This window comes from Trachypithecus francoisi, unplaced genomic scaffold, assembly GCF_009764315.1.
Source record: "Trachypithecus francoisi isolate TF-2019V2 unplaced genomic scaffold, Tfra_2.0 Lachesis_group0, whole genome shotgun sequence".
NCBI lineage: Eukaryota > Metazoa > Chordata > Mammalia > Primates > Cercopithecidae > Trachypithecus > Trachypithecus francoisi.
In genome coordinates this window covers 57,502,147-57,572,857 of record NW_022681453.1, presented here as the reverse complement: position 1 = coordinate 57,572,857, position 70,711 = coordinate 57,502,147, and the positions used below count along the sequence as shown (strand labels likewise).

Sequence of the window (70,711 nt, the reverse complement as noted above, 5' to 3'; positions counted from 1 at the left end):
ACTTAGGAGGCTGAGGTGGGAGAATCACTTGAGCCTGGGAGGTGGAGGCTGCAGTGAGCTGCGATCATGCCACTGCACTCCAGCCTGGGTGACAGAGTGAAACCCCATCTCAAAAAAAAAAAAAAAAAAAAAAAAAACAGAAGGCAACACCTAACAAGCTAGGAGTGGAAAGAACTGCCTTAATATCATAAGGTTTATTTAAATATTTCATTTTCTACAGAAAACTAAAGATAGGGCCAGATGAGTGTGCAGGTCCTATTTTAAGATCAGTTTGCTCTTGCAGGCAAGTGTCCCTCAACACCTCTTATGCCAGGCCCATCACACAGAAATAGCAAGGGATCCCACCCTGGTGGAACGAAATGTACCTGTCCTGCCTCAATGAGGCCTTGTCTTGTTACAAAGATGGCCGCCCCTGGGGTTGGGGAGCACGGTAGAGCTGACTCAGTGCCACAAGTCAGCTTCCCGGCCTGCCTTTCCCTTCCTCAGTGAACACCTGCCACTTTTCTTTAAAAACTGTGGTAAAATACACATAACATAAAATTTAGCATCATAACCATTTTTAAATGTACATTTCAGTGGCATGAAATACATTCACATTGCCGTGCAACCATCACCACCATCGGGCTCCAGAACATTTTCCCCTTCCCAGACTGAAACTCTGTCCCCATTAAATACTGACTCCCGTTGCCCCTTCCCCAACCCCTGGCACTCACACCCACCATTCTACTTTCTGACTCCATGAATTTGACTCCTCTAGGGATCTCACCTAAGTGGAATTATACAGTACTTGTTCTTTTGTGACTTGGATTATTCCACTGAGCATAATGTCCTCAAGGCTCATCCATGTTGCAGCATGGGTCAGAATTTCCTTCCTTTTTAAGGCTGAATAATATTCCATTGGATGAATAGACCATATATTTTCTTTATCCATTCATCTGTCGATGGGCACTTGAGTTGCTTCCGGTTTTTGCTGTTGTAATGCTGCTGTGAACATAAGGGAACCAATATCTATTCAAGTTCCTGCTTGCAACTATTTCAAACCATAGGAACACTGGCTCCTCTCACTAGCTCAGACACTGGGATTGGGGAGATTTGCTGCAGAAGGACTGCTTTCAGTCCTTCTGAGGCTTGTTTTTAAGAAGGGGAGGGATGTGGGTGGGCAGAAGAGTCAGGGGCTGCATTTGTTGGCATCATCCACACGTGCAGCCTCAGCTTATCTTCACAGCAACCCTGATCTGAGCCACAAAAGCATTTTGCCTGCCCAGGATACTTTAAAACTCAGGACAGTTCAAGAATCTGTATTTCTTGCTTTCTGTATTGTTCACATAGTTCAGTGGGTCTGGTTTGGCCTGCATTCCCACAGCTGGAGCCACGTGGTGGCCCCTTAGCCAGGGCCTGGCCTGCCACTCCCTGCCCTTCCTTGGACTCCTCCATGCTGAGCAGAGGGCCAAATACTGCTGGCCATCCTGGACTCGTTCTCCCTCTCTCGGAGACCCTGTGAGCAATGGAGCTCTTGAGTCTTTAGCTGAGGCTAGGGGCGTGGTGGCCATCGTCTTTCCATTTTTGCAGCTGAGGAAACTGAGGCAGAGAGGTTAAGGAAGTGGCTGAGTCAGGACTTGAACCCAGGACTCTCAGGCTACAAGCAGACACCAAAAGAAAACCTGACTGTGGAAGTTGGGTCTGGATGCTCAGAGAGAAATGTACTGACTCATCCTCAGGCCCTCACCTGCATCCCAAACTGCTCTCTACTTTGCATCCCAGACTGTAGCCAGGAAGGGTCTTCTGGAGGCATACACCTGCCTACATTATTCCCCTGCCCAGAAGCCTTCCTGGGCCCCCACCACCTTCAGGATGGAGTCTGAATGCATCAGCCTGGCCTTTAAGGTCCCTGTGAGCAGGCTCAGCTGCTCTGCCTCCCCATTTCCCAACATCTGCTCCTCCAGCCAGACCACACCATCCATACCTCTGCCTTTGCAAATACTCTTCCCTCTGCCTTGATGCCCTGCACTCACTCTTTCTCCTGGTAAACTCCTACTCACCCTCCAGAGCCCAGTTTAGGCCTTGCCCTCTGCCCTGAGCTTCCTCCATTAGATGTATTCCTACTCCCCTTGTCTCATGAGACCGAGCTCTGCAAGGGCAAGGACTATGTCTGAATCAGGCCTGAGCCCCCATGCCCAACCCAGAGCCTGGCACAAAGTGGGACAAATTGAATCAATAAATGGATAAAGGGAGGGATGGAGGAAGGGAAGGATGAGAAGAGATGGGTGGGTGGAGGAAGGCAGGAATGGATGGATACAGGGAGGGAGGGCTGGATAGAGAGAGGGATAGAAGGATGAATGGATGCAGGAATGGAAGGAGGGAGAGAACAATAGGTGGATGAAGGGAGAGAGGGAGAAATGGATGGATGATGGGTTGAAAGAAGGAAGGATGACTTGATGGAAGGAGGGCGGGAGGGATGGAGGGAAAAAGGGATGGATGGATGGATGGATACAGGGAGGGAGTGAGAAAGAGATGAAGAGAGGAAGGAAGGCGGGGACAGAGGGAGATATAGAAGGATGGATGGATGCAGAAACAGAGAGAGGGAGAGATAGATGGAGGGATGGGATAAGAGGAATTTCCTTACCCCAGTGTGTGGTGAGGCCTTTGGGGAGGCAATTAAGTCTTCATCTGACCCAGGGGTCCTCCTTGAAGCCTAGCACAGAGGTGGGTACACAGCAGGAGCTGCGTGGAGTGAGGGGTAGCTGGAGCAGGGGTGCGCTGGAAGTGTCATTGGGAGTGGAGAGCGGACTGAGTGATAGTGGTGACTAGCCTAAGGCAGGGGCTGGGGTCCAGGGAGGAGTGGCCAGCCATCAAGAATGAAAAGATGGGAGTCATGGGGACTGGAGCTGTGCTTGGGGGTTCTAACAGAGAGAGGGGAAGGGAACATGTGGGATTGAGAGAAATGTCCAGATATCAGTGGAAAAAGCCAGAGGATAAGGCAAAACCTTGGGGACAGGAGAGTGAAGCCAGCCAGGAAGGAAGCCAAGAGAAAGGGGTGGGGATGGAGTAAAGGGGTAGGGAGGGGGGAAAGGAGTGGAGAAGCCCAGGAGGAGCCCAGGCCACAAGGGGCTGCAGAGAGGGCATTCAGTCAGAGTTCCTTCGCTTCCCTTAGGCCTCCTCTTCCATCCTGTTCTGCCCTTGGGGTCAAACAAATGATTGCAGAGAAAGGATGAAGGAGGTGAGGCATGGGCAGAATAGTTGTTATTTGCAGCTCCAGGGCAGCAAGGCTGTCTGCCAGCAGAAGCAGCCAAGGGTCCTGATGCAACATGCAGAAAGTGGGAGAGGGGTGGCTGCTGGCAGACTCCTCCACCCCAGCCTACTGTGGCCCCTCAGCCTCTGTTTGGCCCTCTTTCCCACCCCTGCTTCAGCTCCACCTTCAGCACCCCCTCCCCAGCCCTGCCTTGCCTGCCTGCCCAGACCTGGGGTTCAGAGTCACCTTCTGCGTGGCACACCCCAGGGTCTTGCACCCCATCCGGGTTCTCTCTGTGATTACTCTGACCCAGTGGCAGACATAGCATATCGGACACTCAGAGCAGGTCACTTTTACAAAGTTGCTGTTGGTAATAATCACAAAATGAAAATACTGTATGGATAAAATGTGCACTAACCAAGCAAAACCATTTCACTCTGCATTTGTTTCACTGTTTTAAATGTTAAACCCAAATAAAAACTTCATGTGGGCACAGAGAAAGAACTGAAGGAACTCAACTTTTGTTTATTCGTCTTCCTTTTTTTTTTTTTTTTTTGAGACTGAGTTTTGCTCTTTTTGCCCAGGCTGGAATGCAGTGGCTCGATCTTGGCTCACCACAACCTCTGCCTTCCAGGTTCAAGCAATTCTCCTGCCTCAGACTCCTGACTAGTTGCAGGTATGTGCCACCACACCAGGCTAATTTTGCATTTTTAGTAGTAGAGATGGGGTTTCCTCATGTTGGTCAGGCTGGTCTCAAACTCCCAACCTCAGGTGATCTACCCACCTCGGCCTCCCAAAGCGCTGGGATTACAGGCGTGAGCCACCACACCCACCCGTGTTTCTTTGTCTTTCTACTCACTGCACAGTCGCTGATGATTTCAAACCTACTGCCTTTGTCTTTCTACTCACTGCACAGTCGCTGATGATTTCAAACCCACTGCCTAAATACAAGAGTAGGTAGCACCACCGGGAACTAGAGACACAAGTTGTACATTAAGCTGCTCAAATGATCCTAAATCACCACAAACAGACTCTCTAAACACATGCTTGCCGTTGAATGGGCATGTTTCAGGACTGACTGCATAATCGAGTTCTCCATGTTTATTAAAACAAAAGCCGGCTGGGCGCAGTGGCCCACTCCTGTAATCCCAGCACTCTGGGAGACCGAGGTGGGAGGATCACCTGAGGTTGGAAGTTCGAGACCAGCCTGACCAACATGGAGAAACCCTGTGTCTCCTAAAAACTACAAAATTAGCTGGGCGTGGTGGAGCATGTCTGTAATTCCAGCTACTTGGGAGGCTGAAGCCGGAGACTAGCTTGAACCTGGGAGGCGGAGGTTTCGGTGAGCCGAGATCTTGCCGTTGCACTCCAACCTGGGTAACAAGAGTGAAACTCTATCTCAAAAAAGAAAAAAAAAAAAGTCACCAGAATATGCTAATGTGAGCATGCATATATGGTAGGAAAACTTAACAGTATCTACAGCAATTGTTTAGCACAAGGAGCAATATTCTACCATTCACCTTGTTTTAGATTTTTCGGAGTATGGTGATAATAAAAAGCAGCCTGGCTTTTGGCCGGGTTCATTACTGATTCAAATCATGAGCAGTCAATGCACCCCTTACTGGCTGTCCGAGGACAGACAGTTCCCGCCTCTCGCCTTAGTCTGCCACACCCCTGGCACTTCATTTGCTGAGGAAGGGTCCTGCCGGACGGCCCCAGGCCTAACCCTCTGACCTAACCCACAGATCCTGTGGCTGGAGACTGTTTCATATACGTTGGCCCCCACCTGGAGACACCAGAACACCTCGGTCCTCACCCTGACTGTGTCCCGCCTGGGCAACCACCACCCCTGGTCTGAGTAGTGGCAGAGCTGGCCTGAGGAGGAGGTCTCTGGGGATGTGGACATTTCTGGCTCTGCCCTGTGACTCCAGGAGGACATTCGTCAGGGTCCCTCTCACTTTCCCAGCCCAGATGGCTGTGAGTCCACCCGTCACAGATGTGCCCCAGCAGCCAAGCCTCACACCAGCAGGGACACCGTGCCCGGCAGGCAGCCTGGGCCAGCCCGTGCCTGCCCACCAGACTGGTGACCCTAATCCTGTGTGCAGACAGGGCCAGCCCGAAACCCTCTCTTGCACAAAAGGCCTTTGTTCTGCTGCCCTTCCTCCCTGCCCCCCATGGCTGCCTTTTCTTCAGCCAGGGAGGAAGGAAGCTCCCTGCCGAGCACACCACCTCCAGGCCCAGTGCCAGCCGTCCCTTCCCATCCTCATCCCTGTCCGCAGCTGAGAAGAAACTAGAAAGGCCAGGCGTGGGCTTTGTGTCAAGCCTGAGAGGGTTTGCTCCTGATGCCACGCACTAGCTTCGCAAGTCTGGGCTTGTTCCTGCCTCTCTGCAAGCCTACTTCTTGGATATAGAGGTGTCCTCCTTCCTGGAACAGATTTGAGCGCAATAGGAGATCACATCTCCCTCCCTCCTTGCTGTGTCTCGGGCTCGCTAAGCCCCATCCAGACTCCAGGCCCTGACCCTCACCAAGCCCCGAGCCAGAGCCCTCCTCCCCATGCGGCTGGCCCTGATGACATGGGCCCTGATCACGAGGAACACTCTGAATTCTTACCCAATTTATTTTTCTTCCCAACCAGCAGTTCTCAAATATGTTGCTCTCAGGATCCCTTTACTAGGATCGCCGGATTTACTACACAAAAAAAAGTACAGAATGCCCAGTTCAATTTGAATTTCAGATAAATAACAAATAATTATTTTTAGAACAACTACATCCCAAATATTGCACAGGACACACTTCCATTTTATCTGGCAAGCATATTCTCCATACTCTTAAAAATTACTGAGGACTTCAAAGAGCTGTAGTTCATGTGAGTTATGAATACTGATATTTACTGTATTTGAAACTAAGATGAATTATTAGAATATTTATCAGTCTATTTTTAAAAGTAATAAACAATACATGTTCACATAAAGGGTTTTTATGAAAAAGCTACATTTTTCAAAACAAAGAAATCAGTGGGAAAAGTGGTGTTTTGCACTTTTGCAAATCCTTTTAATGTCTGACTTAATTGAAGACAGCTGGATTTTCATAGCTGTTTCTTCATTCAGTTCGTTGCGATATGTGGTTTTCATTGAACTATGTGAACAAAATCTGGCCTTGCACAGATATGCAGTTAGAAAAGGGAGGAGCATTTTAATAGACTTTTCAGATCGTTATGAATATTTTTCTTTGCTATAACACCAAAACTCAACAAGTGTTAATTTCTTAAACTTTATTCTTGATGCAGAATTTGGAACCATATGAAGAGCTTTTCATACTTGGCTACACAAAAATCCATCTGTCTATCTTTTTTGTTTTTTGTAAAATTTTTTTTTTTTTTTTTTTTTTGAGGCAGAGTCTCGCTCTGTCGCCCGGACTGGAGTGCAGTGGCCGGATCTCAGCTCACTGCAAGCTCCACCTCCCGGGTTTACGCCATTCTCCTGCCTCAGCCTCCCGAGTAGCTGGGACTACAGGTGCCCGCCACCTGGCCCGGCTAGTTTTTGTATTTTTAGTAGAGACGGGGTTTCACTGTGTTAGCCAGGATGGTCTCGATCTCTTGACCTCGTGATCCGCCCGTCTCGGCCTCCCAAAGTGCTGGGATTACAGGCTTGAGCCACCGCGCCCGGCCTGTTATATTTTTTTTTTTTGAGACCAGGTCTCACTACCTGGGTAGGTAGGGATGCAGTGGCGCAATCTCGGCTCACTGCAACCTCTGCCTCCCAGGCTCAAGCGATTCTCCTGCCTCAGACTCCCGAGTAACTGGGATTATAGGCGCGTGCCACTCCCACCGCTAATTTTTTAATTTTTAGTACAGATAGGATTTCACCATGTTGTCCAAGCTGGTCTTGAAATCCTGACCTCAAATGATCTACCTGCCTTGTCCTCCCAAAAATTCTGGGATTACAGGTGTGAGCCACTGCGCCTGGAATTTTGTTTTGATGTGTTTTTTAAGATGGAGTCTCACTCTGTCACCCAGGCTGGAGTGCAATGGCACGATCTCGGCTCACTGCAGCCCCCACCTCCTGGGTGCAGGAGATTCTTGTGCCTCAGTCTCCCAAGTAGCTGGGACTACAGGTGCACACCATCATACCTGGCTAATTTTTGTATTTTTAGTAGAGATGGGGTTTCACCATATTGTCCAGGCTGGTCTTGAACTCCTGACCTCAAGTGATCCACCTGCATGGGCCTCCCAAAGTGCTGGGATTACAGGAGTGAGCCACCATGCCCAGCCTGTCTATCTTGTTCTTTGAATGGCTTTTTTTTTCCCACCTTCTGACAAATCGTAACAATATGGGTTGATCATTTAAAGAATATTGGTTCACTCACCTTCCAAATGTTGACATATCTTATTATTCAATAAGTAAACATCACAGTTTGCTGATATTCCTGCCAATCTCATCAGAAAAGTCTGTAAGTATTGTCTTCTGGTGCTGGTACAAGTTTTTGTTTGTTTTTTTGTGTTGACACAAGGACTCGCTCTGTCACCCAGGCTGGAGCGCAGTGGCCCAATCACTGCAGGCATGCACACCACCACGCCCAGCTAGTTTTTATATTTTTAGTAGAGATGGGGTCTTGTGATGCTGCCCAGTCTGGTCTCGAACTCCTGGGCTCAGGCAATCCTCCCAAAGTCCTGGGATTACAGGTGTGAGCCACCATACCTGGCCAGTTTTCTAACATTCTAATTTTCACTTGAAAGCTGGAATCTTTTCACTGGCAACAATTCCTGTCAATTGCTTTCCTTGAAGTGACAGCTTACTTTGATCATTTTCAAGAAAATATCTTCCACATTGCCAAGTTTGAATAACCATAGCTCGCCATTTGTATGGAACCCTAGGGTTCTGTAAAAACATGGCTAGTTGGGCTGACAACTCAAACATCTCACGTGTGTCTTTTTTCTGAGAACCATCGCACCTGGGCTTGCTTTATGTGCACTTCCCACTTTGTCACAAAGAATATTCAGAAGGTATGCACTCAAGGGTCAGGCTCAACACCTCTGCTAGTCTGTGAGCTTAGCAAGGACGTGGCCCAGGTGTGCTGGTGAAGACTCTAGGGGCCGCCAACAGATGCACCATGGCCCCGACTGTGTTTTTCTCCTCATCTTCTGCATTATTTGAGCAAATGTCAGCAAGGGAAAGGGGCTAATGATATCTTAGGATCATTATGAAAACCATTTGACCCTGTGGATCTTCTAAGAGAGCCTTGGGATTCCTGGGGGTCTGTGGACCACACTTTGAGAAGTTCTGTGTTGCACGGATTTATTTGTGCCTCTGCCACTGGACTGTTGGCCCCACAAAGGTCAGGGTCTTTGTTCCCCATTTCCTGCTGTGGCCCAGCCCCTTGAACAGTTGTCTGCCTCTCCTTGGAACACAGAATGGACAATCAGGTCTTCTCCTTCCTGCCCAGAGAGACGCACAGTCATGAGTTTTGGTGTCTATGCTTCCAGACATTTTTCTATGGGTTTCCATGCATGGTTACTCTTCCAGGAAATAAATGACATTAACGCAAGACATACTTGCTGAGTGCTGACTATGCACAGAGGGGCCCCAGCAGGCAATAAGGCACACAGATCTCTGCTGGCCTGGGGCTGACCTCTGTGTGGGGAGGCCACCAGCAGGCCCGTCAGTAAGCCAACATGCAGAAGGTCAACTGGTGACGTGGGAAGCAGGGGGAAGCTGGGCAGGGCTGGCACGAGGGGAGGGTAAATATGAGACAAGTCAGGCAAGGCCTCCCTGAGAAGGTGATAGGTAAGCAAAGAACTGCATAAAATGAGAGAGCGAATCATGGGGATACTTACTGAAAGAACAGTGAGTGCAAAGGCCCTGAGGCAGGAACACACTGGCTCCCTGTCCTGGCCAATGACTTCTGGGATTCATTCCACACTCCAGAGACATTCCCGAGCACTGGCCATGTGCCCAGTGCTGCTGGAGACCCTCACGGAGCTCATTCCAGGGAGAGGAGAAAAGCAATCAAAACAAATAGGAACAAACACGTCAGTGTCCAGAAGTGGCAAATGGGAAAAAAGAAGAGGAAGTAGCAGGATGGCTGTTTTTAAAACAGGGCCCAAGGGAGGCTTCTCTGAGGAGGGGACATAAGGAAGAGGTGGGGGAGCTCTGCTGGCTTCATTCCCATTTCACAGATGGGGAAACTGAGCTTCCAGAGCTCTCCAGCCTACCCAAAGGCACACAGCTGTGCAGGACGGAGTCAGGAGAGGACTCAAGTCTCTCAGGCACTACCAGCAGACACCTGCTGTCTCCTGGCAGCAGGGCCCGAACTCAGGGTGAAATCTGCCAGAGCTGGGCAGGGCCTCTCTGCACAGCCCAACAAGGATAACATCGACAATAACAGTAAGAGCTGGGGCAGCCCAGAGTGCTTTCCCCCTCTGAATCCTCACAAGTGCCCTGTGAGGGAAGTGTTAGTATTATCCCCACTTTACAGATGAGGAGACTGAGGCTCAGGAAGGGTGTCTCACACCTAGGGCCACAGGCACACTGACTCCAAGACCATAATTTTTATTTTCGCAGTTTCTAATACAAAACACCTTATAGTTGAATACTGGCATACTTACATTAACACATAAAGTACACATATTTTTGAAGACCTCTTTATTCATATATAACTCACATATCAGATAATTCACCCATTTAAAGTGTATGATATGGTTTGTCTGTGTACCCACCCAAATCTCATCTTGAATTGTAGCTCCCATAATTCCCACATGTAGTAGGAGGGATCTGGTGGGAGGTTATTGAATAATGAAGTGTGGGCTTTCCCATGCTGTTCTCGTGATAGTGAATGAGTCTCACAAGATCTGACGGTTTTATAAAGAAGAGTTCCCCTGCACAAGCTCTCTCTTGCCTGCCGACATGTAAGATGTGACTTTGCTCCTCCTTTGCTTTCCACCATTATTGTGAGGTCTTCCCAGCCATGCAGAACTGTGAGTCCATTAAACCTCTTTCCTGTATAAATTACCCAGTCTTGGGTATATCTTTATTAGCAGCATGAGAACAGACAAATACAGTGTACAACTCAATAGTTTTTAGAATATTTGAAGGATTATACAATCTTCATCGCAATCAATTTTAGGACACTTCCATCACCCCAACAAAAAAATCCCATGTCCAATAGCACTCACTGCCCATTCACCACTCCCCACCCTGGCAACTGCTGATCTAGCTTCTGTCTCTATGGATTTCCTGTTCTGGACATTGGAGACAAATGGAAGCATATACTCTGTGGGCTTTTGTGTCTGGCTGCTTTCACTCAGCATGATGTTTTCAGGGTTCATCCACGAGGTAGGGCTCATCAGTCCTTCATTCCTTTTTATGGCTGAATAATATTCCATTGTGTGCAGACACCACATTTCACTCATCTATTCATCAGCTGATGCACATTTAGGTTGCTTCTGCTTCTTGGCTCACATTTATGCGACACAAAATTGTAAACCAGATTGCCACATCTACACCCATACGGGCAGATCACTTCCTTATAATTAATGTATTCATAGAGAAAACAGTCAGGAACCAAGTCCTCAGTAGAAGGGTTCATGCCACAGTGGGCAGGTGTGTGCTGCTCTCCATGGTCTGCGCTGTACATTTTTATTTCAGAAAGTTTCTAGCAGAAGTAGAGAGCATGGTAAAATGACCTCCCCACTCAGGAACCCCCCAGGTTCCCTGCCCGGGACAGCTGCTCTTCTTGGCAGCTCACGCAGTGGCCCCTCTGGGAGTGGGGCTTCTGGCCTGAGAGTCCAGTGTCCTGTGGGGCTGTCAGGAAGGGGTGCTGGCACCAAGCAGTCACCCAGAGTTCCTGGCCACACTGCCAGCCTCCCCCGGGCCTAGCACTGTCATCTCTGGATTGATACCTGGCTTGTGGGGCTGGAGGGGTGGAAAGGCCTTTGCAGGCAGGGACGTGCAGGTGGGGTGGGGACCCCCTGAGGTGGCACAGCACTGTCTCACCCCAGCGGCAGCTGGGCACCCAGGGCAAGCGCCCTTCCTCCCCTCAGCCTTCTCTGTCCCCCGCCTTGGAGTCCCTTCCATCCAGCAAGTTCCAAGAATAGCCTGGAAGGAGCAGGAGCAGGGAGACAGAGGCCCAGGGAGTATCAGGACTTGTCAGGGCCACACAGCATGTGCAGGGCAGGGACTCCATCCTTCTCCGTGGGCCTCAGTGTCCTGGTGTAGACGATCTGGGTGGTCTTCCTCATGACAGAAAAGAGGACATCCTGCGGAGGGGCTGGCGGTCCTTTGCAAGCCTCCTCTTGGTTCCTCCCTCCTGTTTCACAGATGAGGAAACTGAGGGTCGGGAAGGAGGTGGGTTTCATCTGGCATCACACAGGGAGGCCAAAACAGAAAAGCCTTCAGGTCCAGTATTTCTGTTCTTCCTTGGAGATGGGACTGAGGTTTCCTGAGGACAGAAGTTCCAACGGAAGGCGAGGAGGGGAAAACACTATGGTGATGTTGCTGTTTTGTTCTTTCACTTTTCCCTTGTTAGCCCTACTCTGTGCCAGATCTTGGGAGAGGGTTTAGCCAAGTTCATGCTGGTGTTTTCCTCACAACAGCTGTGGGAGGAGGAAGGATCCGCCCCGTTTTATAGATAGGGACACTGAGACTCAGAGAGAAAAGGTAACTGGCTCAAGACTAACAGCAAGCAAGTGGCAGAACCAGGGAGGGACCCAGGTCGGGGTCAGGGAAAGATCAAAACAAGAAGAGGCCTGAAGTGGGGAGAAGGCATCCAAAATACCAGAGCTCCGCCCTGTCCTCAGTCTCCCAGGCTTCTAGCCACGGCCACCTACCACCTCTGGAAGGGACCATGCTCTCTCGTGCCCCTGGGCTTTTGTACATGCTGTTCCTTCTGCTTAGAATGCCCTTCCCAAAGCTTAGCTTAAAAGTCTCTTCATTCAGGAAGCCCTCTTGGGCTGGAATAGCTCCTTGGGCCGAAAGCCCCTGAGCTTTCAGAGCACTAAGTTTGCCCGGCTGCTCAAGGGTGGGCTAGAGGCTCTGGGGCCAGATACTCGGAGGCTCTGCAGCCAGTGGACCTCTTTAGGAGGAAGGGAAGCTGATGGCTTGATTCTTGTCAGAGCTAGACGACTTGCAAGTTAGCATGGAGTTCCACCCACACTCTCCATGTTCCTGCAGCTGAGACAGGGGCTGCGGCGCTCTGAGGTCCACTGGGGTCGCTGTGGGTGCCCAGCTCCGGCCCTGCCCCAGCCCTCCCCAGCAGCCTCTCCAATGCTCAGGCTGCAAAGGGGTGGGCACTCCTTGGGGACCTCAGTCCACTTCCTGACGGGGGACCAAAGAGGGAAAGGGTCCCCAATCTCAGCCTGCCTGCCTGGTGGGAGAGGAGATGTGGGAGAACGGGGACAGAACTCCCACAGTGCTGGGAGAGGCCTGCCAGGCAGCCAGGGAGGCAGGAGGGGCAAAGATGCGGTTTCGGGGTAGGGGCAGTGCAGCCTCAGCCTAATCCTGCATCAGCACCACTGCAGGAGGGCCTTCCCAACAGACACACACACACCACTGTCCCACTCCCCAGACCCTCTGTGTTTATTTCCCTCTTGTCCTCATTAGAATATTTTCCAAACAGTCAAGCCCTGTGTGTCATAGGACCTGGGGGCAAGACTTCCAGTAACACTGGGGCCAGGGTATCAGAAGAGGGAAGGTCACCTGGTCTCGCCCACCCCCAGAGGCCTGGAGTCATTGGGGAGGGAAGAGGGGACTCTGGAGACAAAGTCAGCTGAAGCACTGTCACCAAGCTTCCCCGAACCCAGGAAGCTGCCCCTCCAGGGTCAGCCTCAGGGAAGGGAAGGACCAGCCCTGAGGACGACTCAGGGCTGAGTGTGCGACACCCAAGGCACAGTGAACCCAGAGTCCTGGTCTGTGAGGCCCACAGACTGGGGCCTGCCTGGGTCTCGCCAGCCCTCCCAAGGCCTTGGCCGCAGGCCATGATGCCTGGTCCCAGCTCCCAGGCCCCAGACTCTGCCAACCCTGGCAAGATGCCCTCCTCTCCCCTCAGCAGGCGCCGCCTTCCTCCCCTAGCCCGGGAATTGCCCCATGTGTCCAGCCACACGAGGAGCTCCCAGAGCTGACTTTGTCCCAAGCATCCTTCCAAGCAGAACATACCTGCTGCCGCCTGCAGGCTTCCCCAGGCCTCCTGCTGCCAACCCTCGGGGGGCCACCCCAACATTTGTGCTGAGCCCTGGCCGACAGTCCCTGGCACTGCCTCTGCAGGCGGTGCCCACTCTTCACCTCGTGCCCAAGAGACCTTGGTAGAAGCTGCCCGAGCCTCCACCCTGCGCTTTCTCCTCCCCACCATCTGGCCTACATTCCTGGGATGGACCCAAGTTCCCATAGGCAGAGAGTCCATCCCTGGGCTGGCATCATTTGGGAAAAGCATCAAGGAGTCACCTGGAGGTATCCAAGGACTCCGAAGCCAGTGCCAGAGCAAACCCCACCCGTGCCTGCTTCCTCGGGCCCTCTGAATGGATAAGGGGAGGCAGAGGAAGACAGAGGCACAGAGCTCACACTGCAGACCAGGCCTCTGGTGTACATGACAGCCAAGCTTTACCTCCACTGCATTGTGTTGGTGGCATTACTCTCCCTCTTTATAGACGAAATGGAGAAAAAGAGAGAAAGGACCTGCCTGAGGTCACACAGCCAGGAAGTGGCACAGGCAGGATTGAACCCAGGACCCATCTTCAATGCCCCTGAAACCAGCCTCCCATGTTTGGGGCCTGGGCCTTACTTGAGTGGGTGTGGGAGAGATGGCAGCCTCCTTCCCATCAGCGGGTAGGGCTGGAAGTCGATGGTCTTGGGCCCTGGATTCACAATGACCTTGGAGCCCAAGTCTCCACGCAGTAGCTGCCTCCTGCTGGATCAAGTTTATTAGGCCCTATAACTGGGCTCCTGCCTCAGTTTCCCTTGCTGCCTAGAAGGCTGGGTCCTGCTGCTCCTCCTGGACAGTTCCTGCGTGGCTCTCCTGGCCAAGGTTACAAATTCCCTGCCTTCCTTCGAAGGTGGCTCCTGGTGCTCAGTAAGCACATGTGAGCACCCTAGTCCCAGATCCCACCATGTGCCTCCTGTCCTTTTTCCTAGGCCTTGAGTTGGAAGGGCAGCGGGGACAGAGGACTCCGCCCCCAGTTTCTCAGTAGAGGTAAAAGATGGAGGCCAACAGAGGGTCAGGTCCTGCCCCAGGCCACCCAGTACACAAACTGGGTCAGCCAGGGACTGTCCCAGGCCCAGGAGCTGCAGGAGCCGAGGGGAGGGTGGGGCTGCCAGGGACTGGGACTGATGACTGCTCTATCTTCCAAACAACAGCAGCAAGGGATGGCAGCCAGGCTGTCGGGACAGCCTGTTCCCACAGCGGGGCCCAGGGGAACCTGGCCTGACCACACCTCGGCTATGCCGGGCCTGACATCTGTGCAGCTGCAGCGAGTGACCCAGGCTGGCCCTGTCCCTGCTCAGTTCTTCCGAGGGCTGCAGCATGGCAGTAGCACAGGGCCCATGGATCCACCATTTCCACAGCTGATGAGGCTAGGGGTCCTCCCCCAGGTCAGAGGACCCATCCCCTGCCTCTGGGCACCTGCCAGGCTGGTGGAAGAAAGAAGGGAGGGAAAGCCGAGGAAGCAAGGGAGGGTGCTGCCACCCACTCCGCTTCTCCTTCCTGCAGCCTCTGTGAGGGGCTGTCACCTCCGGAGGCTTGCTGTGGATGCACATGGTACACAGAGGCAGTGGATGTGGCTGGCCTACACCAGGCAGCTGTGTGCAGCAGAACCCTCGCATCCAGCCCAGAGTGCCTATAGCAAGGGTTGCCATCAGGACCACTCGCTTCTGGGCATGGTTCTGAGTGCTTTACATGAGCTGATGCATTTATTCCTCACAGCAACCCCAAGAGGCGGCTACTAATGTTATCCCCATTTTATGGATGAAGTAAATGAGACTGGGGCGGTTAAGTCACTCGCCTAAGGTCAAAGGAAAGTGGGCCCTGACCAGTGCCGTCGAGTTTATCCCAGTACCGACACCCCTGTGGATGGAAAGGGTGAAGCCTGTTCCTCCCACGCCCACTGGTGTCTCCTCCAACACCACCCCCTCCGCCCCGCCGGCCTGGCCTGGCTGCCAGCAACTCCTTGGACGCTCCAGGTGGAAAAACAATTGTGGGGCTGGCTGGGGTGGCTGGAGCAGCCGGGAGCTCCGTGCTGGGTGTCCCACCGATGCCAAGCCACCGGAGCGGAGTGGGGGATGGGAGCACTTGCTCAGGAGCAGGGTGGGGGTTCAGAGGAGACGCCGGGGCCCACCAGGAATGGGAGAAGCAGGCCTCTACCCTGGCCTGGCCAAAGCCGGCTCTGGGCCTGCTCCCCACAGTCAGGAGGGAAGGGGCAGCCCCCCAGCAGGCACCAGCTAACTTCCCTCCCGACTGGAGCAAATGACTGAGTCTTTACCAAGTGTGCTGCAGGCCCTGTTCTGGGGGTCGAGTCAGGGACAGACCCAATCCTGCCCCTTTACTGCCCGGCAGGAAGAACAGGCAAGGAAACGCAGTCTCAGGAATGCTTGCTTGTTTCAGCTCCCTGGGGATCTCAGTTTGAGCTGAGGAAACGGGGGCTCTGAGAGACAAAGTGAATCACCCAAGCCCTCAGCAAGGCCGGGCTGAGATTCTGAGCCCTCGTGCCTGGGCTCTGAACTCACCCAGGTCCTACCCGGGTGCCAGCTGCTTCTCATTGAGCACCTACTGTGTGCTGGGTCATTCCCAGGCCCACCCGACCCCCACAACGGCCCCCAAACCCCCACAACGGCCCCCCAGGTGGGTGTGGCCACTGTCATTTTAGAGAAGTGGTAGCCGAGGCTCCGAGTGGGGGAACCACTTGCTGAGAGTCACCTTGCTGGAAAGGGACCCCACCCCAGAGTGTCTGACCCCAGAGCCCACAGCCTCCCCCAGACTTTTTCTGGAAACTCCTGGCATTTAGGGGAGTGAGAAAGAGCTGTCCTGAGCAGGTCAGAGTGGTGTCAGGGATGCTGCCAGTGGGGCCACCTCCTACAATGGGGACAGCTGGGGACTGGACCTTGGCTGACACCATCCTTTTACAATGATACGTTATTCATCTAGCTTAAGTCCCACAGATGAGAACTCTCTAGATAATTTTGGTCTTTCCTTTTAGACAACAAGACAGTTATAATTTAACTATTTTAAGAGGAAATGGAGTCTACACAATGTCTTCTCTGTGTTAATTACCATGGTGAACCATTTTCAGGCCACAGACCAGTACAGTGAAGGTCTTGGTGCTCAGTAAGATAGGAAAGGTTACTTGCACCTACACAAATGGCCCCAAACTGATATTTTGTTGTCATCTTGTTCTTATGTCTGCATTTAATGGTTGTTCTGTCTCTCTCTTATTGTTGAGCTGTTATTTCTTTTTTTTTTTTTTTTTTTTTTTGAGGCGGAGTCTCGCTCTGTTGCCCGGACTGGAATGCAGTGGCCGGATCTCAGCTCACTGCAAGCTCCCCCTCCCGGGTTTACGCCATTCTCCAGCCTCAGCCTCCCGAGTAGCTGGACTACAGGCGCCCGCCATCTCGCCCGGCTAGTTTTTGTATTTTTAGTAGAGACGGGTTTCACTGTGTTAGCCAGGATGGTCTCGATCTCCTGACCTCGTGATCCGCCCGTCTCGGCCTCCCAAAGTGCTGGGATTACAGGCTTGAGCCACCGCGCCCGGCCCTGAGCTGTTATTTCTAAAAGCACTAAGAGTTTGCTCTGGAAAGTAGAAAATCAGCTTGATGCATCTTGTGTGTGATTGAATTATCAGTGGTTCTGCTTTGAGCAGAACTTAACAACAGGGTCTTGATATGGCATAGTCACTAGCCTTTACAGCAATTGTTTGCAAATTAGAGAAAGACTCCACTTCCTCAAAATAATTTACTAATGTCTGCTAGAAAATTATTTTAATCAATACACAAATCTACTGTGATTACTATGTAGCAGCAGCCTTGAGAGTTGTGCAGTGCACAACCTGTGCAGATGCTCATGGCAGCCCTATCTTGACATCACCAGAATTCCCTCTTTTCCATCATGTTTTTTTCTTTTTCTCCCTTCATTTTACTACTTCATGCGTAAGACAGGCTTTCTCTTTGTGGTAGGAAATATGGCTTCTCTAAAACTTGATAACTCAGAAGATAAAGTCCTTCCTCTTCCACTCAAAATGTAAAAGTAAAGTAAGGACTCTTGAGTCACATGATATCTCTAAACCATCCCTATGATCAGGGAAATGGAAAGTGTATCAGCCAGGCTGATGTCAGTAAGGTCATGCTGCAGAAACAAACCACCCTTAAGCATCAGGAGCTTAAACAATGAAGGTTTATTTATTGCTCATACTGGATGTCAGCCCTGGTTTGACTGGGAGACCTGAGTCATCTGGGATTTCAGGGACCCAGACTCTCGGGGGCTACAGCTTGAAATGTGCTCCCTCCATCACTGTGGCAAAGGGGTGTGGAGAATCACACGCTGGCTCTTAAAGCTTCCACTTGGAGGGCACACAAACCACTGAGCTCAGGATTCATAAAACAAGTACATGCCACGCCTAACCGTGCAGGGGATGGAGGTACAGGCCTGCCCGGCCTGGAAGAAGCCTGGTCTAGGGTTATCTGAGCTTGAATCACACGCTCACACAGCCCCTGGAATTACAGCCTAGCGGGGGCTGGGCCAGGTGGGCAGGGCACCTGTTCCAGCCTGGGACTGGGGAGAGGAAGCTCTTCAAGGAAGTAAGAAGGATGTCACCTGGCCCCAAGCAACCATGCAGGGCAGTCGCCAAGACTCAGCCAGCCTGGAGCAGCCACACCCAGCCTCTGGGCACTGCAGCCAGAGGAACCCGAAGAACCAAAGGGACAAGAACTCCAGGGAAGAAACACGCACACTCCAGCCCCGCAAAAAGCATGGGAGTGGCTGGGCCTGAAGACAGGTCCTCCCCACAAGACAGGCTTCAGATGTGCAGCCCTGGATGTGTTCTTACCCTCTGCGTCTGGAGGCGGCCACGGGCGGGCAGAAGCACCAGGTGAATAAGGAACAATCATCCACATCCCCTGGTGTGGCTGAGGCCTTCCTAAACTCCTGGACCACACTTTCCAACCGGATTTTACAGAGCAGGCTACTGGGGCTTGGATGGGTCAAGGGCGCTACTTAAGTTCACAGAGCCAGCTCGGAAACCTGCATGTACCAAGCACCTACCATGCACCAGGCTGCGCTCCATTCTCAGGAGTTCCCATCCCCAGGACACAGGCGAGAAAGCACAGAGGCCGGGCACATCGCAGTCAGGCGGGCCCACCCCCGAAGCATCTGCCCTCCCCACATCACTCTCTAGGTAATGGGGTTGGGAGGGACCCTTTGGGGTTGGGGAGCCGAGGGGAAAGAGCAGCAGTCCTTTTTTAAAGGACAATGAGTGCGACACGTGACCAAGGAAACGTGCACCAAGTGGGCGTCTGCCCGCTCGTGTTTAAGGCACATTCCTGAGCTCTAAAAGGAGAAATAAAACTGTTCCCTTGTCTGCGAGCTGAAGAGGCAGCAATATTGTGGGGTAACTAGGACCAGATGGGCTCCAGGAATTTCCAAAAGCCTTTTAGCATATTAGACAAAATAGCCTCCCAGACACACACTGTAACTTTGTCTGGCCGCCTGGTATCGGTTACCGAGACAACCGGCGGTCTGCGCACACTGGCTGGAGGGTCCCACAAGGGAGCGGGCCTCTGGCAAGGCCCCTGCACACTCCCCACTGCCGCAGCAGGCGCCCCCCTCACACTTGATCTCTTCCCTCTGGTTCCAAGACCAGGGCACACCCTGAGAAACTCAGCCTCTCAGGGTTGGCAGGGGCTAGGAAAGTCCCAGAAACTGGAAAGTCCCAGGTGGCTCCCACAGCCTCAAGCCTCCACTTGCACCCCTTTGAGGGGTGTGAGAGGTCACACCCCAAGGGCACCCAGACTGGGGATGACTATGGCCAGCTAGGTGTCAGCCCCGGGCTCTATCACCCTGGCTGGGAGAGCCTTGGCGGGCCATCAAACCTCCCACAGTCCCCTTTCCTCATCTGCAAAACACAGTTACGTGAGGACAAAGCCATTTGATACAAGCATGGCACCTAGAGTGTGCCAAAACTAGCAAGCGCTCCTTCTGCACTGGCCACTATCATGGTGCTCTGTGCACAGTTCTGGCTACAAGGAAGTCCTTCCTTACTCTGAGTTAGGTAATATTATTAACTAATATTAACTGAGCATTTGCCACATGCCACAGCATCTGATGGGGGAAATGGCTGACGCTCAAGATAGTGGTTGCTTTATTCAGGGCAGCACAGTTAGACCCAAGCTCTACTCACTGCGGACACCGCCCTGCTGAACTCGCCTCCCCGTGGGTCTGGCCCAAGGCTCCTGCTCTCTGTGGGTCTCAGTTTCCCTGTGTGTGCAAGGAGAAGTTGGACTGCATGTGCCATGAGAGTGGACTTTCCTTCCCACACTGGCCCTCTAGACCCTCACCCTGTCCTCAAATGACCCAGAGATGCAACAGGTCTGGAGAAACTTGGAGACCAGTAGGAGGGAAGACATGGTCTGTGTCCTGGCACCCAACACAGGGCCTGGCACCCAGAAAATAGCAGAGAGGTCAGAGAGGTCACTGAATACAGCAGGTCCTCAAATAACATCATTTTGTTCAACATCGTCTTGTTGATAAGAAAAAAATATCGATTTCTGGCCATGCCTGCTGTCAGTGTGGAGTTTGCAACATTCCCCCAGTGTCTGCATGGGTTCTCTGCACGTACTCTGGCTTCTTCTCACATCCTGCAGATGTGGATGTTAGGTGAATCAGTGTGTCTACATGGCCCCAGTCTGAGTGTGGGTGTGTCTGTGAGTGTGCCCTACAGTGATAATGGGGTGATATCCTGCCCAGGGCTGGTTCCCATCTTGTGCTCTTGGGACAGGCTCCAGCCAGCCCAGACCCGAAACTGGAATAAGTGGGTAATTGTCCTGTTTTTACTAGTCTTTCTTAAATGTATGTAGAGCTCATATTTATTTCAATGTTTAATATTAGAGGTGCTTTGCATTAGGGAAGTTTAGTGTTGTTTTTGTGACCAAAAATATGCTGTACGAACTTAACTGTTACTTATATCAATTAGCCTATGGTAAAATTGGTTTTGTTACAGCTTGTGTGTTAGCCCATTCTCCAATGGCTGTAAAGAAATACCTGAGACTGGTTAATTTATAAAGGAGGGAGGGTTAATTGGCTTATGGTTCCACGGGCTCTACAGGAAGCATAGTGCCTATATCTGCTCAATTTCTGAGGAGGCCTCAGGAAACTTACAATCATAGCAGAAGGCAAAGGGGAAGCAAGCAGTTCACATGGCCAGAGCAGGAGCCAGGGAGAGAGGAGGGAGGTACCACACACTTTTAAATGACCAGATCTCATGAGAACTCACTCACTATCATGAGGACAGTACCAAGAGGATGATACTAAACCATTCATAAGAAAACCACCCCCATGATCCAATCACCTCTCACCAGGCCTTACCTCCAACACTGGGGATTACATGAAATCACTTTTCAACATGAGATGTGGAAGGGGACACAGATCTAAACTTTTTTTTTTTTTTGAGACGGAATCCCAATCAATCTTTCGCCCAGGCCAGAGTGCAGTGGCACAATCTCAGCTCCCTAAAACCTCCACCTCCCCGGTTCAGGTGATTCTCCTGTGTCAGCCTCCCCAGTAGCTGGGATTACAGGCACACACCACCATGCCTGGCTCATTTTTGTATTTTTAGTAGAGACAGGATTTCACCATGTTGGCAGGGCTGGTCTCGAACTCCTGACCTCAGGTGATACGCCCACTTCAGCCTCCCAAAGTGCTGGGATTACAGGTGTGAGCCACTGACCTGGCCTGATCCAAATGACTTCATGTGGTTTCACTTAAAGTCAGTTTCCAAGAACCTATTAAAGACTTAAATATGGACTTACTGTACTGCTTTGCAGGGTAAAGAAAGGTGGGAGTGGTGATTACAGTAATGTTGGCAACCCCTGTCCCTCAGTGATACAAGAGCTGAGACTGATTAGGTGCAGTTCTGATGCTTAAATGGTTTCATTCCTTCTCACAACCACTCTGTGAGGCCGGTGCTAGTGTGAATCCCATTTGACAGATGGGAAAACTGAGGCACAAGGAACTGTCACCTGTCCAAGGTCACATGGAGGGTAGGGGCAGCAGTGGGACTTGAATCTGCTGCCCTGGCTCCCAGAATGTGCATGCACTGGTCACCCTACCTGCTTCTTTCAGAAGGTCACCGTCGGCCAGGCACGGTGACTCACACCTATAATCCCAGCACTTTGGGAGGCCGAGGCAGGCAGATCACCTGAAGTCAGAAGTTCGAGACCAGCCTGGCCAACATGGTGAAATCCCATCTCTACTAAAAATACAAAAATTAAGATTAGCCTGGCATGGTTGGCAGGTGCCTGTAATTCCAGCTACTCGGGCAGACTGAGGCAGGAGAATCACTTGAACCTTGAAGGTGAAGACTGCAGTGAACTGAGATCACGCCACTGTATTGAACTTCATCCTGGGTAACAAGTGAGACTCCGTCTCAAAAAAAAAAAAAAGTCACTGTCTCAGGACCAGCAGGGGTGACCTGCAAATTCTGGATGTGAGGGGGACCCAGACTGGTGCTTTAGCTGCCTAGGCTCCTTGACCCTCAAGCCACCCTAGGGAAGGAAGGGATTATCATCCCCATTTACAGAGGAGGAAACTGAGGCACAAAGCGTGAAGTGATTTGCCCACAGCCACCGAGAGCCTAGATTCAAACACAGATCCAAGTCCAGGCCTGAATTTTCCCTGTATGGGACCACTCTCCCCGGGGGAAGATGGTTGTCTTCCCACAGGTTAGAGGTAGTGACCTGCCCAGCCCCATCCCCAGGGCCGAGGGCGGGGAGGTGCAGCAGGCTTCAGGGAGGCTCCCCAGCATCCCAGGGGCCAGACCTGATGATATGTGTCCCCAGGTCCTTTTAGCTGAACAGACCCTGCGAACTCTCCAGCCAGGAGCCTGGAGTCACGGGAGGGTTTGGGGGGCTCAGGCCCAACCCTAGGCAGGTGCATGCGAGGGCTGGGCAAGCCTTGGCCTGGGGCCCTGCCTAAAAGGGCAGGCCCCACAGCCCACTGGGAGGCCCTAAACCAGAAGTGGAAACAGGACTTTGCCCTGTTTCTGAGTCAAAGAGGTGATGAGAACAGAAGAGGGTAAAGAAGCCCGTGACCAGTGTCACACGTATTATGCACCTGCTGTATGCCAACCTCATTCCCACTATTTACCAGAGTCCTCTATAGAGGAGGCAATGAGGTTCAGCCCGGGGCCACACCACAGGTATACAGCAGAGGCAGGACTGAAACCCTGGCTGGACAACTACAGAGCTGCATTCTTTCTCCGGAGACCACTCTCCCCTGACCTGAGGTCACCCTGAGCTGAGGTCCTGGCTTTTACCTGCCCTGTCCACTGTGCCTCAGCCCTGATAAAATCAGGGAATTCAGAAGTCAACACCCCGGGTAGTGGTGAAGACTGACCACTCTGCCACTCCACCGTGCGTGGCCGTGGGCAAGGGCCTGCAGGCCACTCTGAGCCTCGGTGTTCCAGCCTGGACAATGGAGCTCCAGAACCCTCCACAGGGAGGCTGCTGTGAGGATGAACAAGGACCAGGCATGCAGAGAGTGGCATGGGCCTCTGCAATCCTCTCACACACATGGCCTGGAACATGGCACACGCTCACCACAGGCACTCCCCTGCAAGGAGGCTGCCAGGGGAGGAGGGGAGGAGGCCGGGGTTCTGGTTTGCTTGCCAGGGGGTGCCAGGTTTCCTCAAGCCCTCCCTGGGCCTCACCTTCCCCATCCACAAATCGACAACACTGACAGCCAGCATTGAGCCAGGGTGAGCAGGCCTCCTCAAAGGACACCTCCCTTCTCATCCAGCCCCGCACGCCTTGTCCAGCTGCAGCGCCGAGGCTGGGCCTCTGCAGGTGGAACAGGCAGGTGGAACAGGTACTCTCCAGGGCCCCAGCCCCAGCTGCATGCGCCAATCCATGATGCATTTCTCAGCTGCCTGCTCTGTTTTATGACTATTTTTAATTCACTTTGTACTTTGAAAGTTCAAGCTGAAAGCCAATGGCCCTTTAGAAAGCCCAGTGTATGTTTTCCAGCTGAACAGCATTTCCAGGGCAGGACGTGGAAGCGCCCATCTCTGCGGGCCCCAGCCTGAGTAGACAGCCATGTAACCACAGGTGCCACACTTCCCTCCACCAGGCCCTGCCACCACTGCGGAGAGGCCATGGGACTGCCTTTCCCCTCTGGGGCCCCGTCTCATCTGGACAACAAGGGTGCTGAGGTCTGCCTCTCCCAGGGTTGCTGGTAAGGGTATGAGCTGGGGAAGGGCGTAGAAGTCTAGGCAGCATGCAAGGTGCCACGCTCACCAAGACACTATTTGCCAGAGGGCCTGGCCATGGGGAAAGGGCATCAGTGTTGGAGTCAGGTGGATGTGGGTGCATTCCCTCGCTTTGCCATTGCCCGACTGTGCAGTCTTGGGCAAGCCATTTCACCTGAGTTTGTTTCCCATCAGTAACATGGTGGTGGTGATGATGGTGATAATGACTGCTGACAGCCACAATCAAGCATGCTTGAGTGCTTACTCTTGCTTTAAGCTCTTCACAAACATTCACTCATTTAATTCTCTAACACTTAGGAGGTAGGTGCTATCATCCCCATTCTGAAGATGATATCATCCCCATTTTGCAGATGATATCATCCCCATTCTGCAGATATCATCCCCATTTTGCAGATATCATTCCCATTTTGCAGATGACATCATCCCCATTTTGCAGATATCATTCCCATTTTGCAGAGGAGTAAACTAAGACACAGCTATTGAGGGGAGGAGGCAGGACTCAGAGCCAGGCTGGAGAGACTGGAGCCCACACGTCCGCTCCCGGGCCTCTCTAGCAATCACATGACAGCATCACTCCGAGTGGTGCAGAACCTCGTGTGTTGGCCCTGGGCCTGAGCAGGGTGTCCCCAGCCAGTGCTGGCTGAGCTGAATGAAACCAACTCAAGGGCAGGCTGTCCTGGAGGAGTTCCTGGCCCTAAACCCCAAACGTTTGGCTGAGCAGCCAGGGAGGCATCATAAAAGTCTTCCTTTAGGTCTGCCCGGGAGTCCCGCTAGGCAGGGAGGGGCCCCGTGCCAGCACCCGCCTTTGTTTATGCCCGAGGCAGCAGGGTAGGGATGGTCATGCCTGCCTCTGCCCCTCCTGGGTACCTATTAGCCTAGCCTGGAGGGGTGGGTCCTGGGCAGGGGCCAGGTTACAGCCGGGCACTGCTGCTTCCTGCTGGAACCTCCCTGTGTCTACTCCGTAGAGAACAGAGCCCAAGATGAAATCTCCCAAGATGAAATCCCTCTCCCCAAGCCTCAGCTGGCTCACTGGCCAGGCATGGTGCAACGTCATCCCTCCCAAGGTCTCCCCAGACCATGAGTCTGATGGTCAGTCGTCCTCAGCCTGTCCCTGCTCTTACCCAGGGCTGCCAGCAGCCACTGGGGCGCCAGGGCTGCTGTGCCACCTCTCAGCCACTTCATGAAGCTGACCTGCTCCACTGGGATTGATGTAACTTGTGGTGTAATTTACATACAGCAAAATGCACGGATCCTGCGAACAGGTCCAAACACTTCACCTGGCCTCAATTCTTCTGCCTGACCTACAGGACATTCCTCCCCATCACCCTGACAGTTACTGGGAGCAGCAGAAAGCCACCTAGCATCCTGAGTGCCTTCCAGGTACTGAGGCTCTTATTCCCAGGACAAGCCCTTCCGCCGGCATCTTTAAGGAAGAAACAGCTCACAGGTTCTGGAGCTGGGGCCTGGCCTCCAGTCCTCACTCCTCCACTTAGGGGCTGCAGGTGCTCAGCAAGTAACTAACCCCTTTCCTGCCTCCGCTTCTGCATCTGTGAGGTAGGCATGAAAACAGTTCTCACCTTAGAGCACCATGAAGTTCCACATGCAATTCCTAGCTACAGTCTGGATAGGGCCTGGCCCTTAGTACCACCTGGTCAGCATCAGCCTTTATCAGTCTTCTCACACCCAGCACAGGGCCAGGTGGGACCCCAGCCTGCCACCCCACATCCTTGTCCCTGGCACCCTGACCCTCAAGGGGCCACCCTGCCCCCCACCCAGGCTGTGCCACTCATACTGGGGATGCTCTGGTCACTCTGTCCAGCCAAGGCTCTGCCTTTCCCCCTGCCTGGATACGCCACCCTTCACCCCAGCCCAGCCTCATCTCGGGGCAGCCCATCCCTGTAAGTGCTCCAAAAGCACCCCAGGCCTGGAAGATGCCCCTTCCACCCACTGCCCTGCCAGGGCCCCCTCCTGCTGTGCAGAGCCACCATCACAGCCCAGCTGTGCCTGCCCACCTGTTCCCAGGCTGTCCCAGGCCCTGTGACCTTATCCCCCAGGGACCCTAGACCCTTCTCTGTCCAGAGAGTAACTCCCCCCACCCCACCCCACTGCCAAGTGTGAAGCAGCTGAGAACTTTTACTTTGGAATCTGGCAGAGCTGGATTCAAGCCTGGCTCTACCACTGTTGAGATCTGATGAGAGGTGTGGCCTGGGGCAAATTTCTCACCCCTGCCAAGCCTCAGTTTCCTCATCTGTGAAATCGGAATCATTATCAACTCCACGGGACTCAGAGGGTGGAATAACACACTAGCATTTATTGAGCAGCTACCCATGTCAGGCCTTGCACTACAAGAACTTTCCATTTTCATTTCCTTCCACCCCCAGAAGGTTGGGATTCTTCGCCTCCAGCACACACAGCAGCCTGGGCCAATCAAGCCTCTAGGGTTCTCTAGGAACAGAAGCTCAACAGTGACAAACCGTGTCTGTGGCTGAGCCCCAGAATTCGCTGGCCTGAGTTGGGTGTGAACGGATGTTAGGTGCCTCGAGTCAGCGACAGAGACCAACAGCAAGGGTAGGGATCTCAGAGTGCATTGTTAGAGCCTCGGGGTCTGGTCCAGGAGGCCAGCGTTGTTGACAATTTGTGATCTTGGAACCCTTCCCCTGCAGCAGAGGGAGCATGAGGGAGGGCGGGAGACAGTGGGAGCACCCCCTCACTGTGATGAACATAAGTCCCATAGGGGGCTGATGGAGCAGGGACATCTCAGCGGACCCACTTTCCCTCCCCAGCCCCTGATGTGGTCAGGGCCACAGCTGCTGGCTAGTAGGGGTGGATGTTCCTCCGCCCACTTCCTGGAGGCCCCTGAATGTCCCCATGAGTAGGGCTGAGGAACAGGCCAGAGACCTGGCCCACCTGGGGGCCCTGGGCACGGACAGGGATCGGGGCCCAGGCACTTTGGTGAGGCCAGTGGAGGCCACAGTCCCACCCAGGGCCCTGCCCTGGCTACCTATGCTCACAACCCCCAGGCCGGATAGTGATCCTCACTGCCCTCTCTCCGGGAAACCCTGCCCCACCTCACCAGTACCTGGGTCCCTCCCTGGGCCTGGGTTCCTACAGGACCTGGCTTGGCCACCAGCCTGCATCTCTGATTTCCACCTGTGAGCCTGGCCTGCTCATGTCTCCCACCCTTCTTCTGCCCCCTCCCCACCTGGGTCAGCAGCCCCCTGGAGACAACAGGGCTGAGGTCTGTCCGTGACCTAAGAATTCCTCCCCTAAAACCTGCCCCTTGCACTGAACAGGCAAGACTACTGCTAAGGCAGTGATCCGGGGCTGCAGGCCTTCCCACCTTCACCCCCACAGAAGGGCCTGGGAAGGCAGGTCCAGACCTTGCTTTATTGAGGGGGAACTCCAGATGAGGGAACCCACCTGTACCCCTTCCTGACCGCCCCTCACATCCAGGCCCAGGGTTTCCACCTGCTGCCTAGGAACCAGGTCCACCTGGAGGCCTAGCTGCAGCACCTCCCGGGCCATCCACACCAGCACCCATAGCTCTTCAGCTCTGGGGCAAAGAGGGCAGCAAATCCCACGACCAAGGGGAGGGAGGGAGGCCAGTCAGGATGGAGGTGGAAGCTTCCTCACTCTGACCTGGGTCTGCCATTCTCAAAACCAGAACACCCCAAGCCCAGGGCCCTTGCTGTGCCTGGGACCTCGCCTGTCCTCTCCGATTCTCAGTGAACTGCCTGCCTCCCTCGACCCATGGACCCGTGACTCCGTGTGGGTCCCCCTGGGACACAGGCTCTGCCTTCCGCCCCCACCCATAGAGGCCTGGAGCCCCTCTGGCTTCCAGCAGGGAAAAGTGGAGGAAGGGCCAGCTCTAGGCCCCGGCCAGGAATGGCCCTGCCCCTCCATGCTCACTGAAGGCTGCCTCCACCACCCCATGAGGTTAGAAAACAAAAAGCACTAAGGGGCGGATAGGTGGGGCCAAGTGACAGGCGGGGCAGCGAGGGTCAGGGCACTGCAGGGGGAAGCAGCGGTGTGTCTGAGTTCTGTGCTGAGACACTGGGTGACTCAGGCCCAATGAGCCCCAGGCCAAACAGATTAAGGATGGAGTCAGCAATGATGCGGGCTGTGCGCTTCTGGTACCCGCCTGAGGTCACCATAAGGATGGGCACCTGGCGGCCACGGACCATCCGGAACACCAGCTCATCCCGCTTCACAATGCCCTGTTGGGGGAAGAGGAGGGTGACTCAGGCAGGCCAGACCCCCATGGTGTCAGGAAGTCCTGCTACAGGGCCAGCCCTGCTCCAAACTGCTGTTGCTTCAGCCCATCTCCTCCCTGACATGAGGCCGACCACCTTTCCTGCTGCTGCTGAGTCCACAGAGCAGACCCTCCCACAGCCCCCAGAGTCAGGACGTACCGCTGGGCTGATGGACAGCCCCCCAAGGCGGTCCCCCTCGAGGATGTCGGTGCCTGCATTGTACACCACCACGTCGGGCAGGTGCTCCTGGAGGGATTTCTCGATGTTCCTCTCCACCTTATCCAGGTATTCATCATCCTCTGTGCCCCACTCCAGCTCCACCTTCCGCCTGATGGCCTCTGGGAGGGAGACATGGATGGCCTCAATTTATAGAGAAGGGAAACTGAGGCTCAGGACAAGGCTGTGGACACCAGGCAAGACCGGAAACGGGTCTGTTGGATTCAGCACTGCTCGGTCTCATTCCACCCAAAACTAAGCTGAAAAGAGCACCAAGAGCTGCAAAAAGGGGGACTCAAAGGAGAGAAGGGGCACTGAAGCGGAGACACTGCCTTGGGCTGTGGAGATCTGTGTAGGCAATGTAAGATTTCACTGCCTCCTCCCGGCCTTAGCTACACATGTGGACGCCCTGCCCTGCCCTTAAGCCGAGGCTCAGCACATGTGAGCTTCTGTTCAGAAACTGGTTCCTTGGGCCATAGCTGCTGACTTATGCACACCAGACTCACCGCAACTGGTGCAAAAATGTCCCCTACCTGTGGAGGTGGCAGCCCTGTCTTCAAATCTCATCTGAGAGTCTCTGCCTTTTCATTGATGAGTTTAATGCATTTTCATTTTAACAGTTATATGTGAATTTCTTTCTTTCTTTTCTTTTTGAGATGGAGTTTCGCTCTTGTTGCCCAGGCTGGAGTGCAATGGCGCGATCTCGGCTCACCACAACCTCCGCCTCCCAGGTTCAAGCGATTCTCCTGTCTCTGCCTCCTGAGTAGCTGGAATGACAGGCATGCGCCACCACGCCTGGCTAATTTTGTATTTTTAGTAGAGATGGGGTTTCTCCATGTTGGTCAGGTTGGCCTCAAACTCCTGACCTCAGGTAATCTGCCCGTCTCGGCCTCCCAAAATGCTGGGATTATAGGCATGAGCCACCGTGCCTGGCCTATGTGAATTTATTTCTTATTTCATATTTTCAAATTTATCCTATTCTTCTTTTTTTTCTTTCATCCTTTCTGGTTTTTTTGCCAGGCAAATGCATGTTTATTGGACAGGGTTATGTGATCTTGGGTGGGTCGAGTGACTTCTCCAGGTCTTGGTTTCCTCATCTGTAAAATGGAAAGGATCACCTCATAGGGATGCTATGAACCACCGCAGTGGCTTCTGCAGGGCCAGCAGGCAGAAGACACTCAGGAGAGAGCCTCACCCACAAGGACACACTCAAGACGAGGGTAGGGGCAGCAGCTTACGCTTGGCAAAGCGGTCCCCGGGGTAGATGTGGCGGTTGTAGACATCCATGATGTACACACGCTTGTCGCCCATGAAGTCTCGCTCATGCCCATTGCCCTGTGGGGAGGTCACAGTAGCCGCTCTCAGGCAGGTGCCCTAGGCAAGGCTGGGGCTCCGCCACCCCCCCGCCCCACCTCAGGAAACTCATTTGCCAGGGCAGCACGGCCTGCTCTCGGGGGCAGCAGGTCTCATGGCTGTTAAGGAGCAGAGCTGGGATTCAACCTTAAAACCAGGCCCCGGCACCTTCTAGCAAGCCAGCCCTCTTAGGTTCCCCAGCAAGCCCAGCCCACCTTGAGCAAGCCCAGCCCTCTTAGGTTCCCTATCACGGAAGAAATTCGGCTCTGCCACCCTCTCAAGTCTGTGGTGGGACTGGTTGGGATCAGGGATGTGAAAAGCAAACTATAAAGGACTGTCAACATGTGACCTGGCTTAGGAGTTCAGGGTCACAAGAACCCAAGGCAGCTCCCCAACTAGCACAAAGCCACAGCAGTAGCAGTACGGGAGGTGCCTTCCGGAGCCCACCGGGTACCCTTCCTGTCTGACCAGAGGCACTGGCCTCATTAGCGGTCCTGAGGAGGGGGTAACCCTCTGCTTTGATGCTTTACTCCCTAGGCGCCGAGTTCTTAAATGGCGACCCCAGGTGCCTGAGCCAAGCCACGAGTGTGGGCATCCACCTGAGGGGCAGGTCGCCAGTGCTCAGCAGCTCTGGGCAGAGGGCAGTGCCCCAAATTATTCATAAGCAATGGGGACCCACAGCAGAGCTCTGCACACAAGAGCAGTCCCATCAGAGTGGGCTTCAGGAAGAGCCTCATGCTCATGTGGGGGCAGTTAGGAGGAGGGAGGGAGGACCCTCGGGAGCAATGGGGAGGACCTACTGTCCTGGACAGAGCGACAAAGACAGACCCTGCATTTGTAGCCCGCGAGACAGAAGATAGAAGCCGTGAGAGCTGTGGGGACATGAGGAAGAGACTCTCCTGGCCCAGGGAGATTCTGGAACTGGGGGTGGCAGGTCCCCCAAGAGTCCAGCCCCTGCAGAGCACTCACCTGATGGGCATCAAGATCAATGATGGTAGCCCTGGAGATGCCCTCCACACGCTCAAACAGAAACTGCCAGGGAGGAGAGGGTAGATGTGAGGACCTGGGGAGGCCAGAGGACCCAGCCCTACAGCAACTCCCTGGCGAGGGGCAGGGCGGGGGGCCTAATGCTTGTGGGTATCAGGCCACCCAGCAAAGATGTCACTTGCCAGGGAGAGCTGTGCAGCACCAGCTGTGGGGCTCCATGTGTGCATGCAGGAGGTGGTCAGGGAAGGCTCCCTGGAGGAGGGAGCATGTCCTGTACCCTGAAGGGTCATAGGTCAGGAGGTAAATGGGTCACTCAGGCCCTGCATTTTCCCAGATTCCCTAGGAAATGTATAGGGGTTAAGGAGAGAATCCCCACAGCCCTGGGACTTCATTCCCCAACCTCTGCCTCATCCTACAAGGCCAAGTCCTAAATGCCCCCTCTTCCAGGAAGCCTCCATTCCCTCCTCCCCAGGAAGGTCTCCTGTGCTTCCTCCTTCTTCTAATGGCCTGCCTCCCCCATCAGTCTATGTGCCCCATGAAAGCAGGGACACATAGGAATAGGTCAGCCTGTTCCTGATGCCCAGCACGAGGCCAGGCACAGAGTGGCAGGGGAGTTGTGGGGCCCCACAGATCAGAGACCAGCACCAGTTCTGCCCCTGCTAGCTGCATGTCCTCACCTCTGTGGGCCCCGTCTGTCTGCAAGGATTCAGGGAGTAAGTCCTGGAGCACAGCGCAGGTTGGAGTATGCAGAAGTGCCAGCTGCTATCAGCACCATCATCCTTTCCACTCCCTACCCCCTTTGCCAGCCATGCCCTTCTTCCTACAACTTAATATGTGGCTATACAGCAGATCCTGGCCCTGTCTAGTCCCCTGGCTCTGTGGGAGGCTGGAATAACTCCCTTCCACCACAGGCAACCCTTCTAAGCAACATGGAAGAAGAGCAAGTGTCAGATCTGGATTCGGTTCCAGCCTGGCTGAGCAATCCAGACAAGCCCCCTCCCTGCTCCAGCATAGGCCCCTTGTCTATAATTCAGGGTGAGCACAGTTCATTTGGAGCTGTGGGGAGGATTCCAGGAGGGCTCTTGGAGGCGAGACCCCACATGCTCATAGACACACCTTGATGGCGAGTGTGATGTCCGCATAGGCACAGAAGCCCCCGCCACGGTCGCTGGAGCAGTGGTGGAAGCCACCCCCTGCAGAAGGGCAGAGAGCGGTGCTGCTCAGGGCCAGGCTCCCAGGCTCAGTCCAGGAGCTCCTCCAGCCCTTCACCTCCCCCAGCATCCTCCCTGCTCAGCTCTCAGGGACCGGCACCTCGGACTCTGGGTGGGCAAACTGAGCTGAGTGCCAGGGCATGTCACCATCCCCAGGCCAGAAGGCAGCCACATCTTCAGGGTGTCCCCAGCAAGTCCCCAGTGCCACTCACACCCCCAAGCAACAGAGAGCTCATCATTCCTGAGGCAGAAAGCTGCTTCTTGTCCCCACCAAGCTGGGCCTGCCTCCATGTGGCTCCCCAAACCAGGAAGGAGTGGTGGCATGGGGGCCATGCGGATTCTGCCAGTGGCCAAAGCGGATGGTCAGAAAGGGCACCCTCTGCTGGTCATGACTGCCTACAACCACAAGGAGGGCCCTAGAGCCCGGGATCCATTACCCCTCAACCCTGAGACACAGTCTCAGAGTCCCAGGACCCACAGAGACCCCTTCCCCTGCAGTCCCTGGGATAGCCTGAATTGCAGGGGCCCTCTGAAGTTGAGCCCAACAACTGCTCCATCAGACAGTGTGCAGCTGGCCCCATGGATACCAGGAACTTGCCTCTCCCACCCCCCAGGAGGCTATTGTTGGCTCATAATGATGAGACGACAGCCACAGTGAACACCTGACTGAGCACTGAGCTTGCTGAAGATTCCCTCCAGCCCTACAAGGGGCATTAGTATCACCATCCCCATTTTACAGATGAGGAGACTGAGCCACAGAGGAGGTCAGCAACTTGCCCAGGGTCACACAGTCAGGTAATGGCAGAACCAGGATCAAACCTAGGGTGGATCGGGATCCAGGCTCTTAACCTCTACCAGGCAGTAACACCTGCCATGGGGAGGGCCATCCGGGCCCTCCTGGGAACCCTGCTGTAGACATGCAGGGCACAAATCACTCCCATATCTGACATGGGATCCTTGTCTAAGGAGGTCCCCGGCTGGCTCCCCAGCCCCGCCTTTGCACACTTTCAGTGGCAGGGAGCTTCCTCCCTTCCAGAGAGCCTGTGCCATCCCTGGGCAGCTCAGCATGGTCTGAAGCCTGCCTTGTGTCTTCCCTGAAGGACTCCACCTGTGTCCTGGGGCCCAGGACAGCCCACAGAGGCTTGGTCATGTTGGGTTGAGTACAGCAGAGTACCATAACATCACCACTATGCCAGACCTAATGCTAACCAAGCCCCTAGAGAGTGGGGCTCCCCCTAACTGTGCAGTGGCCCAGGGTGGCCTCTCCCTTGCAGAGTTCACAGCCAAAGGCTGAGGGACCCTGCTTTAGGGCTCTACACAAGCCAGTAGGCATCTCTCCATGTCCATTTCCTCATCAGTGAGACAAGCCTGACAATTATGCCCAGCTCAAATAAGAGTCTGGGTGAAGGCCGGGCATGGTGGCTCATGCCTGTAATCTCAGCACTTTGGAAGGTCAAGGCAGGCATATCACCCAAGGTCAAGAGTTCAAGACCCAGCCTGACCAACATGGAGAAATCCCATCTCTACTAAAAATATAAAATTAGCCGGGCGTGGTGGTGCATGCCTGTAATCTCAGCTACTCAGGAGGCTGAGGCAGAAGAATTGCTTGAACCTGGGAGGCGGAGGTTGCGGTGGGCTGAGATCATGCCATTGCTCTCCAATCTGGACAACAAGAGCAAAATTCCATCTCAAAAAAAAAAAAGAGTCTGGTGAAAAAGAGCTTTCCAAATGTCAAGTGCTGTGCCTACAGGAGGGACAATGACAGGGACAAGGGAGAATCGCGTGCAGCCCTCCCATGAGCCAATCTTGTGGGAGAGTCAAGGGGGCTAGGGAGCATGGGCCCTCCAGACCCTTGAGAAGGTGGTGGTATTGACCCTGGGTGTGCTCACCCAACCCAACATGACCAAGCCTCTGTGGGCTGTCTTGGGCCCCAGGACACAGGTGGAGTCCTTCAGGGAAGACACAAGGCAGGCTTCAGACCATGCTGAGCTGCCCAGGGATGGCACAGGCTCTCTGGAAGGGAGGAAGCTCCCTGCCACTGGAAGTGTGCAAACACAGGGCTGGGGAGCCAGCCGGGGACCTCCTTAGACAAGGATCCCACGTCAGATGGAGGCACTGGTCAGTCTCTCCCAGGTACTAGGAGGCTACATATCAACCTCCAGGCCACTTGACTAGGGAACACCAGAGCTTCTGAATTCACAGCTGCCACCTCCAGGATCCTCCTGCCCTCCTCCAGCCCCCTTTCAGGCCAGTTCCACCAATGGCTGGACATTTCTGAGGACATTCCCAGCACTCACCCACGTTGATGGCCCAGCCTCGCTCCACGGCCAGCTTCCCCGCCTTTGGAGACAAGCAGAGGGTGAGTGGGCACAGGCAGTGCATCTTCCACTCATTCATTCACTGATTCATGCACTCATTCCATAAACACTGCTTCTAGCCAGCCCTGGGGGAAGGATGAGCTGAGCTACAAGGTAGGGGTTTAGAAGGAACTCCCTAACCCAAGCAACAGTCCAGGAAGTAAGTGCCATGTTGGCTGGCATATGAGATGTACAGTGCATAAGCACCTTTGCAATTGTGCAAGGAAACTGGAAAACATAAAAGTACTTATCATCCATCACATATGAGCTGACAATAATTTTGACGTGGCTTTCAAAGGGAAAACAGGCAAAGTTTTGCTCATAGAAATATAGTAGACTGGGCCAGGCACAGTGGCTCACGCCTGTAATCCCAGCACTTTGGCAGGCCAAGGCAGGTGAATCACTTGAGGTCAGGAGTTCAAGACCAGCCTGGCCAACATGGTGAAACCCTGTCTCTACTAAAAATACAAAAATTAGCCAGGCGGGTTGGTGTGTGCCTGTAATTCCAGCTACTTGGGAGGCTGAAGCAGGAGAATCACTTGAACCCACGAGGCAGAGGTTGCAGTGAGCCAAGATCACACCACTGCACTCCAGCCTGGGGGACAGAGCAGGACTCTGTCTCAAAAAAACAAGCAAAAGAAGAAATATAGTAGACTGAATACTGAAATCTTCTAGGAAATCATAGTTTTGGGGATGGGCAGTAATATTCTACTAAGCTAAAAAAAAGTACAAATTTACAAAGATAACAGAACTGTAGGGAATCAGTAGGTAGTGATCCAGGGCTGGGTTAGATCCTCATACATTTGCATGTGAAACATTCCTCTATCTGCAAATAACTAGGCAGTCTGTGGCACATTTTTTAAAAAAACCACACACACAATGTAAAACCTAATTTTGCTGCAGGGATTTTTTGTTGCCACACCCACGGTGGGGGAGAGGTGGAGCCTTATTCATCACTGAAGCCATGGAGGATCAGTTCTCCATCTTAATTTTGGGTGCATTAGGGCTGGGCGTGGTGGCTCAAAGCCTGTAATCCCAGTACTTTGGGAGGCCAAGGCGAGTGGATCATTTGAGGTCAGGAGTTCGAGACCAGCCTGGCCAACATGGTGAAACCCTATCTCTACTAAAAATACAAAAATTAGCTGGGCATGGTGGTGCACACCTGTAGTCCCAGCTACTCAGGAGCCTGAGGCAAGAGAATCGCTTGAACCTAGGAGGCAGGGGTTGCAGTGATCCGAGATCATGCCACTGCACTCCAGCCTGGGCAACAGAGCGAGACTCTACTCAAAAAAAATAAAAAATTGGCGGGGGGAGGGGGGTGTGCATTAGAGCCATAGTGCTAGAGTATCCGCTTTGGTGGGTGGAGAGATATATTTTATACTAGCAATTACGGTAACCAATAGGAGGTCACAGGAGAAGGAATGATGAGAATTCTAATGTCCCAAGATGTGGAAAAAAGCCTTTTGGAGAAAGGGTCATTGTTGCCGAGCCTTGAGGAATATTTAGGATTCTGTTCAACTACTAAGTGGGAGGAGGGCATTCCAGGGCAAAGGAAGTGAGAAGGACCATGCGCTATGGGAGCCCCCAGCCCGGCCATGCCCCCCCACCCCACCTACCATTATGGTTCCTCCTGTCTGGGTCCGAAGGGGCCTCAGCACCTTCCTCTGCACAAGGAAGTTGGGGAGGAAGATAACAGGGGGGATTTCTGTGATGGTAGCAACAGCAAAGGACCACTGCGGAAAAAGACAGGGGCTGTTGGCCTCCGCTGCCCCACCCCGAGGCAACCCGTGAGAAATCAGATCCCCAGGAAATGCCTTCAGGACAGTTTCCAGGTGCCCTTGGATGAACTCTCTGGTCAAGCACACTTCCTTTGGTAGAAATGAGAGCCAGAGCCACAACTCTACCAGGCTCCTGACAAGCTCTGGGCTCAGTAAAGAACAGTTTGCACAATGCGTTTCTTTTTTTTTTTGAGACGGAGTCTCACTCTGTCACCGGGACTGGAGTGCAGTGGCCGGATCTCAGCTCACTGCAAGCTCCGCCTCCCGGGTTTACGCCATTCTCCTGCCTCAGCCTCCGGAGTAGCTGGGACTACAGGCGCCCGCCACCTCGCCCGGCTAGATTTTTGTATTTTTTAGTAGAGATGGGGGTTCACTGTGTTAGCCAAGGTGGTCTCGATCTCCTGACCTCGTGATCCGCCCGTCTCGGCCTCCCAAAGTGCTGGGATTACAGGCTTGAGCCACCGCGCCCCGCACAATGCGTTTCTTAAAGCTAGTCGGCCAGGGTTCCTCAGTGTTCTGAGGCCCTTGGCTGCCCTCTTGTGCCCAGAACAGGAGCTGCAGAGGGCTCCAAGTCAGCAGCGCAGGCTGCTGCTTTGGGATAACAAATTGGTCTAGACCATCCACTGTACAGAAGGGGACACTGAGGCCCAGGCAGTGAGAATCTTCCCAAGGCCACACAATGAGTCACTGACAGAGCTGGGATGGGAGCCCTGGCCTCTTGCTCCCTCGCACTGCATTGCCTCTTCGTCCATTGGGAATCAGACCTTCCTGGCAAAAGGGATGCACTACCCTCATCTCCAGCTGCTGGGGCTGGGGGGTCTAGGGTACCTGAAAGGTATCAGCACTAAGATCAGGTCAGAGTGTGCCCTGTGACCTCCAAGTCCACCAGGTAAACATCCCTGGCACTGGCTGCCCACTTGCACCCAAACCCCAAGCCATCTCCTGGCTGAAAATGCATCCCTGCTCCCCATCCACGCGAGGCAGAGACACTCACTTTGTAAATATTTACTAAGTGTCTGCTAGGTGCTCCAGGTGGGCACTGGCGGACCCATTCTCATGCCAGGACACTTGCAGGCACTTATTTGCAGTGTGATGAGTGTGGTGATGAGGAGGAGAACTGGGTGGGGGATATTAGAGAGGCTTTCTGGAGGCGGTGGCATCTGTGGGAGGTGAAGAGCGAATAGGAGTTATCCAGGTGCAGAGGTCAAGGGAAAACGGTAACTGGGCAGAGAAGTGAGTCCATGATCCAGAGAAGGTGGGTGCAGCTGGAACAGGGCAGGCTGAGCTTATCACACAGGGCCTGGTCTGCTAGCACAGGCTCACACATTGTTGTCAGAGTAGTAGGGAGCCATAGATGGTGCTGTCTCAAGCTGCTCTAGCTGCAGCAAGGAGAACCAATTAGGGGAACAAGGATAGAGAAGCAGCAGCCCCAGGGAGGAAGTGTGAGATAAGAAGGGTCTGGGGTGGTAAGAGGGGCAGGTGTTAGCCGGCAGCATGTGGGGACAAGGGGTGGAGGGCTCAGGTGTCGAGTCTGGGGCCAGTGAGAGTAATGGCACTCAGAGGTGAACCTGAAGCAGGGTACAGAGATGGCACTAGGTTCTGCTCTCCATGGGCCAAGTCAGCCAGGTGAGACAGCTGAGGTTTAAGTGAGACTGGAGCTCAGAACAGGGGTAGGAGAGTGGGAGGTGAAGGGCTGGATTGGGACTGCAGGATTCTCACGCTGAAGGGCAAGGCCCAGACAGAGAACCCCTGGGGACAATCAAGGGCTTCCCTGGGACAGGGTGAGGCTTGGAAAGACCTGAGGTGCAGTGCTCAGGAGGCCAGGTGGAGAGAGGGTGACTGGAAGGAGCAGGTGGAGGGAGGCACCAAAGCTGCAGAGACAGTCCATGAGAGGAAAGTGGGAAGTGTGGCCATTGCGTTCACCAACCAGGAGGAGGAGTTTTAGGATGAGAGAAATATGAGCATGTTCAATGACGGAGAGCAGGCAGCAGGGAAGGAGAGGGTGGCTAGGGATGGGGTGTGATGGCAGAGTGGGGACAAACCTCAGAGGGCCAGGAGGTGCTGTAGGCAGGCCGCTTGGGGCCGGACAAGAGGCAGGACACACCCTAGGTCAGGCCCCAGCGGGGGCCTCATGGTTTAGGCCCTGGCCACCAGGGGAGACCTCCTGTCATGGTCCTAGGGATGCCAGGCACCAGGCTGCTGGGGAATGCCCATGGCCACCGGCCTAGGCCGGTAAGGGCAGCTGAAGGCAGGGGAAGCTGGCATCACTCTGTTACTCTGGTAGAGAAGCCAGTGAGCAGGGTCCCACTCGTGGTCGGGAAGGAGAGGTGCCCATGGGGCACCACTTCCACAAGCCCAGGCCCTCTGGCTGTAACATGGAGGTATCACAGGGCCTGGGAAGGGGTGAGAGTGTAAGCTGGGACCAGCACAGCTGGACAGTTACAGGACACACCCATGAGTGTGTGTATGTATGTGCATGTGTGTTGTGTATACGTGTGTGCACAGGTATGTCCGTGTGTGTGTGGGCATGCATGTGTGATGCGGGACAGACCCAGAGAAGGAAGGTCCCTGCCTGAGGTCATCAGCTCCTCTTGTTCACCACACTCATCCCACTGCCCAGCACGGGTCCCACATGTGGCCGACGTGGAATCACGGTTTTCCATGAATGAGCTGCTGAAGGAGCACATGGAGTCACAGCCTCCCTCCCTCCCTGGGAAGCCAGCAGGGGACAGAGACTGGAAGACAATGCAGCCGAGAGCCCAGCATGGACACCAACCACGAGAAAGGCATTCTCTCATGTGCTCCACAGCCACGGGTCTCGCACAGCACTCCTCGAGAAGGCTTCCACTGGCAAGTCTTTTGGGAAGCACCAGCTTATGCCACCTGCCTCCTGGAGATTCGCAGCGCACCCTAGCAAGCTAAAGGCTCTGAGAAGTTCTGCGGCAAATAATCCATTCTAACTTTGCTCCCCCAAGATGTCAGGAAGTCTGCTTGCCCTCTTTGCTTTTTAAGTCACACACACTAACCTTCTGCAAAACTGCAGTGGTATGGGACACACTTGAGAACCTCAAAGAGGTTCCTTAGTATCCTCCACAGACTGGGCCTGACCTGGTCCAGGGGCCAGGTGCAGCCACCCAGGAGCATGCGTGGGACTTGGCCAGCGGGACCAGCCCCCACAGGAAAAAGTATTTGTGTTTGCTGTGCCAACATTCCTGGGAGATGAGCCCCTCGGCAGAGCAGCAGGCTTCGGGCAGTGAAGAGGAGGCTGGCACTTGGGCCTTCTCCTGGTGCAGCAGTGGTTTCTGCACAAGGCAGTGATGTGGTTACCAACACCCTAGACCAGCACCATCCAATCCACTGGCTGCCAACCACAGGTGGCTACTTACGAATGATTGTAAATTCATCAACATTTTTAAAATTCAAGTTTTGTTCCTCAGTTACACTCTCCATATTTCAAGAGCCATGTGCGGCCAGTGGCGACTGGACTGCACAGAGCAGGCCTGAGCATTTCCATCATTGCAGAAGGTTCCACAGGGCAGCATCGCTCTAGGAAAAACCACCCATCAGTGGCCAAGGTGAGAAATAAACAGAGCGGACGGGGTGGATTAGTGGCGGGGCCCTGGGTGAGAGGAGGAGAGGGAAGAGGGCCTGGGCTAGAGCAGGCTCTGTATGGTCAGAGGAGGTGGCAGGTAGGAGGAGCTCAGGGCACCACCAGGTGACATCTGGAGATTCACTTTCTGACCAACACTTCTAGGAATAGCCCTGGAGGGAGCTGGGGATGGGGTGGGTGGGGGGTGCAGCACTGCTGATAGATACCTTATCTGGGACGTGCAGCAGGCTGCAGTGGGACTGCCCAGATCTGCCAGCAGGTCAGGCTCCCTGATAGTCTCGCCCTGGGCAAGGGCACTGTGGGTGAGGCTAGGACTGGTGTGGACAGGCTCAGAAGTTCCCCAGAGTCAAACCGGTCCAAGTCTGGGTTCTGCCACTATGTGAATTTAGACTTCACTTCTCTGTGCCTCTGTCTCATCTATAAAACAAAGCTTTGGATGAGGACTTAGAGGTGGAAACCAGTCAGAGAGGCCTGTCCTCGCCATTTAATCTAAATTGCCCCCACCCAGCCAGGTTTGGTGGCTTACGCCTATAATCCCAGCACTTTGGGAGGCTGAGGCAGGTGGATCACTTGAGGTCCAGAGTTCATGACCAGCCTGGCCAACATGGTGAAATCTGGTCTCCATTAAAAACACAAAAATTAGCCGGGCATGGTGGTGGTTGCCTGTAATCCCAACTACTCAGGAGGCTCAGGCAGGAGAATCGCTTGAACTGGGGGGCGGAGGTTGCAGTGAGACGAGATCGCGCCACTGCACTCCAGCCTGGGTGACAGAGTGAAACTCTGTCTCAATAACATAACATAACGTAACATACCCCACCCAGGGCCCCCTGGAGCCCACACCTTGGCTTTGTCTTCCCGGATAGCACTTTTCCCCGAGGCTACAGACTGTCCTGATTAGTATCTATCTCCCTCAAAAGGATGCCAGCTCCAGGAGGACAGCACGTGTCTGCTTACTGCTGTGCAGACAGTGCTGAGGCTACGCCTGGCACACAGTAGGTGCTGGCCATGCATGCCATTGATTCCCTTTTCTGGCTGGTGCACCAGAGCCCCTCTCCTGACGGAGGCCACCTCACCTGCACCATCCCGGGAAAGCCATGACTGACAGGGGGCTATAAGAGCCAGGCCACATGCTTCTGGGCAGGGCAACCCTGTGGTGACATTCACACCCCAGAGCTCTCCGTGGAATCAAGCTGAGGCCACACCTACAAACCCACATCTGCACCTAGCTGCTCACTCTGCCCGCTCCACACTGCCTGTGCCTCTTGCAGATTTCATCTGAAATCACCTGCACCATCTCAGACTCTGCTTCCAGGGGTGTGATTCTCAGACCAGCAGCATCATAGCACTTGAGAATGTGTTAGAAATGCAGATTCCCAGTCTCTACCCAAGACAACCTGGATCAGAAACTCTGGGAGGGGCCCAGCCGTCTTCTGGAACAAGCCCTCCCGGTGTTTCAGATACTTGCTTGGGTTTGAGAGCCACCATTCTAGGGGATCCGACCTAAGGCAGCGCTGGGTGAATGAGCACACTACGTGAGCATGGGAGGTCTGCCCCAGACTGATGCCACCACCCGCCAAAGGGCATGGCCTGCATGTGGCCAGCTGTCAGGGCCCCCATAACACGTCAGCCTCTGAGGGACCCCACAGAGAGCAGGACATGACTGGGCTGGCCACACCTCTGGTACCTACTGCCCCATCTACGCAGCTCCACAGGCCTCCACCTTCCAGACACATGGTTTCCTCAGGCGGACCCCCTACCCTCAGAGGTACAAACCAAGAACTGCGCTCAGAGAAGAGCTAGGCTGCAACCCTTCTAGGGCCCCCACTGTTTGCTTTAGGTGGGTCCTTTCTACCAGTAGAAGGGGAGCAAAAGCAGAGAAGGGGAAAACACGATCTCTCAGTTGATGCACAAAAAGCCTTTGACAAAATTCAACAGCCTTTTGTGATAAAATCACTCAACAAACTAGGAACAGAAGGGAACTCCCTCAACATGATAAAAGGCATTAAAAAATGTAACCCCGCAGCTGACATTATATTCAACCGTAAAAGATTGAAAGATCAGGAATAAGACAAGGATGCCTGTTCCACTACTGCTATTTAACACAGCACTGGAAGTTCTGATCAGAGGAATTAGGCAAGAAAAAGTAATAAAAGCCATCCAGATTGGAAAGGAAGCTACCTCTCTTCACAGACAGTATGATGTTACATATAGAAGATCCTAAAGAATACACACACACACACACACACACACACACACACACAACTATTAAAGCTAAGAAACAGGCCAGGCACAGTGGCTCATGCCTGTAATACCAGCACTTTGGGAGGCTGAGGTGGGCGGATCACGAGGTCAAGAGATCAAGACCATCCTGGACAACATGGTGAAACCCCATCTCTACTAAAAGTACAAAAATTAGCTGGGCGTGGTGGCGTGCACCTGCAGTCCCAGCTACTCGGGAGGCTGAGGCAGGAGAATCGCTTGAACTGGGAAGGTGGAGGTTGCAGTGAGCCGAGATCATGCCACTGCACTCCAGCCTGGTGACAGAGTGAGACTCCATCTAAAAAAAAAAAGCTAAGAAACAAATTCAGCAAAGTTGTAGGATACAAGATCAACACACAAAAATCAGTTGTATATCCTAGCAATGAACAATCTTAAAAGGAAATGGAAACAATTTCATTTATAATAACATCAAAAAGAATAAAATGCATGGGAATAGATTTAACCAAGAGGTGCAAGATTCGTCCATTGAAAGCTACAAAACATTGCTGAAAAAAATTAAAGACATACATAAATGGAAAGACATCCCATGTTCACGGATTGAAAGACTGATTACTGTTAAGATGGCAAAACTCCCCAAAGCAATTTACTCAATGCAATTCCTGTCAAAACCCCAATGGCCTTTTTTGCAAAAAAATGGAAGTTGATGCTATAATTCACATGGAATCTCAAGGGACCTCAAATGGCCAAAACCATCCTGAAAAAGAATAAAGTTGGCCAGGCACAGTGGCTCATGCCTGTAATCCCAGCACTTTGGGAGGCAGAGGCAGAGGCGGACAGATCACGAGGTTAGGAGTTCGAGACCAGGTTAGGAGTTCGAGACCAGCCTGACCAACATGGTGAAACCTCATCTCTACAAAAATAGAAAAATTAGCTGGGCGTGGTGCCGGGTGCCTGTAATCCCACTACTCAGGAGGCCGAGGCAGGAGAATCACTTGAAACCAGAAGGTGGAGGTTGCAGTGAGCCGAGATCGCACCATTGCACTCCAGCATAGGTGACAAAGTGAGACTCCATCTCAAGAAAGAAAAGAAAAGAAAAGAAAAGAAAGAAAAGAAAGAAAGAAAGAAAGAAGCCTCACAATTACAAATTTCAAAATTTGCTCCAAAGCCACAATAACCACAGTAAGCCACAGTAAGAATACCAAAATAGTGTGGTATTGAACAGACATATAGATCAAATGAATAGAATTGGCTGGGCACAGTGGCTCACACATGCCTGTAATCCCAGTACTGTGAGAGGCTGAGGTGAGCAGATCACTTGAGGTCAGGAATTCAGGACCAGCCTAGCCAACATGGTGAAACTCCGTCTCTACCAAGAAACACAAAATTAGCCAGGCATGGTGGCACACACCTGTAGTCCCAGCTACCTGGGAGGCTGAGATGGGAGAATCGCTTGAACCCAGGAGATGGAGGTTGCAGTGAGCCGAGATGGAGCCACTGCACTCCAGCCTGGGCTGTCGAAAGAGTGCAACCCTTTCTTAAACAAACAAACCAAAAAAATGAATAGAATTGAGAGTCGTCCAGAAATAAATCCATACATCTATGGCCGGTTGATTTTCTACAAAGGTACCAAGACCATTCAATGGGGGAAAAGCAGCCTAACAAATGGTGCTGGGAGAACTAGATATCTGAGTATAAAACAATGAAGTTGGACTCGCCTCACACATATACAAAAATTAACTTAAAATTTATCAAGGCCTAAATATAAGTGAAAACTATAAAACTCTTAGAAGAAAACACATGGGGTAAACCTTCATGACCTTGGGTTTGGCAATGGATTCTTAGATATGACACCAAAAGAAAAGGAATAAAAGAAAAACAAAGATAAATTGGACTTCGGCAAAATTAAAATTTTTTGTGCATCAAAGACATTATCAAAAAAACCCACAGAATGGGAGGAGTTTTTATAAATTAAATAATATCCAGAATATATAAAGAACCCTACAACTCAACGAAAAGACAAGCCAATTTTAAAAATGGGCAAAGGACTTGAATAAACATTTCTCCAAATGAGATATACAAATAGCCAACCAGCACATGAAAAGATCCTCAGTGTTAATTAGCCATTAGGGAAATACAAATTAAAACCATGAGATACCACTACACATCCAGTAAGATGGCCACACTGGGGAAAAAAAACAAAACAGAACAAACAAAAAAAAAAGACACCAGAAAATAACAAGCATTGAAAAGGATGTAGAGAGACTGGGACCCTGGCACATTACTGGTGGAAATGGTGCAGCCCCTGTGGAGATCACCTTGGCGGTTCTTCAGAAAATTAAACAGAATTACCATGTGACCCAGTAATTCTACTCCTAGGTGTATACCCCAAATAACGGAAAACAGGTATTCTAATAAATACTCGTATGCACATGTCCACAGCAACACTACTCACAATAGCCAAAAGGCCTATAAACTAATGAAGGGATAAACAAAATGTAGTGTTTTACAATGGAGTATCATTCAGCTGTGAAAAGGAATGAAGTACTGATACATGCTACAACACAACACAGATGAACCTTGAAAATGCTGTGCTTAGTGAGATAAGCCAGACACAAAAGGTCACATACTGTATGATTCCATTTATATGAAATATCCAGGAGAGGCAAATCCATAGAGAGAATGCAGGTGAGTGATCACCAAGGGGACTTGGGGGAATAAATGGGGAGCAACTGTTTAAAGGACACAGCATTTCCTTTTGGAGTGATGAAAATGTTTGGGACTAGAGATGATGGTTGCACCACTTTGTGAATGGTCTAAACACCACTGAACTGTACACTTTAAAGTGGTTAACAGCTAATTTTATTATGTAAATTTTACCACAATTTAAAAAAAAACATTTTTTTTTTTTTTTTTTAAAGGAGAGAGGAGCCCCTCTCAGGGAAGAAGAAGAGAAAGAGAGTTGGAGACCAAGAGGAGCTCATTCCCCTAGAGACTCTCCAGGGTCCCTCCAGGTGCTCCATGGAGCTATGGTCTGTGTTGCCTCTTCACACTGTACTGGAACTCATGGGAGACAGTTCTGCCCTGGGATCTTTGCACTTGCTGTTCCTTCTGCTTGGAATGCCCTTCCCCGAATGACCACATCACCCACTACCTCACTCCCTTCCCGTCTGATTACATGTCACCTGTGATCACGGTAGTAAGCCCTTTCCTGACACTGGTTTAAAACTGCCACCCTCTCACCAGCTCTCCCCACCCTCTTTCCTGCTGTCCCTTCCTTTCTTCACGACGCTCAGCACCATCTAACATATTATCTCATTACTTAATTATTACATGTATTATCTGACTCTCTCACCTAAATGCCAGCTCCGCCAGGAAAGGGATCTTGTCTGTTGCTCCATCCCATCCCCGCAGCACCTAGATCACAGAGGGGTGCCCTCTGAGCACTTGCTGGATCCATGTGTCCTGAGCACCGTCCAGTGCAGAGTGCACAGGGGCAAGATGTCAGATGCTGCCCAGCACTAACTCGCACTCCATGGCAAACGGTCACCCAAGAATCAACCAAAGGCAAGAGCCCAGTGCTCGGGTGCTGGGGAGCTCAACTGCCACCCTCAGAGGGGCCAACCCTGGACCTTGCACACAGTAGGAGCTTGATAAACATGGGTTTCCCTGAATTGACATCTTGCAAACATCAAGCTCCTGCTTCTCCTTCAGTGCCCTGTTTATTAAGTATCAAAGGCCACACCAGCACAGTCAGGCATGAGCCCTAGGCAGGGGATGGGGGCAGAATAGGATGAGGCAGGGGAGAGGGTGGATGTTACACAGTACCCACAGAATGACCAGGGAAAAGCAGCCTGAGAAACCTGCAGGACTCTCCAGGGTACTCTCTGGATGCCCACAGCAGAGGAAGGAGAAAAGAAACATCGCAGACATCTGCGGGGAGGTGGGAGATGTTCCTGAGCTGCAGCCCTAGCTGCCAGATGATGTCTGAAATGGGCTTGGGTCCCACCTGGGCAGCAAGGGCATGTCACACCATATCACCCTCCTGCTAAAACCCTCTTGTGACTGTCCAAGGTCCCTGGAACAAAATGTACACTCCTCCCACGGCCTGCAAGACTTATGTAGCCTGGGGCTCTGGCCTCCCTGACTGCGCCATGTACGAGTACAGTGTTTTATTCCCTTCCATCCAGCCTCCCAAGCATTCTTCTCCCCTTTGGGAGATCAAGTCCCCTCCACCCTCCAGGCCTGGGATTCTGAAACATTCTTCCTTCAAAGCTATACACGAGGGCCAGGAGTGGTGGCTTACACCTATAATCCCAGCACTCGGTGAGGCCGAGGCAGATGGATTGCTTGAGGTCAGGAGTTCAAGACCAGCCTGGCCAACATGGTAAAACTCCATCTCTACTAAAAATGCAAAAATTAGCTATGTGTGGTGGCAGGTGCCTGTAATCCTAGCTACTTGGGAGGCTGAGGTAGGAGAATCACTTGAAGCAGGAGGCAGAGGTTGCTGTGAGCCAAGATCGCACCACTGTACTCCAGCCTGGGCGACAAAGTGAGATTCAGTCTCAAAAAAAAAAAAAAAAAAAAAAAACCTCTACATGAGTATCACCTGCTCCTTTGTTTTAGTCTCAACTCAAACATTACCTCCTCTGGGAGACCCTCCCTGACCACCCAATTACCCTCTATTTTTCACTTTCTTCATGGCCCTTGGTGCTCTCTGAAATGCTCTTGGGTGGTTGCTTCCTTAATTTTAATCTTCCCCAACTCAAACGCAAATCCATGGGGACAGGGAGCCTTGCTGTCTTATACTCTCTGTACTCAGCACACGGTTGGCATTCAATACAGACGTGTTGAATGACTACTTCTTCATCTTTTTTTTTTTTTTTTTTTTGAGGCGGAGCTTTGCTCTTGTTGCCCAAGCTGGAGTGCAGTGGTGCAATCTCGGCTCACTGTCTCCCAGGTTCAAGCGATTCTCCTGCCTCGGCCTCCCGAGCAGCTGGGATTACAGGCATGTGCTACCATGCCTGGCTAATTCTGTATTTTTAGTAGAGACAGGGTTTCTCCATGTTGGTCAGACTGATCGCCAACTCCCGACCTCAGGTGGATCTGCCCACCTCGGCCTCCCAAAGTGCTGGGATTATAGGCGTGAGTCACCGCACCTGGCCTACTTCTTCATCTTAATAGGTGCTGTAGAAACCATTATGTTTCTCCTTTTGTTCTGGCTGCCAGGGAGCTCCAAGCCAAATATGCAGCTGGATCACCATCTTGGTTAACTTTTTCAGTGGACATATCTGAATTCTCCTCCTACCCTCGACCTCAGTTTTCTACTGGGACTCTACCTGTTAATACTTTTATTGTTTTATTTTAAGAGACAGTCTCACTCTGTCATACCAGCTGGAGTGCAGTGGTGTAATCATAGCTCACTATAGCTTCAAACTCCTGGGCTCAAGGTCTCCTGCCTCAGGCTCCCAAGTAGCTAGGACTACAAGTGCATGCCACTACACCCAGCTATTTTGTATTATTATATATATCACATAGTAAGCTGCTTTCAGGATTTTGGGGGACCAAGGCCAGGCATGCAGCCTGCCCTACACAGTTCCCCTGAAGGCCCCTCAAATGGGTGGGGCCCTGGAGCCTAGGCCCCCACCCCCAGCCTGATTCACTCATACCCTGGCCCCATTCTGTTTTGGTTTCTCCCTGCCCCAGCTGAGCGCCTCCTGTCCCTGCCTTCCCCTCACCCATGGGACTTTGGCAGGCATGTCCTCCTGGCCCAGCCCTAGGCTGCGGACTGTGACCACGCATGCCTGGGCCCCAGGAAACCAGGGCAGCCAAGCACTGGGCTTCCTGCCAAGGCCTCACACCCCTCTCTCTCCTAGAAGCCAGGTTTCAACCTCTTCCTGGTAATCTTTCATGCGCTCACACTGTCGTGGCCCTATCTAGAATTCTCACAGCTCAGGCTGGGGTTGGAGAGCAGGGAGGCAGCAGCCCTGACTGGGAACCTCGAAGACTGGACTGGATGACTGTCCAGGGGTCTCCCCTAGGCCCGGCCAACTTCCCAGGTGACCTTGAGCCAGCACAGTCTCTTTCTGGACCAAGGCTTTTCCACCTGTGGAGGAGTGGGGCCTGCTGGCCTCAGGAATCCACTGTGGCTCTGAGTCTAAGGTGATCCCAGCCAGGGAGCCTGGAGGTCGGGGCTCCCACACTCTTGGGGCAGATAACCTGAGGCATCCCTGACCGCAGGGCAGGCTGGCAGCACCACATTCCAATGCAAGCCCCTGCCCCAACCTCCCCTCTGTTCCCACAAAGAGCACTCAACTGAATGCCTCAGCCCTCAGAACTTCAGCCACTAACGGGAGCTGTGTCCTCCCCTGGGAAGAGGTCACAAGCAGGCAGTTAGTGTGCCCAGTTCAGTCTACAGGTGGGCTTTTACAATCTTATCATGAGTGCCACATTAAGAAATCAGGGCCGGGCGGATCACGAGGTCAGGAGATCGAGACCATCTTGGCTAACACAGTGAAACCCCGTCTCTACTAAAAAATACAAAAAACTAGCCGGGCGAGGTGGCAGGCGCCTGTAGTCCCAGCTATTCGGGAGGCTGAGGCAGGAGAATGGCGTGAACCCGGGAGGCGGAGCTTGCAGTGAGCTGAGATCCGGCCACTGCACTCCAGCCTGGGCGACAGAGCCAGACTCTGTCTCAAAAAAAATAAAATAAAAAAATAAAAAAAAAAAAAAAAAAGAAATCAGGGCCGGGTGTGGTGGCTCACACCTGTAATTCCAGCTACTCGAGAGGCTGAGGCAGGAAAATCATTTGAACCCAGGAGGCAGAGGTTACAGTGAGCTGAGATTGTGCCACTGCACTCCAGACTGGGCAACAAGAGTGAGACTCTGTCTCAAAAAAAAAAAAAAATCAGGAAATGTCAGTTAATAATCTGGATTCCTGGCTTCTCTTTGAAGACCAGGTGCTCTGGCCATGCCGGGTCCACAGTGGAGCTCAGTAGCAGCCCCTTGCGAAGGGGCAGGAGTTCTCCAGTTCACCCCAGACTCTACCACCGGCCCTCCCACTTGTTTCTGTTCTCTGCTGAGCTCTGAGGGTTTCAAATTAGTTTTTAGACAAACAATTTTCAACAAATCTTTAGCAGAGGTACTTACATCAGAGTCTTAAACTTCAGCCCAAAATAAAAAATCGGGTGGGTGCAGTGGTTCACGCCTGTAATCCTGGCACTTTGGGAAGCCAAGGTGGGCAGATCACCTGAGGTCAGGAGTTCAAGACCAGCCCGGCCAACATGGCAAAACCATGTCTCTAATAAAATACAAAAAAATTAGCCAGGCGTGGTGGCACGCGCCTGTAATCCCAGCTACTCACTCAGGAGGGTGAGCAGGAGAACTGCTTGAACCCGGGAGGCGGAGGAGCCGAGATCACATCACTGCATTCCAGCCTGGGCGACACAGTGAGACTCCATTTCAAAAACAAAAACAAAAACAAAAAATAAATGAACAAACAAACAAAATAGGCCAAAGTGAAAGAGCTATGGTTGGAGGAGAACAGGGGCTGGGGTCTCTGAGGCCTGTCGACAGAGCACAGCTTGAAAGTCATAATGTAGAAGCCTAAAATCCTATGAAGGTTTTCATATGCCCTGGAGAAGGGGAGGTCACCACCCTCAGAGTGGCCTGGCCCAAACTGAGGTCTGCCTTTTTATGACCTCTCTCCTCTTGGGGACCATAGACTCCCATGTTCCCCAAACACTAGGGACATGAATGGGTGCCCTGTGGGACTGTGCTTCCCCAGGCTGAGCTGCCTCCTGCCTCTGGCAACTCCTGGCCAGCAGCCCCCTGCCCCAGGCCCGCAGCCCCCCAGGTCCGACATCCTGTACCTTGAGCTCATTAAGATAGCGCCTCGTGTGCACCACCAGCAGGTCCTCCTCCGAGGCCTCCCGCGCCTCCACCAGCATGCTGTCAGACAGAAGCTTCTCTTCTGAAACCACAGAGGGAGCACCCTGCTTCCCCACTGACCTCAAGGCCAGGGCCAGCCCCAGACCCTCCCACAGGCTGCAGACTTGGCCTGTGGCAGCCCCTGCCCCAGGGGTAGGTGGGCACTGCTGGCTTCTGGGCCTTCTGAGAAGGGGCAGCCTCCACAGCCATTGCTGACAGTGGCCAGTCCCTCTGGCCAGGGAGCATTGAACATTGTACACACGGCGATCCCCATGTTTCCCAAACCACTAATAGTCACAAGGAGGGCTCAGGTGTGCCAGACAACCTTCAGGAGCAGGTGGCACAAGGGTTGGGGATGTTGACCCTCAGAGGGAGAAAAACTCTTCTTAGGAATTCTCCCTCCACCTTTTTTTCCCTTTTCTTTTTAATTCCTTTAAAGAGACAGGGTCTTGGCTAGGTGTGGGGGCTCACGCCTGTAATCCCAGCACTTTGGGAGGTTGAGGCAGGTGGATTGCTTAAGCCCAGGAGTTCAAGACCAGCCTAGACAACATAGTGAGACCTCATGTTACAAAATATCAAAAACTGAGGGAGGAGGATCACTTAAGCCAGGGAGGTTGAGGCGGCAATGAGCCTTGATGCCACCACTGCACTCCAGCCTGGGTGATGGGAGTGAGACCCTGTCTCAATAAATAAATAAATAAATGTGAGACAAGGTCTTGCTCTGTAGCCCAGGCTGGAGTGCAGTGGCACAACCATAGCTCACTGCAACCTCGAACTTCTGGGCTCAAGTGATCCTCCTGCCTCAGCATTTCAAGTAGCTAGGACTATAGGAGAATACCACCACCCCCAGCTAAGCTTTTTTATTTTTATTTTGTAGAGACAGGGTCTTGCTATGTTGTCCAAGCTTGTCTCAAACTCCTGGTCTCAAGTGATCCCCTAGCCTTGGCCTCCCAGAGTGCTGGGATTACAGGCATGAGCCACTGCGCCCGGCCTCCCTCTACCTTGTGATGATATCACAGGAGGCTCAGTGAGGCATGGCCTCGCAACACCTGCCTGTGCTTTGCTCATCTTCCGTTCAAACCACCAATCAGTCTCACAGCCTGCAGGCAATAGTAACCAGCCTGGATTAAATTATACTGTTGTTTTCATTCCATTTATTTTTTTTACCATGACCTATTTATGGCAAGTGAAACTGCCTTTTCCCATGATGACATAATGTTTCCTTTTAAAACAAGTTTAAGTGAATCTCCCAGCTAAATCAGGCCCCTTGATTACAAACCACAGTTTAAACGATGTGCTCTTTGAAGCATCATTTTGCTCAGGGGGATGAGCCCTAAAGGTGGGGCGCCTGGAGCTCTGAATTCCAAACCCAACTCTGCCTCTTAGTCACTGTGTGACTGTGTGCATGTTTCCTAATCTTTCTGGCCCCACTTTCCCCCATCTGTAATCAAGGGAAGTGCAGTGGAGGTGCTCTACCTCCTGACTCTCTGAATCTTAGGGAATGGACTCCTCCAAGCTTCACCTTCCCTGTGCCCATCAGCAATCAGCTGCCTTTCCACTAGGCCTCTTGGGCAGAGGCGGGACTTAGGTCCACAGCATGGGGAGCTAGGGAGAGTCTGAGCCAGGGACATCATATCATGCTTAGGAGTCTGTGTTCAAAAAATCCTTTTGGGCGGAAGCATGGTTGGAAGGCAGTCCGAGGGCTGAAACTGAAGATGGGAGAGCCTGAGGTTTATGTTGGGGATGAGGATGGAGAGGACAGGTGGGTTAGAGGAAGCAGATGATAGTCCAAGGGGGGCCTTCCATACCTTTTAGGAAATTGATCACTTTGCCCCATTTTCCGGCATCAAAGGGATGCAGCTTCTCCAGGCCCATGAAGGTGATGTTGTAGCGCGGCGAGTACACGATTGGCCAGCGTGTCTCTGGCACATGCTGGTACAGCTGGGTTGTGTGTAGCCTACCGTGTGGAAAAGGACAGACGCACAGCTGGGACAGCCTCGGCAGAAAGCAGCTCCCTCCCGAGCCCGCCTGTACTGACCCACCAGCCTTTGCCCAGCACCACTAGCCCCTCAGCCACAGACAAGGGCCGCTCAACAACAGCTGCTTACACCGGTTGTCTTTCCCTGAACCCAATTCCAATCCGGTCCTCACAGCAGCCCTGGGGGTAGGCACCACAATCGCACCAGAGGCTCAGAGAGCAGACCAGGTGTGCCCAAGGTCGCAGTGCAGGTCTGTGGAGAAGCGGGCGTGCACTCAGGTGTGTCTGGCTGCAAGGCCTCCGCGCATCACCTCTGCACTGTAATAACTGCCCCCACAGCTGTGTGGCACAAGGCTTCGGCTGCAAAATGTGTGGCTGTTGTGAGGACTCAGAGAATGCAACTGAGGAGCTGAGCACAGCAAGCGCTCAGAAACGCAAATCGGGACCCAACCGGAGCCAGGGCGGGGGTGAGGGTTCCCCTGGCCCCGCTGCGCGGCTGACCCTTCCCATCACACCCTGGCAGTCGTCACTCAGAGAAAGAAATCCGCCCCCGTGGCTGCCTCCGTGGGGGCGTCCGCGCAGCCAGGGGGCTGGGCAGTGCAGACGTCAGACCCGCGCACGTCGCCCGACCGCTCCGGGTCTGGGCCCGGGCCCGCGGCCGGCGCGCGTCCCTCGGGACACCGAACAGGGGCGCGGGGCTGGTCTGGCGCGCCGAGAGGGCCTGGAAGTACCCGTCCCGAGCGTCCCTCACCCGCAAACCTAGGCCTTCACCCGGCGCTCCCGCCCGGCCGTCCCCGCCCTCACCCTAGCGCCCGCCCACCGGGACCCCTGGGAGCCCCCGGGGTTGGCCTGGGCGTCCCACCCCCGCCCTCACCCCCCGGCACTCACATCCCGAGGCCGGCCCTCCCAGCGCTGGCCGCGGCTCGGCGACCGGGCGGGGCGGGGCGGGGCGCGGGTGGGACCAGCCCAGGACACGCCCCCGGGCTTAGCGCGTCTTCTGGGGGCGGAGCTCTGGCCGACTTGGCCCGCCCCACCAGTATTGGCGTCACAGAGGGCCCGCCCGCCGGAAGGCCACCCCCAACGCCCATCAAGCCCGAGTCCCGCCTCCGTAGGCAAATACCCGGTGGAATCCCGCCTGGCTTGGAAGCTCCGCCCCATGGCGGGAGGGCCGCGCGGGTTTCACACCGGCGTCGCAGAAGGGGCGCGATCACCCTAGGTCCTGTTCCAGCGCTCCCCAAGCTGGGCAGAAACAGAGAGAGGCTGAGGGTTAGAAACGCTAGGTTCCCGGCAGACTGTGCCAGGGCTTCGCTGTGTGACCTTGCGCTGGCGTCCGCGCTCTCTGGGCCCTTGTTTCCGCGGGTTAAACGTAGGGCCGGGGGAGTTTCTCTGGCCCTGCCGCCTGTGACCTAAGGAGCGCCGTGACCTCTCCGACCCGAGCCCACCCCCGGCCCAGTCTGCAGGAGCTCCGGGACAAGCACTTCCGGCGAAGCATGTAGGCTCTCAGAGCCTGTGTTTCCCTCTGTAGAGCAGGCCTAGTTACCGTCTTCAGGGTGCACGCGTCTTCGTCCCCGACCCGCACCCCCACCGCCGGGAGAAGCTGAGCCAGGCCAAAGGAACAGCTGGGGGTGTCCGCGGGTCTGCAACCCAGGAGGAGGCCCCAACAATAGAGCCCCAGAGGACGGAGACAATGGGCTTCTCTGTCGGCCCAGCTGTCCCCGCCAACCAAACAGAAGCAGCTGATGAAGGACTGCCAGGCTGGGATCCCTCGGCCCATGAGGGCGGCTGTGTGCCAGGGCGGGGCACAAGGGAAGAGCACAGACGTTTGAAGAGTGGCCCCCGTGTGCCTGCCATGATTGCATGATGGCATTTGAGCCTCACAACCTAATCCTGAGAGAGGTGACATCATCACCCCAACTTTATCATGAGGGAACTGAGGTTCGGGCCTGGGTTAAACCCAGACTCAGCCACCCGCCAGCATAGTGGCTTTGGGCAGGTTGCTTCAGCCTTCTGGTCCTTCCTATCTGCATCTGAAAATGAAGTACTGGGCCGGGTGTGGTGGCTCACGCCTGTATTCCCAGCACTTTGGGAGGCCGAGACCAGCCTGACCAACATGGCGAAACCCCGTCTCTACTAAAAATACAAAAAATTAGCTGGGCGTGATGAAGGGCGCCTGCAATTCCAGCTACTCCGGAGGCTGGGGCAGGTGAATCGCTTGAAACCGGGAGGGGAGGTTGCTGTGGGGCCGCGCCATTGCAATCCAGCCCGGCGACAAGAGTGAGACGCCGTCTCAAAAAAAAAAAAAAAAAAAAGGAAGAAAATTGCAATTCATTCTCTGGATTTCATGGGCAAGTCCAGAGAATTAAGAGAAAATAATATTGATTATTACTCAGAGACCATCTGTCATGTGCTAAGTTCAAGTCCAAATGCTTTTTGCTCATTGAACTCTTATAACGGTCCTAGGAGGCAAACTATTGTCATCCCCATTTTATAGATAAAGAAATTGAGGCACAGAATGGTGAGGTAACTCACTCAAAGGTCAGGGATGTGGGCAGATGTAAACCATAGCCACAGAAGGAATAAGCACTATTTTATAAAGTGACAGAGTGCATGCAGTGGCCCTGTGGCATTCGTGAGAGACCAACTTCCTCTCAGGGAACTTGTTCTGTAGTTTGGAAAGCCACACAGATGATCCTCTGGTTGGGAGAATGAGGATCTGGGACAGCCTGGACCTGAAGCTGAGGCCAAAGAGAGTGGGACTGGTCTGGATAAGAGGGTTTTTTAATTTTTAAATTACTTTTTCAGAGACACAGCCTCACTATATTGCTAAGGCTGGTATCTAATTCCTGGGCTCAAGCAATCCTCCCACCTTGGTCTCCCAAAGTGTTGGGATTACAGGCATGAGTCACAATGCCTGGTCAAGGATTTTTTTTTTTTTTTTTTTTTTTTTTTGAGGCGGAGTCTTGCTCTGTCGCCCAGGCTGGAGTGCAGTGGCCAGATCTCAGCTCACTGCAAGCTCCGCCTCCCGGGTTCCCGCCATTCTCCTGCCTCAGCCTCCCAAGTAACTGGGACTACAGGCGCCCGCCACTCGCCCGGCTAGTTTTTTGTATTTTTAGTAGAGACGGGGTTTCACTGTGTTCGCCAGGATGGTCTTGATCTCCTGACCTTGTGATCCGGCCGTCTCGGCCTCCCAAAGTGCTGGTATTACAGGCTTGAGCCACCGCGCCCGGCCGGATTTTTTAAGTTGTATCCTGGTAGCTGAGGAGTTAAGTGGTCTGGGGAGGCCTTGGAGCTTGTGAACACCTTCAAACCACCATGACAGCCTGGGACAACCGGCCCACATTATCACTGGCAGGAGAAATAAGTGTTATGCATGATGCTGTGTTTGGGGGCTTCTTTGTTACAGTATCATAGCATGTCTGCTCACTAAGACACTGCACTGGGGACACAGCTGCATGAGGTCAGAAAGCCTTTGTCGGCCGGGCGCGGTGGCTCAAGCCTGTAATCCCAGCACTTTGGGAGGCCGAGACGGGCGGATCACAAGGTCAGGAGATCGAGACCATCCTGGCTAACATGGTGAAACCCCGTCTCTACTAAAAAATACAAAAAACTAGCCGGGCGAGGTGGCGGGCGCCTGTAGTCCCAGCTACTCGGGAGGCTGAGGCAGGAGAATGGCATAAACCCGGGAAGCAGAGCTTGCAGTGAGCTGAGATCCGGCCACTGCACTCCAGCCTGGGCGACAGAGCGAGACTCCGTCTCAAAAAAAAAAAAAAAAAAAAAGAAAGCCTTTGTCAAGCTCATAGTTTAATGGGAGAGATAAGCCTTAACCTAGGAAAGAAAATTGTGATTACAAAATATGGTAACTGCTGTGAAAGGCATAGGCTGAGACTGTGAGAGAGAGAATAATGGCGTCCCTGATTTGGACAGTAGTCAGGGAAGGCCCCTTTGAAGAAATACATTTTTTCACTTTTTAACCATATGTATTTTATTTTTAAATGGCATTTAATGAAGCAAGACACTGACTTATTGAATATTATATACTTACTGTTTTTCCCCTTTCGTACAATATTGAAATATATTTCAACTTAAAACAAAAATGTCCCAATATAACACTTCTTTTGAAAAATACAGGCACGACTGGGCGCGGTGGCTCACGCCTGTAATCCCAGCACTTTGGGAGGCCAAGATGGGAGGATCACCTGAGGTCAGGAGGTCAAGACCAGCCTGGCCAACATGGCAAAACCCCATCTCTACTAAAAAGTACGAAAATTAGCCGGGTGTGGTGGCAGGTGCCTGTAATCCCAGCTACTCAGGAGGCTGAGGCAGGAGGAGCTTAAATCCGGGCGGCAGAAGTTGCGATGAGCTGAGATCGCGCCATTGCACTCCAGCCTGGGCAACAAGAGCAAGACTCTGTCACACACACACACACACAAAGAAAAATACAGGCACACAAAGGATATTACAGAAATGCACCAAACATGAATTACTGGCACAGATATAATATTTCAAAACATTAGTTAATATTAGATTGAGACATCCTATTACAAAATTAAAACCATGCCCCTTTCAATTCAAGTGAGCACTTCTATCTCCATTCCAAGGCCCTGTGATTTTATACACATTTAACACAACAGCAACAATAACAGTAATGCTAGCTACTATTTGTTATGCCCTTAATGAGTGCCAAGCTCGGCTAAATATGTAAAACATGTTTTGTTTGTTTTATTGGTGAAGAGATGATGTCTTAAACAACCAGAAGATACTGCAAGTTCAAAGTCCTGGAGGCCAGAAGGAGCTTGTATTCAAGAAACAGAAAAGGAAATATAAGAAAACATATTTTCTTGTCCGGGCGCGGTGGCTCCAGCCTGTAATCCCAGCACTTTGGGAGGCCGAGACGGGTGGATCACGAGGTCAGGAGATCGAGACCATCCTGGCTAACACCGTGAAACCCCGTCTCTACTAAAAAATACAAAAAAAAAACTAGCCGGGCGAGGTGGCAGGCGCCTGTAGTCCCAGCTACTCGGGAGGCTGAGGCAGGAGAATGGCGTACACCCGGAAGGCGGAGCTTGCAGTGAGCTGAGATCTGTCCACTGCACTCAAGCCTGGGCGATAGAGTGAGACTCCGTCTCAAAAAAAAAAAGAAAAAAGAAAACATATTTTCTCAAGGAAATGTAAGTTGTATTTCTATGTAACTCTATGCACCAGGAGGGCCCCAGCAAGAAAGAGGTCTCACTCCACAGGGATTTCTGAAAAAAGTCCCTGTGGGCGAGGTTGAGGGGACCAACAGGAGATGGTGCAGCACCTGGGCTGGCAACAGAGGGGAGGGAGCTCTCACCCCTAAACCTGAAGGGAGGAGAGGGAGTGGTTTCCTGGAACCAGTGAGAATAGCTAGCTATGGGCCACAGGGAAACCTGAGAGGAGATTTGAGGCCACAAAGTCACTGCCAAAACTGGGGGTCCATGGGGGAAATATCCCAAATTTACTCTTCTCCCAGCCTCTGATGCCCTGCTGGCACTTCCCATTGGCTGGATCGAACTGGAACCCCAAGATCAAGGAATCCTCTGTGATGGCATCCATGGGGGTCCGCTTCGTGGGGGAGCACCAAGCCGGGTGGAAAACCCTGGTGAGTGGGTCTGCATGTTGGGAGTAAGCAGAGAATGACCGCTGATGTTCTGAGCGACCTTGGAGATTCCTCCAGCCTCATGAGCCAGCTCTGTAACAGGAGTGAGCGGGCTTGAAAAATAACCCTGCCTCCTGTCCCCAGTACTGCCTGCAAAGGTCTTGTTGACCTGGGACACTCACATATCCTGTCACCATGGAAACCTGATACTCACTCTTGGCTATCTCTGCCTATCATCTATACCAAACTGGTGACCAGGTGATGGCCAAAGGAATCAGAAATCACTGCCCTGCTAGAGCCCCTGTGAGAGGCCCCAGTCTTGGTCTCAACTAGATGAGTTGGGCAGGGCCTCTGGAGGCCAAATGGGATAACTGGACACCCTGGGTGGGGGAAATCATCACTCCCCGCTCTAGACTCCTGGCAACAAGTGGTTTGCTTCAACTACCTGGACTGGCCCCAAGGGAACTCATTAGTCCACACCATTGCCAATAACAAACCCAGCACACACACTCTTGGGTGTTCCCTCAGATGCACAGATGGAGAGTGACACAGCCCATAGCTACAGGCACACACCCACGGTGCCAGATTCAGATGCACACACACAGGCACAGACAGAGACGCACCCCTACAGTGAGTGCTGCCACGCCCCAGCCCCATGCCTAGCCATCCCTGTCAATCTCCTAGTCTCCGTCTCCCTGATTGTCCCAGGATAAAGCTGAGACACCCCAAAACACTGAGTGTCTTCACTGCTGTGTCCCTTCCCCAGAAAGGGAAGTTCCTGGAGCACAGATATGGCCGGGCGCGGTGGCTCAAGCCTGTAATCCCAGCACTTTGGGAGGCTGAGACGGGCGGATCACGAGGTCAGGAGTTCGAGACCATCCTGGTGAACACGGTGAAACCCCGTTTCTACTAAAAAATACAAAAACTAGCCGGGCGAGGTGGCGGCGCCTGTAGTCCCAGCTACTCGGGAGGCTGAGGCAGGAGAATGGTGTAAACCCAGGAGGCGGAGCTTGCAGTGAGCTGAGATCCGGCCACTGCACTCCAGCCTGGGTGACAGAGCAAGACTCCGTCTCAAAAAAAAAAAAAAAAAGAAAGGAAGGCACAGATATAGATGTGAATCTAGATATACATATGCCAAGGACAGAGTCAGGGTTTGTCAGGCCTGTTGTTCATACAATGAGGGAGGGAAGGTTCTTTTTAAACAAAGACGAGGTATGGTGGCTCACACTTATAATCCCAGCACTTTGGGAGACCAAGGCGGTGGATCACCTGAGGTCAGGAGTTCAAGACCAGCCTGGCCAACAAGGTGAAACCCTGTCTCTACTAAAAATACAAAAAACATTTAGCTGGGTGTGGTGGTGGTTGCCTGTAATCCCAGCTACTCAAGAGGCTGAAGCAGGAGAATCGCTTGAACCTGGGAGGCAGAGGTTGCAGTGGGCTGAGATCGCGCCACTGCACTCCAGCCTGGGGGACAGAGCGAGACTCTGTCTCAAAAAAAAAAAAACTACGAATACAAAACTAGACCTTGGAAGGAGCCCAACTAAGAGAGGAGCCCCGGAGCTTAACAAGAAATCAGCTTCTGTCGCATGCAGGAAACAGATAACCCCACAGTTACATGCGGGAGCACAGACACAGGCACCCCAGGCTCCTCAAACCACACACACTAACATGCACAGACACAGGCATGCACACGCACACGCTCTCCGTGCCTCAGGCGTTCTCAGGGCAGCCTAGGGAGGCCTCTGTGCACCAACCTTCAGAGAGGCCCCTGCAGCCCTGGCTTAGACCTTAGACTTCCCCCAGCTGCTTCTACACCCACAGGCATCCTCTGAGACCCTGCATTTTGCTGTTTCAGAGGAACCAACCCTGCTCCCCACTCCAGCTTTCTCACCCTTCACCTCCAGGCCCAGGACAAGATGAGCAGGAGGAGGGGCAGCTGCCCAACACTCACTGAGGAGTCAGCCTCTGGACCTCAGAGCCAGCAACACCCCCTGCACTCACACCCACACCTCATCCTGCTGCCTTCTCCTGAGGAGGGGAAACTGAGGCCCAGAGAGGGAGGGCATGAGCTCTACTTCGAGTCCTCTGGGACGACAGCAGTACCTCATCACATGCACACCGAGAACCAACACACATTTTTCTGGACCGCAGGATATATTAAAAGGTTTTCTTTTTTAATACAGAAAAGCATAAAGACGAAAATGGTCTGTAATGCTGCCACACAGATAATCCCAGTGGTATTTTTAAAATAAAGTTAATGAATGCCCATGTGCAAAATTCAAACCATACCAAAGGATTATAAAATGAAAACTAAAACCTTTTCCATCACAGTCGCTCTCCCCAGAAACGATACCGCTTTGTTTCCTTGCTGAAGACATTGGCATGCCAGCATTTTTTACCTATAAAAAGAAAATCACTCTGCCCACTATTTTGGACCTTGCCATTTTTTCACCTCAAACACATCTTGGCAGATCTTTCCACATCCACACTGCTAATCTGCCTCCTTCTTTCTAAGGGCTGTGCTGTACTCTGTTGTATGATTGTGTCTTCCGTGGGTGTGTATTTACCGTATTTCCAGTTTCTTTGCTCTTACAATGAGCCAGCAGATCCCCGAGGTACCTGAATATACTGCACATATTTCCACAGGGCCAGGCACGAGCAGAGGCGCCAGGTCAAAGGATATGTGCATTTTTAATTCTTGGCGGGGCTCTCAGCTCACATCTGTAATCCCAGCACTTTGGGAGGCCAAGGCAGGCAGATCATTTGAGGTCAGGAGTTTGCGACCAGCTTGGCCAACATGGTGAGGCCCTATCTCTATTAAAAATACAAAACTGGGCGTGGTGGTATGCACCTGTAATCCCAGCTACTTGAGAGGCTGAGGCAGGAGAATCACTTGAACCTGGGAGGGGGAGCTTGCAGTGAGCCAAGATCATGCCACTGCACTCCAGCCTGGCGACAGAGTGAGACTCCGTGTCAATAAAACAAACAAAAAAAACCTAAAAAAATAATAATAGTGATGAACTCACAGCAAACCTGTTTGATCTGTATCTTCTTCCACTCCCACCTCTGGCCCCTATTCTGGAGCATATCTCATATAACCTGTCCTGAAATTCATCTTTAGTCACTACTCTTGCCATACCAGAGGACATTTGTGAAAAGATGACATGTAGCGATTTAAGATAATGAGCACCCTAGAGCCCGCAGTTTATGACCTGTGGACACACACTCCTCAGATTGGGAATTCATTCACATACAGACCTTTCTAGTCCCACAGGTTGAGATAAATGTGAATATGTTTGCCAGCCGCAGTGGTTCACACTTGTAATCCCAGCGCTTATGGAGGCAGAGGTCTGAAGGTCGCTTAAGCCCAGAAGTTCAAGACCTGCCCAGGCAACACAACGAGCTCCTGTACTCCACAAAAAAAAGACAAAAAGATATATGAATATGTTTATAAGTGTATGTTGATACACCTATATTTCTTCATGTTAAGGAAATATGTGTCTATTCTGATTCTACTAAGGACTTGATTTAATCAAGGAAAGGATGTTGGATTTTGTCAAATAAATTTTTTAAAATCTGTTGAGATAATAGTTTTCTCCCTTTGATTATTTAATATGACATATTATAGTAATAGATGTCATCTAGTGAGCTCTCCTCGTATTCTTAGGGTGAACTCCATGAAGCCATTTAAAGAACTACTGAGGCCGGGCGCGGTGGCTCAAGCCTGTAATCCTAGCACTTTGGGAGGCCGAGACGGGCGGATCACCAGGTCAGAAGATCGAGACCATCCTGGCTAACACAGTGAAACCCCGTCTCTACTAAAAAATACAAAAAACTAGCCGGGCGAGGTGGTGGGCGCCTGTAGTCCCAGCTACTCGGGAGGTTGAGGCAGGAGAATGGCGTGAACCCAGGAGGCGGAGCTTCCAGTGAACTGAGATCCGGCCACTGCACTCCAGCCTGGGCAACAGAGCGAGACTCTGTCTCAAAAAACAAAAAACAAAAAAAAAAACTACTGAATTCCATTTGCCAGTATTTTATTTTGGATTTTGGCCATATGTATGAGATAGGTCTCTACCTTTACTTTGTATCCTATGTTGGTAGAATTTTGGTATCAGTGTTAATATTGGATTTATAAAAATAAATTAAATCATTTAATGTTCTGGAAAAGCTTAAATAACATCTGCATTTTTGCTCTTTGACGTTAGAAATAATTCTCCACAAAACTATGTGGGCCTGGAACTTTTTGGGGGAGGTTTTAATCGCTTTCTCAGTTTCTGGGAAATGGTAGATTCAAATGGGTCTTCACATATGCTCTTTCAGCCACCACAGCTGTCCCTGCAACACCGTAGCTAACCGGCTCCTTCTTAGCCTTCAGGCCTTGGGGTAAATGCCACCTCTGTCTTAGTGTGAGCTCCCCAACAATGAGGCCCTGAGACACAGATTTGATGCAAAGAGTTGATTTGGAAGGTGATTCCAGACGTACTGATGAGCAAGTGTGAGGGGGTGAGAAAGGGACAGAAGGGAGCCAGTACAAGGGATGTCAACAAGTAGAGGACAGCTGTGGGCATGCAGGGCTCCAGTGGCTGGAATATTCATCCTCTTAACTCCTGTCCATCATTGGCTGAGGGCTACTGCCAGGGGTGTTAAACCCCCACAATTCTGATTTGCCTCACACTGGCCAAGCATCCCCCTGAAGCCAGAGGAAGCCCACAGGCTGAGTCACAGGGACATGCAGTCAGAAGCCACCAACAGTGAATGCTGAAGGGTGGGGACTGCATGCCAATAACTGTGCTACATGACCAGAGAGGTCTTCCCTGGCCACCAAATGTAAGCAGGTGTCTCCACGCCTGGTGTTCTCCATTGCTGCATCCTGTTCATGCCCTTCAGAACATTCACCAAACTTTGTACCATTACCCACCCATACACAGGCATATTATTTACTCACCTGTTAGCTCACTTCCTCCACTAGGTTGAAAGCTGGAAGGGGGCAGAGGCGATACCTCTGTTCACTGCATGTACCCAGCACAGTGCCTGGCACCAATCTGCATCCACTAAACACTCGTGCCTGGTTGAACACAGCCTGCATGAGCTTCATCTTCATTATTTGTTCTTATGTCTGTCTCCACCACTAAGTGTGACCTTTCAGAGCCCAGGATCCAGATCCAACCTGCCAGTGGGTCCAGACTTAGCTCAAGACCTTAAAGATGGCCGGGTGCGGTGGCTCACGCCTATAATCCCAGCACTTTGGGAAGCTGAGGAGGGTGGATCACTTGAGGTTGGGAATTCGAGACCAGCCTGGCCAATGTGATGAAACCCCATCTCCACTAAAAATAAAAAAAATTAGCCAGGCATGATGGCACGTGTTTATAATCCCAGCTACTCAGGAGGCTGAGGCAGGAGAATTGCTTGGGGGCAGGAGAATTGCTTGAACCCAGGAGGTGGAGGTTGCAGCGAGCTGAGATCGTGCCACTGCACTCCAGCCTGGGCGACAAAGTGAGACTCTGTCTCAAAAAGAAAAGAAAAAAAAAAAGACTTTGGGCTTGAGAATAGTTAATCCTCAATAAATGTTTATAAGTGAATTAACTCACATCTCCCTCCAGCCTGGTCTAAAAAGAGTAACAAGTTGTCTTGGGCAAATGTGGCTGAACCTTGCAAATCCATTTCTATAATCAAAAATAGTTGTTTCCCACTAGTAAGGGACCGAAACGTGATGACTTTCTTCTTCTCTTATTTCTCTGAGATACCTCTGGTCCCCAGAGGCAGACCTGGCAGTGGTCTGCCCGACATCCCTTCTCCCTGCCTCTTGCTGATGGCACCCTACCTTTGTTCAGGCCGGCACTGAGACTTGCCTAGGGGACACCCTCGTGTTCCCAGCCTCAACTGCCCACAGTTTTGCTCAAAAAGGCCTAAGCAGAAGTCTGCAGACACTAAAGAAAGCAACATTCTAAGACAGGAAACGCTGACCCACAGCTGCCCACCTGCAGTTGCATGAAGAAAACAAACCCCTGTGCTGAAACCTCAAGAAATGGGCTTCGGCCAGGCGCATTGGCGCACACCTGTAATCCCAGCACTTTGGGAGCCTGAGGCAGGTGGACCACTTGAGGTCAGGAGTTCGTGACCAGCCTGAGCAACATGGTGAAACCCCCATCTCTACTAAAAATACAAAAATTAGCCAGGCGTGGTGGCAGACACCTGTAATCCCAGCTACTGGGGAGGCTGAGGAAGGAGAATCATTTAAACCCGAGAGGTGGAGGTTGCAGTGAACTGAGATTGTGCCACTGCACTCCAGCCTGGGTGACAGAGCAGACTCCATCTCAAAAAAAAAAAAAAGAAAGAAAGAAAGAAAGAAATGTCCTTAATGTTACTCTTTCCCAGCTGATGGAACCTACACCAGAAGCTATGTGAAATAAGCCATCCATGGAATGGACATTGCAGCTTCAGTGACAAGTAGGAATGAATTTGGCAACATAAGAGGATAAGGGAAGCATTCGAAAATTTAACAAGATTTGGCCACCAGTGTCTGAGTTTTAACTGTAGTAAAAACCAGCCAGGCTGGGCACGGTGGTTCCCGTCTATAATCCCAGCACTTTGGGAGGCCAAGGCCAGTGGATCACCTGAGGTCAGGAGTTCGAGACCAGCCTGGCCAATATGGTGAAACTCTGTCTCTGCTAAAAAATACAAAAATTAGCCAGGCGTGGTGGCAGGTGCCTTAATCCTAGCTATTTGCATGGCAAGAGCAGGAGAATCATTTGAACCTGGGAGGCAGAGGTTGCAGTGAGGCGAGATTGAGCCATTGCACTCAAGCCTGGGGGACAAGAGTGAGACTCTTCTAAAAAAAAAAAAAAAAAAAAACAGGCACAATGACTCATGCCTATAATCCCAGCACTTTGGGAGGCCAAGGTTGGCCAATCACCTGAGGTCAGGAGTTCAACACCAGCCTGGCCAATGTGGTGAAACCTCATCTCTACTAAAAATACAAAATTAGCAAGGTGTGGTGGCGGGCACCTGTAATCCCAGCTGCTGAGGAGGCTGAGGCAGGAGAATTGCTTGAACCCAGGAGACAGTGAGCTGAGATCGCGCCAGTGCACTCCAGCCTGGGCAAAAAAAGAAAGAAACTCACCAGGCATGGTGGCTCACGCCTGTAATCCCAGCACTTTGCGGGGCCGAGGCAGGCGGATCACGAGGTCAGGAGATCGAGATCATCCTGGCTAACACAGTGAAACCCTGTCTCTACTAAAAATACAAAAAATTAGCCTGGCGTGGTGGCGGGTGCCTGTAGTCCCAGCTACTTGGGAGGCTGAGGCAGGGGAATGGCGTGAAGCCAGGAAGCGGAGCTTGCAGTGAGCCGATATTGTGCCACTGCACTCCAGCCTGGGCGACAGAGCGAGACTCTGTCAACAACAACAACAACAACAACAACAAAAATGAACTTTACCATATTAACCATAGGTAAGTATACAGTTCAGTAGTGTTAAATATCATTGTGCAACGGGTCTCTAGAACTTTTTTTTTCGAGACGGAGTCTCACTCTGTTGCCCAGGTTGGAGTTTAATGGCATAAACTTGGCTTACTGCAACCTCCACCTCCCAAATTCAAGCGATTCTCCAGGCTCAGCCTCTTGAGTAGCTGAGATTACAGGCACCCACCACCACACCAGGCTAATTTTTGTATTTTTAATAGAGACAGGGTTTCACCATGTTGGTCAGGATGGTCTTGAACTTCTGACCTCAGGTGATCCACCTGCCTCAGCCTCCCAAAGTGTTAAGATTACAGGCTTGAGCCAGCACGCCCGGCCCTCTGGAACTTTTTCATCTTGCAAAACTGAAACTGTTCTCCTTGCACACTAACTCTCTTTTTCCCCTCCCCTTTGCCCCTGGCACCCCCTATTCCACTTTCTGTCTATGAAATTGACTGCCCTAGGTATCTCATGTAAGTAGAATCACACAGTATTTTTCCTTTTGTGACTGGCTTATTCACTTAGTATAATGTCCTCAAGGTTCATCCATGTCGTAGCATGGCTCAGAATTCCTTTCCTTTTTAAGGCTAAGTAATATTCCATCATATGAACAGAGTACATTTTCTTTATTCATTCATCTGTCAATAGACATTTAAGTTCTTTCCACCTCTTGGCTATTGTGAATAATGCTGCTATGAACACGTGTGTGCAAATATCCATTTGGGTCTCTACTTTCACTTCTTTTGGACGTGTACCCAGAAGTGGGATTGCTGGATCATATGGCAATTCTATGTTTAATTTTTTGAGGAACCATCATACTGTTTTCCACAGTGATTATACCATTTTACACTCCCACATCAGAACAAGGGTTCTGATTTCCTCACATCCTTGCCAACAGCTGTTATTATTATTTTTTTTAATAGTGGCTATCCTAATAGGTGTGACATTTCACTTCCTAATAGAAGTGACATTTCATTGTGGGTTTTTTAAAAATTTGCTATTATTATAAATATATTTTTGAGACAGGGTCTTGCTCTGTCATCCAGGCTGGAGTGCAGTGCAGTGTCTCCATCCCGGCTCACTGCAACCTCCGCCTCCCAGGTTCAAGCAATTCTCCCACCTCAGCCTCCCCAGTAGCTGGGATTACAGGCATGCGCCACCATTCCCGGCTAATTTTTGTACTTTTTGATGGAGACGGGGTTTGACCACGTTGGCCCAGCTGATCTCAAACTCCTGACCTCAGGTGATCTGCCTGCCTCAGCCTCTCAAAGTACTGGGATCTATAATCATGAGCCACCACACCCAGCCTTCATTGTGGTTTTGATTTGCACTTCCCTACTGGTTAGTGATGCTGAGCACCTTTTCGTGTGCTTGTTGGTATTTGTATATCTTCTTTGGAGAAATGTTTATTCAAGTCCCTTATCCATTTTTTATTGTATTGTTGTTAAGTTGTAGGAGTTCTTTATATATTCTGGTTTTTGGCTTCTTGTCATATACATGATTTGTAAATATTTTCTCCTATTCTGTAGGTCACTTTTTCACTCTGTTGATTCTTTTGAGGTGCAGAAGTGTTTAAGTTTGATGTTATTCCATTTGTCTATTATTGCTTTCGCTGTCTGTCCTTTTGGTATCCTATCCAAGAAATTATTGCCAAACCCAATGTCATGAAGATTTTCCCCTGTGTTTTCTTCTAAGGGTTTTATAGTTTTAGCTCTTACATTTAGGTCTTTCATCTGTGTTAGCGTGTGCTGTCATTATTTAAATACACACTGTATGGTCAAGCAGTCTGTAGGCTGCAGGGAAATCATTGAGACTCAAATTCAGCCAAGGTTAAGCCTAGACATGATTCTCTTCAGGTTATTGGGTGACGGGGCTCATGAAGCTTTAGTGGGCTTTGGGCCCCTTCCCAGCACCAGAGGACATGTCCATTGGTCCCCATTCTACAATATTCATTGTCCTTATCATCTTCGATGTAACCAGCCTCTCATCATACAGGTTTGCATCATATTGGCATAAGTTATGAGGCCCATCTCCTCAAATGCTGCTGGGAAGATAGGCCAGGAGTGATGCTCTTTTTGAAGCTAAGAAAAATAAAGCTTCCAGGCATTCTCACATAGCAAGTATGACTCTAAATGCAGAACCATTTCCACTACACTGAAGTTATTTCTCTCAGAAAAAAAAAATTTAATGGATGACATATAAGGACCCATCCTCAGAGAATTGAGCTGAAAGAAAGAATGTAAGAGAACGCTTAAATCATTGTATATAAAAGGTCTTCCTATCTATTTTGTTTGCAGAAGCAACAAAACTGGAATGGACCCAAATGTCAAAGGATAAGGAAATAGTTAAGCCAACAAGTAGAGTACTTTGCAATTAAGAGAAGTAAGTTCCCGGATGCCTCCAAGGAAATGAGAAATGTGTATCTTAACCAACAAAACTAAGTGTAGCCCAGGTTTATAAGTAAACACTGACCCTTGTTACTTATAAAAGCCATACATAGCATGCTGGTCAACTGCCCACAGGCACTCGGGTCCATTTCTGCCCTGCTCTTGTCATCTGGCTTCTCATTCAGTCAGTGGCCACTGGTGCTAGAACCCTTGAGAGTGAGAAGAGAGGATAAGCCAGGGCATTTCTCCCCTGGGTGCCCTTTGACATCTCCAGGTCTTCTCCTCTGTGGCTTCAGCTCTGACTGGTCCCCCTGGGAATTTCGGTGGTCCCATCATCTCCTACCAGAAAGGCACTCCCCATGGCTGTAGCTCCTACTGGGTGCCCCAACTCCTGGGTCACACCTATAACCTTATCTTTGTTCCTAGGAATGGGAGTGGCCTCCTGCTGAACTAATCCCTCTAACCTCACTGCCACTGCCTCCCCCACCAGAGCAACCAATTCCCTGTATTAAATTCCATGAGAGAACTTTGTGTTTTCCTGGTTGGCTGCAGGCTGATATTTGCACTCATGGATAAAAATAAGAAGTTTGTTCATTTGTTTGTTTTGAGACAGAATCTTGCTCTGTTTCCCAGGCTGGAGTGCAGTGGCTCACTGCAACCTCCGCCTCCTGGGTTTAAGCGATTCTCCCGCTTCAACCTCCTGAGTAGCTGGGACTGCAGCGGCGTGCCACCATTCCCCGCTAATTTTTGTATTTTTAGTAGAGATGGAGTTTTGTCATGTTGGCCAGGCTGGACTTGAACTCCTGACCTCAGGTGATCTGCCCACCTCGGCCTCCCAAAGTGCTGGAATGAGCCACCACGCCAGGCTGCATCCTCGGCGGATGAAAATGTGATCTTCATGGCAACCAGCAAAGACCACTCCTGAGGCCCGGATGGTACCGAGGATACCTCAGTGGAGGCTACTGACCCCTCCCACCCATGACTTGGCACCACATTTAATCCCTCGAGAGTGTAGGTGCATCCTAGAAATGGGAAGAGGGGAAATACTGAGTTGCCACCCTACAGGAATAGGATCTGGAAAGAGAAATTAAGATAGGATATAAAAGCTAAAGAAAGGTGCACACCTGAGTTTATAGACTAGAATTCAAATCCACTACAACTGAGAGAATAATTGGCCTTCAGTGGAATGCAAAGAGGGTGATAAAGACACTAGAATGCAGTGGAAAATACTCCGGCATTGGAGGGAAAGAATCCGCCTGCTCCCTGGAATCGCCCACTTTGAAGTCAGCAGCGTCCTTCAGTATTAAGCAGCATGACCCCTCATTTCATACTCAAAAAACCAGATGTCCAGGGAGGCTCAATAGCTGGCCTGAGATCTCACAGTCAGCTAATGTGGGGAGCAAGAACCCGAGCCTGTGGTTTTCTCTGCTACACTTGGGTGGCTGCTGGGGCTTGCTGCAAACACCCAAATTGCTTCTTAATTGGAGTCTCCTGCTTAATTAGCTGCTTCCTGAGCAGCCCGTGCTCCCTGTCTGGAAATCTCAATCAACACCATCTTCTCTAAATTGCTGTGACCTCGCTCTTCTCCTCTCCTCCATGCAGGGATTCACTTCTTGGTTTTGCCCAATGGGACAGCTGGGGAGGGGGTGGGCCAGGCGGACAGCCTCTGCAGAGAGAAAGCAGCTGTTCTTACCACCACGCCCTGCTCCAGGGACTTCAGAGGGCTTCACAACTACCCCAAGAGGGTCAGGACTGGGGAATAAGAAGACTGGGTCCAATCCTGGATTTGCCAGTAACTCCCTGTGTGAAACCTCTGTCATTCTAGGGGCTTCAGTGACCATTAAATTATGGTTTCTTCTCTAAATTAGGGTTACTAGGTTTAGCAAGTAAAAATGCAAGATACTCAGTTACATTTGGATTTCAGTAAGCAACACCTTTTTTTAGTATAAGTGTGTCCCATGCAGTAAGCGTATTTGAGATGTACTTATACCAAATTTTTTTTTTTTTTGGTATCTGAAATTCAAATTTAACTAGGCATCTTGTATTTTATCTGACAATCCTACCCCACATGGAAAAATTCTGTTCCATCTGCTTTGTGAAGACAACCTGATAAAGCACACACAACACAGCTTGAAAGTGAGGCAGTCCTGAGTGTGAATCCCAGACCTGCCACCCAGCCTGTGTGATTTTGGGCAAGTCGGTTCGCCTCTCTGAACTTCAGTTGCCCAGAGTAGAAAATGGATGTATTAATCACTGACTGGTCATCTCTCAGGACTAATTAGTTCTCTCTCAAGACTAGCGAAAGAGACCGGAGGCAGTAGTAGCTCACACCTGTAATCCCAACATTTTGGGAGGCAGAAGCAGGAGGATTGCTTGAGCCTAGGAGTCTGAGGCCAGCTGGACAGCATGAGGATACCCCATCTCTACCAAAAAATACAAAACTTAACCGGGCATGGTGGCACAGGCCTATAGTCCCAGCTATACTCAGGAGGCCAAGGTGGAAGGATCCCTTGAGCCCAGGAGTTCAAGGCTGCAGTGAGCCGTGATCATGCCATTGCACTCCAGCCTGGGCGACAGAGCAAAACCCTCTCTCAAAAAAAGATTAGTGAAAGGACATAATTAAAATCCCTTTATAGACTGCAAAGTATGCAATAAACTTGAACATTTATTAAGAACCTACTTATACAACACATTCTACCAAATACTATGGGAAATAGAGATAACAGTGCAATTGGAAAGACATTTGTAAGAAAAGCCCAAGACTGTCTGTTTTTCATAGAATCCTTCCATAAAGTGAAATTCCATCAAGAATCTGTATTTGGACTGCTATGAACTGATAAGGAATTTGATGTTTCAGGAAAAAAAATTGTGCAGTCTTGGGAAACAGTCATGCCTGGGATTGACGCCAGAAAGAGCTGGCGCGATTCCCTTAGACCGGCTGGACTTTCACGTTCCCACCTGCAAGTATCCCATTTGAGAGGAGACCTGGCTGATGTAGGGAGATCAAAGTCATCAGCTTAGGTGAAATCTTTCTCATCTTGCCTTTGTCCTTGGAGATACTCTGCGGTCAGGGATGAGCAGACTTCATTTGGTTCCCATCATCCAGAACCCTAGAATGGTGGGGGTCGGTGGAATTGCCAGCCCAGCACCCATCCTCAGGGAACCAGCTGTTCCCCTCAGTCCAGGAGGTTCTCCAGGAATGGGTATTTAATCCACACGTGGCCACCACAGTGAGTCAGAAACAGGCATGTGAGGAAGACAGGGTCCCAGTCTTGTTTGAGCTGGGCCTGAAGCCAGTTCCCTGAGTCAGTAAACTCTCCTTGTACCAGTATGAGCTGGATTTTCTGTCACTTGCCACTGATGGACACATTGCTTCAATATGCTCCCTGCTTGGCTAGCCCCAAAGAGAGAAAACCGCATGAGTTAAAGTATGCAGGGAAAGCTTGGGAGAGAAAGGCCACCGAGGGACTCAGCCCAAAGTTTTCGAGGGATTCATGCACGATTTTCACGCAATCAGCACCTACTGTCTGTGATGACAGGCGGTCTCCACCTATGTTTAGGACCCAAAAGCCACACTTTTTTGGGCAACCTGAGTGGGGCTTTAGTGGATATGCTGTCTCCTGTGTCCTCCCCTCCTCACTAAGTTCACCCCTCATGATGGCACTAGAGGCTCATCATAC

At 51.9% G+C, this 70,711-nt stretch overlaps 1 protein-coding gene and 1 long non-coding RNA gene across 6 annotated transcripts; one reads left to right on the top strand and one right to left on the bottom strand.

The window, feature by feature from the left end:
* Positions 1–25,973: 25,973 nt before the first annotated feature.
* Positions 25,974–52,638, bottom strand: HDAC11 (histone deacetylase 11). Of its 5 annotated transcripts, none has more exons than XM_033210770.1 (10): positions 52,460–52,638; positions 51,402–51,550; positions 49,536–49,636; positions 35,676–35,792; positions 34,000–34,042; positions 31,608–31,684; positions 30,474–30,536; positions 29,390–29,486; positions 28,095–28,273; positions 25,974–27,899 (listed from the first exon to the last, which is right to left on the bottom strand). In XM_033210770.1, coding segments are annotated over exons 1-10 (1,044 nt in total). In that variant the 5' UTR covers positions 52,462–52,638; the 3' UTR covers positions 25,974–27,683. The 5 variants fall into 5 exon arrangements, with proteins under 5 accessions (XP_033066661.1, XP_033066663.1, XP_033066662.1 ...); XM_033210772.1 differs by having other exon boundaries at positions 52,343–52,465; XM_033210771.1 differs by lacking the exon at positions 52,460–52,638 and adding an exon at positions 51,777–52,336.
* Positions 52,639–56,713: 4,075 nt separating this feature from the next.
* LOC117076534 lies at positions 56,714–59,966 on the top strand. The gene is made up of 3 exons (XR_004434401.1): positions 56,714–56,739; positions 57,063–57,191; positions 59,044–59,966. It is a non-coding gene; the product is annotated as an uncharacterized LOC117076534 (long non-coding RNA).
* Positions 59,967–70,711: the final 10,745 nt, after the last annotated feature.

What these genes read in the sequence shown, in the direction of transcription:
- HDAC11 (XM_033210770.1), bottom strand. An exon ending in AGTGATCAATTTCCTAAAAG is followed by an intron (nt 49,637 to 51,401) that starts GTATGGAAGGCC and finishes CTGTGGTTTCAG; the next exon opens with AAGAGAAGCTTCTGTCTGAC. An exon ending in TTGATCTTGATGCCCATCAG is followed by an intron (nt 29,487 to 30,473) that starts GTGAGTGCTCTG and finishes ACCTCCCCACAG; the next exon opens with GGCAATGGGCATGAGCGAGA.